The following is a 72089-nucleotide window of genomic DNA, read 5'->3' as shown; positions in this document are numbered from 1 at the left end:
CTTTTGAATACCTGGAAAGCCTTCTCAAGAAGGACAGGTACAAAAAAGTCCAGGCTGAGAATACTACAGTAAATACCCAACTTTTCAATGCCCAGATACAAATGAACATCTGCAAGTATCAAGACCATGCAGGAAAACGACCTCCCCAGATGAAGTAAAATAAGACACGAGGGGCAAGTCCTGGAGAAATATAGATATATGATCTTTCAGGCAGAGAATTCAAAATAGCTGTTTTGAGGAAACTCACAGAAATTCAGATAATATAGAGAAGCAATTCAGAATTCAATCATACAAACTAAACAGAGAGATTGAAATTACCAAAAAGAATCAAGCAGAAATTCTGAAGCTGAAAAGTATAACTGCCATACTGAAGAATGCATCAGAGCCTTTAAATTGCAGAATTAATCAAGCAGAAGAAACAATTAGTGAGTTTGAAGATAGGCAATTTGAAAATTCAGTCAGAGGAGACAAAAGAAAAAAGAAGAAAGAATAAAAAAAAAAAGCATGCCTACAAGATCTAGAAAATAGCCTCAAAGAGGCAAATCTAAGGGTTGTTCATTTTAAAGAGGAGGTAGAGAAAGAGATGGGGTAGAAAGTTCATTAAAGGGATAATAACAAAGAGCTCCCCAAACCTAGAGGAAGATATCAATATTGAAGTACCAAAAGGTTATAGAACACCAAGCAAATTTAACCCAAGGAAGACTACCTTAAAGCATTGAATAATCAAACTCCCAAAGGTGAAAGGTAAAGAAAGGCTCTTAAGAGTAGCAAGAGTAAAGAAATAAATAACATACAATGGAGCTCCAATATGTCTGGCAGAAGATTTTCAGTTGAAACATTATGGGCCAGGTGGGAGTGACATGACTTTAAATATGCCATACTTTAAATATATACTATTCTAGTGTATAAAAAGTTATCCTAAAATAGTATATCTGGTGAAACTATCCTTTAAGCATGAAGGAGAAATAAAGACTTTCCCAGAATACAGAGGACAAGATGACTGACTAGACCCAGACTAGTGGAACAGCTTCCATGGAGGGGCTGAGACAACTGGCCTGCTTTTAACAGATCTTCAGAGGGAAGGCACTGAGGGTGGATGGAGGAAAGACAGAGAAGCTGGGTGAAGGGAGAGAAAGCTGGGAACCCACACACTGGGACTCATTTCTGAACCACAGTAGCTCTGGGGGAATCGGTGAGATGAACTGGCAAGGAGCAACCTGCTCTTGCCACATGCCTATGGGATCCTGGCAGGAGGGGACCCCTTCTGCCACCATGGACAGAGACAGCTGCTTAGAGAAGTGGTTGGAGCAGCAAGTCAGCTGATGTGGAACCCAGAGAGTTTGGTATGGGAGTATCTGTAGTGGAGCATGGCCAGGAACGGCCATCCTCTTAGGTTTGATTTGTTTCCACAAGAGACTTTAGCCTTAGGTGAACTGTCAGACCTAATCTCTGCATGGTGGTCTTGCACATCAGATGGGGCTTGCCCAACCTGAGCACTCAGTGGTCTGCTGGATTCTCCTGGGTCCCCAGCCTGGCCATACCTGCTTACAGGACAGTTGTGGGTCCCTGGGGGCCCACACCATAGCTTCTGCACCAGAGGACCATGCCTGCCCGGTGCAGAGGTCCAGCTAGGCAGCTACTACAGCCTTGCAACAGCCCACATGCTCCCCCCTCATACTGCAGCTTCCTTTAGACTCACAGCAACTCCCCACATCACTTTTCTGGTGCATGTCTGTACAGGTGGGTTTTGCTTTACTTGCCCTGCCAGCATATGGGAATTCAGTCTGCCTCCCTCTCCCTGCCAACGACCACTGCAGATGGACCCTTGCAGGCACAGGGTCAGCAAGCCCCACTACCACCAGCACCCTGCCTTTGCACTAACACAACACAAAGAACAATGAATCTTCCCACACCCTAAGTGATCATTCCTGCTTGCAGGGCACAGAGAAGACACCCAGACCTGTGCTGGCAAGCCCCTGACCCCCAAACCAACACTACCTCCAGTACAACTGTGCACACTGTCTCCAGCAGGACCCCCCACCAGCTGCATTGCCTCTACCACTGTGGTGAATGCCCATAGTGAAGAAGGAACCCCTGCATCCACTAGCACTCTGCTGAAGCTGCCACACCTTGGCTTTCCCAGCACAGAGGACTCCAAACCTCGAGGAGCCAGAGTACAAAGTCAAGGCCTAATACAAGTCCCCCAGAGTTAGAACATGCAGTCTTAGAGTTGGAAACTGAGTGCTGACACCCTAAAATCTTCCAGAAATGAAACCAGTCTGCTGAATCCACTTTATATCACAAACATTCAAGGTCATCAAAGAGAAAAAAATAAAAAAAGACATCCAAAGGTCAGCAACCTCAAAGATTGAAGGTAGAGAAGCCCACAGGATGAGAAAGAATCAGCACAAGAATACTGAAAACTCAAAAAGCCACAGTGCCTTCTTTTCTCCAAATGACAATATTATCTCTTCAGCAAGAGTTTGGAACTAGGCTGAGATGGCCAACATGACAGCAATGGAATGCAGAATATGGATGGGAATGAATATCATTGAGCTACAGGAGTACATTGAAACCCAGTACAAGGAAGTGAACAATTAGGATAAAATAATGCAGGAGCTGACAGATAAAATAGCCAGTATAGAAAATAACTGACCTGGTAGACCTAAAAAAACACACTACAAGAATTTTGTAATGCAAGCACAAGTATTAATAACAGAATAGACCAAGTGGGGGAAAGAATATCAGAGCTTAAAGACTATCTTCCTGAGATAAGACAAGCAGGCAAAAATAGAGAGAAAAGAAAGAAAAAGAATGAACAAACCTCTAAGAAGTATGGGATTATATATAGAGACCAAATCTACAACTGATTGATTTCCCTGAAAGAGATGGGAAGAATAGAACCAAGTGGAAAACATATTTCAGGATATCATCCAGGAGAACTTCCCCAGCCTAGCTAGAAAGGCCAACATTCAAATTCAGGAAATGTAGAGAACCCCAGTGAGATACTTCACAAGAAGATCATCCCCAAGACACATAATCTTCAGACTCTCCAAGGTCAAAATGAAAAGAAAACTCTTAAAGGCAGCTCTAGAGAGAAAGGTCAGATCACCTACAAAGAGAATCTTATTAGACTAACAATGGAATTCTCAGCTGAAGCCCTTTAAGCCAGAAGAGATTGGGAGCCAGTATTCAAAATTCTTTTTAAAGAAAGAAATTCCAAACCAAAAATTTATATACAGCCAAACTAAGATTCATAAGTGAAGGAAAAAGAAGATCCTTTCCATACAAGCAAATGCTGAGGGAATTTGTTAGTATCAGACGTGCCTTATAAGAGCTCCTGAAGGAAGCACTAAATATGGAAAGACCATTACCAGCCACTACAAAAACACTAAAGTACACAGACCAGTGACATTATAAAGCAACCACATAAACAAGCCTTCAAAATAACCAGCTAACATCATAATGACGGGATCAAATCTGCACATATCAGTATTAACCTTAAATGTAAATGGGTTAAATGCCCCAATTAAAAGACAGAGTGGCCAATTGGATAAAGAACCAAGACCCATTAGTATGCTGTCTTCAAGAGACCCATCTCACATGCAATGACACGTAGGCTCAAAATAAAGGGATGAAGAAAAATTTACCAAGCAAATGGAAAATGGAAGAGCAAGGGTTGCAGTCCTAGTTCTTGACAAAACAGACTTTAAACCAACAATGATCAAAAAAGACAAAGAAAGATAGTACATAATGGTAAAGCATTCAATTCAAAAAGAAAATTGAACTAGCCTAAATGTATATCCACCCCAACACAGGAGCACCCAAATTCATAAAGCAAGTTCTTAGAGACCTTGAAAGAGACTTAGACTTCCACACAATAATAGTGGGAGATTTTAACCCCCCACTAACACTATTAGACAGATCATCGAGACAGAAAATTAACAAAGATATTCAGGACCTGAACACAGAACTGGATCAAAGGGACCTGATAGGTATCTACAGAACTCTCTACCCCAAAACAACCGAATATACATTCTTCTCATCATCAAATGGCACATAGTCTAAAATAAATCACATAATCAGTGGTAGAACATGCTGAGCAAATGAAAAGGATCTGAATCATAAAAAGCTCTCAGACCACAGCACAATCAAATTAGAACTCATTATTAAGAAATTCACTCAAAATCACACAACTACATGGAAATTGAAAAACCCGCTCCTGAATGACTTTTGGGTAAATAACGATATTAAGGCAGAAATCGAGTAGTTCTTTGAAACTAATGTGAACAAGATACAACATACCAAAATCTCTGGAACACAGCTAAGACAGTGTTAAGAGGGAAACTTATAGCACTAAATGTCCACATCAAAAAGTTAGAAATACGTCATATTAACCTAACATTACAACTAAAAGAGCTAGAGAACCAAGAGGAAAAAAAAAAAAAAAAAAAAAACCCACAGCAGAAGACAAGAAATGACCAAAATCAGAGCTGCATGAAAGAAGAAGACACACAAAAAATCAAAAGATCAGTGAATCCAGAGGCTGGTTTTTTTAAAAAAAAAAATTAATAAAATAGATCACTAGCTAGACTAATAAAGAAGAAAAGAGAAAATTCAAATAAACACAATCAGAAACAGTAGGGGGATATGACCACTGACCCCACAGAAATACAAACAACAATCAGAGAATATTATGAATATCTCTATGCACATAAACTAGAAAATCTAGACAAAATGGATACATTCCTGGACACATACACTTCTCAAGACTAAACCAGGAAGAAATTAAATCCCTGAACAGATCAATAACAAGCTCTGAAATTGAGGCAGTAATGAAAGAGCCTACAAACCAAAACAAAACCCAGGACCAGATGAATTTACAACTGAATTCTAACAGGTGTACAGAGGCAATCTGGTATCATTCTTATTGGAACTAGTCTAAAAAATTAAGAAGGAGGGACTCCTCTCTAAGTTATTGTACGAGACCAGCATTATCCTGATACCAAAACCTGGCAGAGATACAACAAAAAAAGAAAACTTCAGGGCAATATCATTGATGAACATTCTTGCAAAAAAAAAAAAAAAAAAAAAAAACAACAACAACAAAAACAAACAAACAAACAAAAAAACCTCAACAAAATACTGGCAAACCAAATGTAGCAGCACATCAAAAAGCTTATCTACCTCAATCAAGCAGGCTTTATCCCTGGGATGCAGGGTTGTTTCAACATACACAAATCAATAAAAGTAATTCAACATATAAACAGAACTAAAGACAAAAAAACACATGATTATCTCAATAGATGCAGAAAAAGCTTTTGATAAAATTCAACATTGTTCATGTTAAAAACTCTCAATAAACTGCATATTGAAGGCACATACCTCATATTAGTAAGAGCCATATATGACCAATTCACAGCCAACATCATTGTGAATGGGCAACAGCTGGCAAAAGTTTTCAAGCATTCCCTTTGAAAACTGGCATAAGACAAGGATGCTCTCTCTCACCACCCCTATTCAACATAGAATTGGAACCCCGGCCAGGGAAATGAGGCACAATAAAGAAATAAAGGACATCAAAATAGGAAGAAAGTAAAAGTTACCGTGTTTGCAGATGACATGATTCTATATCTAGAAACCCCCCTAATCTTAGCCCAAAAGCTTATTAAGCTACTAAACTACTTCAGCAAAGTCTCAGGATACAAAATCAGTGTGCAAAACTCACTAGCATTCCTATAAACCAACAACAGTCAAGCTGAGATCCAAATCAGGAACATAATCCCATTCACAATGACCACCAAAAGAATAAAATACTTACAAATACAGCTAAGTAGGGAGGTGAAAGATCTCTACAAGGAGAACTACAAAACACTGCTCAAATAAATTAGAGATGACACAAACAATTGGAAAAGCATTACATGCTCATGGTTAGGGAGAAGCAATATCACTGAAATGGTCATACTGCCCAGAGTAATTTACAAATTCAATGCTATTCCTATTAAACTACCACTAAGATTCTTCACAGAACTAGAAAAAAAACTATTTTAAAATTCGTATAGAACCATAAAATAACCCAAATATCCAAAAGCCCTAATAAAAAAAAATAATAAATAAAAAATAAAAAATAAAAAGCTGGAGGCGTCATGCTACACAACTTCAAACTATACTACAGGGCTACAATAACCAAAACAGCATGGTACTGGTACAAAAACAGACACATAGACCAATAGAACAGAATAGAGAACCCAGAAATAAGGCCATACACCTACAACTATCTGATCTTTGAAGCAGCTGACAAAAACAAGCAATGGAGAGGGGATTCCTTATTCAATAAATGGTGCTGGGATAACTGGCTAGCCATATGTAGAAGACTGAAACTGTACCTCTTCCTTACACCATATACAAAAATTAAGTCAAGATAATTAGAGACTTAAATGTAAAACCCAAGCCTATAAAAAGCCTGAAAGACAACCTAGACAATACCATTCAGGACATAGACATGGGCAAACATTTCTTGATGAAGCAATTGCAACAAAAGCAAAAATTGACAAATGGGATATAATTAAAGAGTTTCTGCACAGCAAAAGAAACTAGCAACAAAGCAAACAGAAAAACCTACAGAATGGAAGAAAATTTTTGAGGACTATGCATCTGACAAAGGTTTAATATCCAGCATCTACAAGGAACTTAAATTTACAAGAAAAAAAGAAACAACCCCATTAAAAAGTGGGCAAAGGACATGAAGAAGAACTTTTCAAAAGAAGCATACTTGCAGCCAACAAACATATTTTTAAAAGCTCAGCATCACTGATCACTAGAGAAATGCACATCAAAACCACAATGACATACCACCTCACACCAGTCAGAATGGCTATTATTAAAAAATATATATATATGCTTACAAGGTTGTGGAGAAAAGGGAATGGTAATACACTGTTGGTGGGAGTGTAAGTTATGACAAGTCTGTAAAGATGTAAAGACAGAAATATCACTCAACCCAACAATCCCATTACTGAGAGTATACCAAAAGAAATTTAAATTATTCTATTATAAAGGCACATGCATGTGTATGTTGATCACAGTGCTATTCACAATAGCAAAGACAAGGAATTAACCTAAATGCACATCAATGATAGAATGATAGACTGGATAAAGAAAATGTGGAACATATACACGATGGAATACTATGCAGTCATAAAAAAGAATGAGAGCATGTTCCTCACAATGATATGGATGGAGCTAGCGGTCATTATCTTTAGCAAACTAACACAGAAACAGAAAATCAAATACTGCATATTCTCACTTATAAGTGGGAGCTAAATGATGAGAACATGTGGACACCTAGAGGGAAACAACACACGTTGGGATCTCTCCGAAGGTAAAGGCTGGGAGAAGGGACATAATCGGGAAAAATAACTAATGGATACTAGGCTTAATACCTGAGTGATGAAATAATCGGTACAACAAACCCCCATGTAATAAGTTTACCCATGTAACAAACATGCACATGTATCCCTGAACTTAAAGGCCTGCCAGGTGAGGAGGGGGAGAGTATCAGGGAAAAGAGCTGATGCATGCTAAGCTTAATACCTAGATGATGGGTCGATAGGTACAGCAAACCACCATGACACACGTTTTCCTATGTAACAAACCTGCACATCCTGCACATGTACCCCAGAACTTAATAATAATAAAAAGACCTTTTGAAGAAAAAGAAAAAGTCGAGGGATTTTATCAACACCAGACCTGTCCTTCAAGAAATGTTAAAAGGAGTATTTCAACCAGAAAGAAGAAATTAATAACCATAAATAATCACCTGAAAGTACAAAATCTATTGGTACTAGCAAGTACACAGGAAATCATGGAGTATTATAGCATTGTAACTATGATATGTAAAGTACTCTTATCCTAAGTAGAAAGACTAAACAATGAACCAATCAAAAATAAAAACTACAACAACTTTTCAAGATATAGTCAGTACAATAAGATATAAATAGAAAAAAAAGATGTTTAAAAGCAAGGGGACAAAGTTACGGTGTAGATTTTTTACTAGTTTTCTTTTTGCTTGTTTGTTTATACAAATAGTGTTAAATTGTTATCAGGTTAAGAGAATGAGTTATAAGATAGAATTTGCAAGCCTCGTTGTAACCTCAAACCAAAAAACATACCACAGGTACACAAAAAATAAAAAGCAAGAAACTAAATCATATCACCAGAGAAAATCACCTACACTAAAAGCAAGACAGAAAGGAAAAAAAGAAGGGAGAGAAGACCACAAAACAGCCAGAAAACAAATAACAAAATCGCAGGAGTAAGTTCTTTCTTACCAATAATAACATTGAATGTAAATGGACTAAACTCTCCAATCAAAAGATTTAGAGTGGCAGAATGAATAAAAAACAAGACCCATTGATCTTTTGCCTACACAAAAAGACATTTCACCTATAAGGAAACATATAGGCTGAAAACAAAGAGATGGAAAAAGATATTTCATGCTAATGGTTTTGAGCAGGAATAGCTATACTTATAACAGATAAAATACATTTCAAGACAAACTATAAGAAGAGACAAAGGAAGTCACTATATAATGAAAAGGGGGTCAATACAACAAGAGGATATAATGATAGTAAACATTTATGGACAAAACACTGGAGCACCCAGATATATAAAGCAAATATTATTAGAGCTAAACAGAGAAAGAGACCCCCAATACAATAATAGCTAGAGATTTCAACACTTAAATTTCAGCATTGGACAGATCTTCCAGATGGAAAAGTTAACAAAGCAACACTGGACTTAATCTGCACTGTAGAAAAAATGGACCAAATAGAGATTTACAGAACATTTCATTCAAAGGCTGAAGAATACATACTATTTTCCTCAGCACATTGATCATTCTCAAGGATAGACCATGTGTTAGGTCACAAAACAAGACTGAATACATTTTTTCAAAATTGAAGTACTGTCAAGGATCTTCTCTGAACACAATGGAATAAAGCAAGACACTAATAACAAGTGGAATTTTTAAAACTACAAATACATGAAAATTAAACAATATGTGTCTGAATGAGCAGTAGGTCAATGAACAAATTAAGAGAAAAATTGAATATTTTTGTAAACAAATGATAATGGAAACAAAACATACCAAAACCTATGGGATACAGCAAAACAGTACTAAGTGGGATACAAGTGCCTACATTAATAAATAAGAAAAACTTCAAATGAACAACCTAAAGATGCATCTTAAAGAATCTGAAAAACAAGAGGGAACCAAACCCAAAATTAACAGAAGAAATAATAAAAGTTGAGCAGAAATAAGTAAAATGAAGAAAATAAAAAAGATCAATGAAACAAAAAGTTGATTTTTGAAAAGTTAGACGAAATTAATAAATTTTTAGCCAGACTAAAAAAAAGAAAGAAGATTCAAATAAACAAAATCAGAGGTGAAAAGGACTAAAACTGATACCACAGAAATTCAAAGGATCACTGATGGGTACATGAGCAACCATATGCCAATAAGTTGGAAAATGTAGAAGAAATAGAAGAATTCCTAGACATATACAACCTACCAACATTGAACCAGGAAGAAATCCAAAATCTGAACAGACCAATTACAAGTAAAAAGATTGAAGCTGTAAAAAAAAAATCTCCCAGTGAAAAAAAGCTCAGGACCCAATGGCTTCACTGCCAAATTCTATGAAACATTCGAAGAATTAATACCAATCCTCTTGAAATTACTCTAACAAATAGAGGAGGAGGAAATACCTCCAAACATTGTATGAGTGAGGCCAGTATCACCATGATACCAAAACCAAACAAAACATAGCAAAAAAAAAAAAAAAAAAAAAGAAGAAGAAGAAATAAAATTATAGGCCAATATATCTGATGAATATTGATAAAAAACAAATCCTCAACAAAATACCAGCAAACTAGATTCAACAATATGTGAAAAAAAAAATCATTCATCACGACCAAGTGCAATTTATCTTTAGAATGTGTATTAGTCTGTTTTCATGCTGCTGATAAAGACACACCCGAGACTGGGCAATTTACAAAAGAAAAAGTTTTATTGGACTTACAGTGCTACATGGATGGGGAGGCCTCACAATCCTGGCAAAAGGCAAGGAGGAGCAAGTCACATCTTACATGGATGGCAGCAAGCAAAAAGAGAGCTTGTGCAGGGAAACTCCCATTTTTAAAACCATCAGATCTTGTGAGACCCATTCACTATCATGAGAACAGCATGGGAAAGACCCACCCCTGTGATTCAATCATTTTCCACCAGGACCCTCCCATAAAACATGGGAACTATGGGAGCTACAAGATGAGATTTGGGTGGTGACACTGAGCCAAACCATATAATGCCACCCTTGACCCGTCTCAAATTTCATATCTTCACATTTCAAAACAAGTTATGCCTTCCCAACAGTCTCCCAGAGTCTCACCTCATTTCAGCATTAACTCAAAATTCCACAGTCCAAAGTCTCATCCAAGACAAGGCAAGTCCCTTCTGCCTATGAACCTGTAAATTCAAAAGCAAGTTAGTTACTTCTTAGATACAATGGGGGCACAGACATTGGGTAAATATAGCTGTTCCAAATGGGAGAAACTGGCTAAAACAAAAGGACTACAGACCCCATGCAAGTCTGAAATCCAGCAGGGCAGTCAAATCTTAAAGCTCCAAAATGATCCCCTTTGACTCCATGTCTCATATCCAGGTCACACTGATGCAAGAGGTGGGTTCCCATGGTTTTGGGCTGCTCCATCCCTGTGGCTTTGCAGGGTATAGCTCCCCTCTTGGCTGCTTTCATGGGCTGGCATTGAGTGTCTGCAGCTTTTCCAGGCACACGGTGCAAACTGTAGGTGGATCTACCATTCTGGGGTCTGAAGGACGGTGGCCCTCTTCTCACAGCTCTACTAGGTGGTACCCCAGTAGGGACTCTGTGTGGGGGCTCTGACTCCACATTTCCCTTCCATGCTGCGCTAGTAGAGGTTCACCATGAGGGCCCCACCCCTGCAGCAAACTTCTGCCCGGGCATCCAGGTGTTTCCATACATCTGAAATCTAGGCAGAAGTTCCCAAACTTCAATTATTGACTTCTGTGCACCTGTAGCCACACCACCACATGGAAGCTGCCAAGGCTTGGGGCTTCCACCCTCTGAAGCAACAGCTCAAGCTGTATCTTGGTCCCTTTTAGTCATGGCTGGAACAGCTAGGACAGAGGGCACCAAGTCCCTAGACTGCACACAGCAGAGGGACCTTAGGCCTGACCCAAAAAAGCATTATTTTTCCTAGTTGTCTGGGTTTGTGGTGGGAGGGACTGACGCAAATGTCTCTGACATGCCCTGGAGACATTTTCCCCATTGTCCTGGTGATTGACATTTGTCTTCTCATTACTTAGGCAAATTTCTGCAGCCAGTTTGAATTTCTCCTCAGAAAATGGGATTTTCTTTTCTATCGCATTGTCAGGCTGCAAATTCTCTAAACTTTTATGCTCTGCTTCCCTTATAAAACTAAATGCCTTTAACAGCAGTCAACTGACCTCTTGAATGCTTTGCTGCTTAGAAATTTCTTCCACCAGATACCCTAAATCATCTCTCTCAAGTTCGAAGTTCCACAAATCTCTAGGACAGGCGCAAAATGCTATCAGTCTCTTTGCTAAAACATAACAAGAGTCACCTTTGCTCCAGTTCCCAATAAGTTCCTCATCTCCATCTGAGACCACCTCAGCCTGGAGCTTATTGTTTGTATCACTATCAGCATTTTAGGTAAAGCCATTCAACAAGTCTATAGGAAGTTTCAAACTTTCCCACATTTTCCTATCTTCTTCTGAGCCCTCCAAACTGTTTCAACCTCTGCCTGTTACCCAGTTCCAAAGTCTCTTTCACATTTTTGGGTATCTCTTCAGCATTGCCCCACTCTACTGGTACTGATTTACTGTATTAGACCATTTTCACACTGCTGATAAAGACATACCTGAGACTGGGCAATTTATAAAAGAAAGAGGTTTATTGGACTCACCGACTTACAGTTCTACATGGCTGGGGAGGCCTCACAATCATGCCAGAAGGCTGGAAGAAGCAAGTCACATCTTACGTGGATGGCAGCAAGCAAAGAGAGAGCTTGTGCAGGGAAACTCTCCTTTTTAAAACCATCAGATCTCATGAGACCCATTCACTATTATGTGAACAGCATGAGAAAGACCCACCGCCATGATTCAATCATTTTCCACCAGGTCCCTCCCACAACACATGGGAATTATGGGAGCTACAAGATGAGATTTGGGTGGGGACACAGAGCCAAACCATATTGGGATGCAAGGATGGTTCAACATTCACAAATAAATCAATATGATAAAACAGAATGAAGACAAAAAACATTATCACTTCAACAGATGCTGAAAAAGCATTTGTTAAAATTCAACATCTCTTCATGATAAAAACCATCAAAAACTGGGTATAGAAGGAACATACCTCAACATAATAAGAGCCATAAATGACAGATCTACAGCTAGTATCATGCTGAATGGGGAAAAACTGAAAGACTTTCCTATAAGATCTGAAACATGACAAGAATGCCCACTTTCACCACTGTTATTCAATATAGTACTGGAAGGCCTAACGAGAACAATCAGACAAGAGAAAGATATAAAGGGTATCCAAATTGGAGGAAGAAGTCAAATTATCCTTGTTTGCAGATGATATGATTTTCTTTTTGTAAAAACCTGAATAATCCACCAAAAAGCTATTAGAACTGATAAACTAATTCAGTAAAGTTGCAGGATGCAAAATCAACACAGAAAAATAAGTAGCATTTCTATACGCCAACAGTGAACAATCTGAAAAAGAAATTTAAAAAGTAATCCCATTTACAATAGCCAGAAATTAAAATTGAGTACCTAGGAATTAACCAAAGCAGTGAAAGGTCTCTATAATGAAAACTATAAAACACTGATGCAAGAAACTGAAGAAGACACACAAAAAATAAAAATATATCCCATGTTCATGGATTGGAAGAATCAATATTTTTAAAATGTCCATATTACACAGAGCAATCCATAGATTCAATGTAATCTCTATCAAAATACCAATGACATTCTTCACAGAAATAGAGAAAAAAAAACCCTAACAATGATATAGAACTACAAAAGTTCCAGAATAACAAAAGCTATCCTAAGCAAAAAGAACAAAACTGGAGGAATCACTTTACCTGACTTCAAATTATATTACAGAGCTGTAGTAAGCAAATCAGCATAGTACTGGCATAGAAACAGACACACAGACATATGGAACAGAATAAAAAACCCAGAAACAAATTCACATACCTACAATGAACTCATTTTCAACAAAGGTGTCAAGAACATACACTGGGGAAAAGATAGTCTCTTCAATAAATGGTGCCGGGAAAACTGAATATCCACATGCAGAAGAATGAAACTAAACCCCTATCTCATGCTATATACAAAAATCAAATCAAAATGGATTAACGACTTAAATCTAAGACTTCAAACTATGAAAGTACCACAAGGAAACTTTGGTGAAAGTCTTCAGGACATTGAGATGGACAAAAATTTCTTAATACCCTGCAAGCATGGGCAACCGAAGCAAAAATAAACAAATGGGATCACATCAAGTTAAAAACTTCTGCATAGCAAAGGAAGCAATCAAAAAAGTGAATAGATAACTCACAGAATGGAAGAAAATATTTGCAAACTACCCACCTGACGGGGGATTAAAAAACAGAATATATAAGGAGTTCAAACAACTCTATAGGAAAAGAAATCTAATCACAAGATCAAAAAATAGGCAAAAGATCTGAACAAAGATTTCTCAAAAGAAGTCATACAAGTGGCAAACAGGCATATGAAAAGGTGTTTAACATCATGATCATCAGAGAAGTGCAAACCAAAACCACAATGAGATATCATCTCACCCCAGTTAAAAAGGTTTATATCCAAAAGACAGGCAATAACAAATGCTGGCAAGGAGTGGAGAAAAGGGAACCCTTGTACACCGTTGGTGAGAATGTAAATTAGTACAACTACTATGGAGAGAAGTTTGGCAATTCCTCAAAAAACTAAACATAGAGCTACCATATAATACAGCAATCCCACTGCTGGGTATACACCCAAAAAGAAAGAAAATTAGTATATCAAAGAGATATCTGCACTGCCATGTTTGTTGCTGCAATGTTCACAATTACCAAAATTTGGAAGCAACCTAAGTGTCCATCAACATATGAATGGATACAAAAATGTGTTACCTATACATAATGTAGTATTAATACTATCCAGCCATAAAAAAAAATGAGATCCTGTCATTTGCAACAACATAGATGGAACTGGAAGTCATGCTAAGTGAAATTAGCCATGCACGGAAAGACAAACATCATATGTTCTCATGTATTTGTGAGATCTAAAAATCAAAACAATTGAACTCATGGATATAAAGAATAGAAACATGGTTACCAGAGGCTGGGAAGGGTAGTGGGGGTCGTGAGTAGAGGTCGGGATGGTTAATGGGTACAAAAATAGTTAGAAAGAATGACTAAGACCTGGCATTTGATAACACAACAGGGTGACTATAGTCAATAATAATTTAATTGTACATTTAAAAATAACTAAAGGAGCATAATGGGATTGTTTTTAACACAAAGGATAAATGCTTGAGGGCACAGATACCCCATTCTCCATGGTGTGCTTATTATGCCTTGCACACCTGTTTCAGAACATCTCATGTCTCCCATAAATATATTCACCTGAGTACCCACAAAAATTAAAATGAAAAATTTAAAAGATGAAATACCTGTTTGTCAACCACCCAAAAAAGAACATTACTTAAACATATTCAACTTAAACTAACAATAAATCCTTATGCTTGTAACACGCAAGTACTAAAATTTCCAATTAAAAACAAACCAAATTTTAAAATGAACAAAATTCAAATGAACATGAATTAAAGCTGAATTATGATGTGTTTTGCTGAAAATAGATTACTTCTTCACAATATGACATGATTCTGATATAAATGACACTATATATTCCCTTGTCTGACACCTATAGCCCACAATAAGCTCACGGCTAGTGGGCTACTGTCTAGAACATTCACATATGTCTGCCTCTATAAATTGAATTGTATGCCTGCCAAGAGTTTGTTGTCTTCCTCTATTTCCACCCCAGACATGTTATGCCAGTTGTACTTGTTAATTTAAATATGAAATTTAATTAAATATTTCCCAAACTGATAAATAATTATGAGAAGAAAGAGAAGGGTTGCTTCCATTTTAAAAATCTGTTGGATGCATTGGAAAAAAACTGAATGGTTAAATTGTTATATTATGTATAGATGAGACAAATATAAAATATTGACCCCCCAAAATTCAAAAATCTGAGATGTAATAATTGTTTCACAATGGATTTAAGTTCTCTCTCCATTTGAAAAAAGCAGTAGTATTATGAGTATGAATTATTTAAAAAATAGATTATGGAATCTAGATACTGGGTTCACATAAAAGACCTTGACCCTGTATCAAAATGCAGGTAAATAAAGGAACATTTAAATGCCCTACATTTAAATGCTTTAGATGCTACTTTGTCAATGTTTTTTATTAACACAACCAAACTTTCATTTGTTCAGTGCCATTTGCAAGAATGCAACTCTACATATGGAATCTACCTCCATCATGTTTTCTTATTATTCCATGACAATATAGATAATACCTTTCTTTGTTGTATATGTGCTATGGTTTGAATATGTATGTCTCCTCCAAAATTCATGTGAGAGCTTAATCTCCTAAATTCAGGTGTTGCCTATGTGATGGCATTAGGATGTGGGGCCTTTAAGAGATAATTCGGTCATGAAGGCTCATTCCTCATTAATGGGATTAAGACCCTCATAAAAGAGGCTTCACATGTCATTTAGCTTGCTTGCCCTCCTGCCTTTTGCTATGACAGGATGCAGCAAGAGGGTCCTCACAAGACCAAATGCCTATGCCTTGATTTTGCACTTCCCAGCCACCAAAACAGAAATAACTTTCTCCTCTTTTTAAATTACGCAGTGTGTGGTATTCTGTTACAGCAGTAAAAAACGACTAAGACATTATAGAATCCTAAGCACAAAAAATGTGGGATTTGCAAGTGATTGGCAGTTATTTCTTGTTTATAAGATGGTCTTCCCTAACATATTTGGTATTACTTTTCATTATTATTATAAAAATAGAATTTAAAATTTCTTGTAGAAAGCATATACACCCCAATGAATGTGTCTGTATGAGAAAGTATATTAGGATATATACTGGATATATCTCCAGGAAACAAATGAAAGGGCTATTCCACCATGTTTAAGTAACTTTCACAAAGTTTTAGAGTCAGTTAGGGACAGATAAAGTGATAGGGTAGAGATGGAAGATTTCTATCTTTAAAGAAAAGGATTAAATTATTCCTAGACTCTTCCATTTTATAATTAAAAAGTGATGTTTTTAATACCTCCTATAATGTAAAATGTTAAAAGCACTACATTTTTTTGTAAATGTATTGTAGGGGAAGAACAATTTTTCTTCGACCTCCATAGGTTCTTAGTTGGAAAAGACCCCTGTACCAAAAGAAAGATTAACAAGAGAAAAACATAGTTTGTTAACATACATATTTCACATAGACGTGGGAGACACCCAGAAAATGAGTAGTTTTCAAAGAGGTGACTGTGAATTCCAACTTACATAGCATCTTCAACAAAGACCCATACATTTTTAGCGAAGTAACAGGTCAAAAGGAAAGAACTTTGCGTCTTTAGAGGTAGCAGTGTGGGGGAAGGCAAATAACTGGCAGATAAAGTCTAGTTAGTAAAGCTTGTTAATGTAGATTCCTCTGGTGCCATCACCAGGCTAAGAGGCCAAAGTTGTCAGTAGTTAACTTTGCTCTCCCTGGCAGAACAGCAGGAAAGGGCAGCAGGATACCTTTTGTCTTTGTAAATCTATGCTGTGCTTTTAAACAAATAGAGGGAGGGCAGGGAGCTTTCCTTATCTGCCTCTTCTTGATTTCTGCTCAACAAACTTCTGTATGTTAACAAGGCATATTCTGGTCTCCCATAGTATTCACAGATGTTAGTATGAATACACATTAATGTAAATGTTTAAAAAAAGTATGACACAGCTGAAAGAAGTACAAATAATATTACCTTTTAAAGGCAACTTGGCTGTGGATAACAAAGCCTTATAATTTTTAATCTATATTGACCTACTAAGTCTACTTCTTAAGATCTATCTCGAGGATATATACTGTTCACAGAGATATGCAGAAAGAGTTAGTAATAGTAGTATGCTTTATATACACAAAGCATTAAGCATATAAAAACAGTTAAAACAAAGGCTTAAATAAATTATGGCAAGTTCCAAACAATGGTATATTATGCAGAAATAAAAATCATACTATGCAAGGATATTGTTATTGAAAGGTGCTTTGTTTTATGCCATTTAATGAAAGAAGCATGATAAAAATAAATATATATATACATAGAAATCTGGAGAGCACACACAAAAATGTTAAGACAAATTAAGAGAAAGGCACATTGCATCTGTGGTCTTCTTGCCAAAAAACGCATAATTTCAATGTAATATGAGAAAGTATCAGACAAACTAAATTGAGACAGTCTAAAATGTAACTTACCAGTACTGTCCAAAAAGTATCCAGACCATGAAAGACACGGGGAGAATAAGGAACTTTCAGATTGGAGAAAATTAAGGAAACGTAAGAAATAATTGCAATGTGAAATTATGGACTGGATCTAATAACAGACAAAGGATATTAGTGAAAAAAAGGGTGAAATCCAAAATTAAGACTGTAGTTTAATTAACAGAATTGCATCAATTTTATTTCATGGTTTTCATCTTTGTACTATAGTTATCTAAGATGCTAACACTGGAAGAAGTTCACTGGGAAATTCTCTACTGATTTTCTGATCAATATTTCTTAAATCTAAAATTATTTCAAAATAATTGTTTAAAAAATATAAATGTTAGAAACATAAAGTTAAGAAAATTTCTCAAAAATTAGATCGAGGACAAAGAGCTGAAAAATAAACCATAAGAAGAAATTTAGAGGGCTCGTCTAGGAAAAGTGAAGAAAAAGGAAAAAAAAAAAGAGGAAATCACAAATAATTCAAGAAAACGTTCCAGAATAACTGAAGGACATATTTTCCAGATTGAAAGGATCTACCAGTTTCCAGTACATCCACACTAGGAAACGTCACCATATTTTAGAATATAGGGGGTGACAGGAAGATTCTTCAAGCTTTAAAGAGAGAAAAATACACAGGTTGCACATAAAGGATCAAAACTGAGAATGGCATCAGACTTTTCAAGATATCTTCAAAATTTTAAAAGTTTATTATAAGGTTTTAATATCTGTACTCAAATTTCTATCCTGAAAGTAAATGTGAGATTTTGGGAGCAGAAATCAAAGTTGCTATTATAGCAATCACTGCAAGAGTTCCCCATGCCCAATAGCTACACAAAACATGATGAAAGGCACGTCACCCTGCACATATGAGAATCTGTCTGAAATTATCTGGGGGGCTTATACAGGCCACCAGCTTCCCTATCATCATTTGAGAGGAGCAGAGAAACCTTTGCTCCCTAGTCATTACCCATCCTTTGGAATATGAATAACTGGCTCTTGGGGTCATCCCCCTTTGAAATTTAAACGCATTTGGAGGTAAGTCTCTAAATCTTTCTGCAGGTCTCTGGCTACTCAATTTTACCCTTCCCAGGCTAGTTTTTCAACCTAGGTGTTATTAAAAGTGCTCAGAAAGCCCTAACTATGCAGAAACATGAAATTATTCACTTCCCTACAAATTATTGTCTACCCCCAGGCAAACCATCAATAAAGCATGAAGGTAAAATGGACCTTAAAATGTTCACCTCTCATTCACTCTTTCAATTGAGGATGTATTTGAATTATTGCATTCTCACACTGCTCTAAAGACATCCCTGAGACTGGGTAACTTTTAAAGAGGTTTAATCGGCTCACAATTCTGCAGACTGTACAGGCTTCTCCTTCTCTGGAGGCCTGAGGAAACTTACAATCATGGCAGAAGGCAAAGCGGGAGCAAGCACATCTTCACATGGCCAGTAGGAGGGAGGTGGTGCTACAAACTTTTAAACAAGTAGATCTCAGGAGAATGCTGTCACAAGACAGCACTATGGGCATGGTGCTAAACAATCATGGGGGCTAAACTGCCCCCATGATCTAATCACCTTCTACCAGGCCCCACATCCAATACTAGGGATCACAATTCAACATGAGATTTGGGTGGGGACACAGAGCCAAACCATACCATTGTTCTTTCACCAAAACGAGAATAAATCAGGAAAAGACAAAGTGAGCTCTAGAATCAGTAATCCAATTCAAGAATGGAGTTCTAGGATAATGGTGAAGGGAGACCCAGAGCATCAGGGCCCACCACTCTCTGAGATGAAGTTCTTCAAACAGATGCAAATGATAGTATACCTCACAACTGACATAAGGACAGGAGACTTAGACAACTAGCACAGAGTTTAGGGTGGAATTACTGGTATACACATAAAAACCTAAGGAAACAAAAGTTCTTAACTGCAGGGAAACAACTTGCAAGCAAGGAAAATATATCATAGTATACTAGGTGGCTCAGTTGCAACAGCACTTACATAATCGCAATCCTGTAAACAACTTACATAATTGCAAATCTGTAAACAATGAATTTTGATTTAACAAAATGATGATGAAACTATATTAGCAGTACAGGAGGAACACAAATGTGTATATGTACAAGATGTAAGGAAGGAAAAGATCTTCACAGGAAGTCAACAGATTTAAGTCTAAATTTGAGAAATAAAAAAGCAACATAAGAAATAGAGAAAAATACCAAATTTAGCAGCTAAAAATAGTTGAAATTGAACAAGCATCAATCTCTCCCACTTAAGGAGGTAGTTTCTAATTCCTAGGAACTATAATTATTTTCTTCCAGGTAAATATTATAAATCTATTACATTTAGTTCTTTTAACAAAGGGGTTTTCTACATTTCTGCAATATAGGAGGGCAGATTATCCTATTTAAAAGCCAAAATAAAGCTGAACTTTAGAGGTGACCTATTTTGACATAATGGGATTTGACCTGTGATAATAATGTAAAACATAATGCAATAACTTTTCTTTTCTTTTTTTGGGGAGAGTAGGGGGAGAGTGGTGCATAGTAAGATCAGAACACTAATAATGTGACAGCTATGAAAATAAATCTGTGTAACTGTAATACCGCCTCCCTCCTACTTGCTCTGCAAGCAGTCAGGCCTTAATTAATTCCAAGAAGGGATAGAGAGCAAATGTCAGATTCCGACAACAGATACAACTGCTTTATGTGCAAAAGGATGGTAGAGGAAAAGGTTGAAGGAATAGTGGAAATACTTGGGAAAATATTTGTGTAGGTGTGGTGTTATAGAGAGATATAGATACAGGTTTTTGTCCACAGTTCTTGGCTCACAACTCCCATAGGCCTTGTTATAGTCTTCTGTTATAATGTTGGGTGTGTCGGGCTTCAGGAAATAATAGAATCTCTCTGACTTTCTGTCCTTCTTTCCCTTGTCCCAAGGCAGGACTCTAATCTTCCCCCACCTTTCTAATTGCAGGTCATGAGGTCATAGTTCCAGAGAGGGTCTTACCCCATACCCTGGAGGCCAATCACATTTCCACATGATAGTCCATAAAAACCCAAGACTGGGTTAGGGAGCCTCTGGAGAGCTAAAAGGGGGTTCCTGGAGGATGGCACCCAGGGAGTGCATGGAAGCTGCATGCTCCTTTCCCCATACCTCACCCTACACATCTCTTCATCTGTATCTTTGGAAATATCCTTTATAATAAACCAATAAACATGTTTCCCTGAGTTCTGTGAGCTGCTCCAGCAAATTAATCTTACCTCCAAATCTGAAGTGGGGTTCATGGAAAGCCCAACTTGAAGTTGCTTGGTCAGAAGTTCCAGAGGCCTGGACTTGCAACTGGCATCTGGTGGAGGGCAGTCTTGGGGACTGAACCCTCATACTGTGGAATCTGATGCTATCCCCAGGTAGTGTCAGAATTAAATTGGAGGACACTGAGCTGCAGAAGTGATTACTCACTTAGTGGGGGGGGGGGGGGTTTCTGCTCCCTCCCACCCCACTATTGGTTATGAGAGTCTTTCGTGTTTATGATTGATGTGGTGTGAGAGGAGAGGAAATATGGTTAGTGTTTCTCCCAAACCATGAGAGAGTGAGATGATTTTTTAGATTCGGCTGAGATAGAAAGGAAGAGATGAGAAGAAGTTGCTAAAAGACATGGGAGAAATAGAAAAAGAAATGTAAGAAGGGCTGCTGTGTGATCTACTTGTTGACACTAATTCAGAAAAACTTCAGTAAATAACTACATTATTTTTCAATATTATTGAGAGTAAGATTTCTACTTCTTTTGGATGTATCTCCAAAAGTTGAGAAGGCCCTTAAAATAGGAGCAGGAAATCCCAGTTTTCTGTGGATTACAACAAATGTGATTTGAATTATTTTGCTAGGAGTTGTGACAATTTGCATGGAATCATCCACATTCCTTTCACTTTAAACTCTGGCAAAGCTTGAGAGATGATGACCAGTCTCTGAACATCCCTCTCCTGTGACCTCTCAAGGTACTGAGGAACCTACATCTTGTGATCACCTTTAGTGCTCATTTGGAGTTGGATGGTAGAAAAACTTCAAGTAATTACATTAAAAGCGCTTTTGGTGTGTTACTCCAACTAATTAATTACAGAATAATAGACTTGAATCCTGAAATTACCTTAAAGACCAACACATGCAATCCCCTCCTTTAAAACAAGAAAATGATTCATGAAGGTGAAATTAGTTACTCAAAGTTCTTATAAGCAAGTTAAAGGGTGAGTAGTGACTGAAATCAGTGTATTACCTTTGACTTGATTGGTAGAAAATAACGCAATTATCTGTCATATATAAGAACTTTCTACAGCTTGTCTCATGTAATTCTTGCAACATTATTATCACATTTTACAGATGAGAAAATGAAACTCAGAAAGTCTCAATAACTTGCCCAAGGCCAGCCAGGTAGTGGTAGAACTAGAACTCACACCCTCGCAGTCTGAATCCAGAGCTCATACTCTAAATCACTAGGCTGGCTTTTTTACCAATACAAGTATTTTCAAAGTTTTGCAGTAGGAAAAAAAAAAAAAAACTAATCTGAGATTTTAGAGTCAGAAGTACAATGCTGAGTTAAAAATGCAGCTGCTCTACAACAAGGGTACAATGGATACTGAGCGCCAACTAATAATAGTAATACAGAGTAAAAAACAAACAAATTTAGGAACTCAGGAGTTTTAAATGCAATCTTTCAAATCTTAATTTTTATATTATAATTTTAGAAAGAGCCGAAAGCTTTATATAAATGAAATAAATAGATTCTCTATGTACTTTAGGATTCTATTTCACGCTGCTTGTAATTCAGTCACCAGAATTACAGAACCTAGGTTTGAGCTCTTGTTTTTTTTAAGTCTTCAAAATGAGAATAGTAATACCTATTCATAATATTGTAAGCTACCTTAATGTATACTGTAAAGCACTCTGCAGATGTCAGAGATTAATTAGTATACAGTTCAAGTCTACTGTATCACCAAAGTTAAAATTGTTTTCTGTATATAATGTATTTTTTTAAAGTCCTATGACTTTGTAACTCCTAGAAGTTTGCGAAAATAATGATTATACACCATCTAAAATTAATTTACCCCTACTATTTTTCATTTCTCTTTTCTCAACCCCACATTTTATTACAGGGTATCAAGACTATTAAATGTAACCTCGTTTACACTAATGCCAATTGATCCAGTAGCCTTCCAATCTGGTTAATATTTCCTGTTTGGTATTGGCTGGAAGATTATAGAAACAGAATAGCCAAAACATTACACATACTTTAAATTAAATTAAATGTAAACAGCCTAAGAATGAAACGTAATACAGTTTCCCAAATGTCAAACTTCTAGACATCTCTGTCATCCTATTTGAAGTCAGTAATATTTTAAATCAATTATATCTGATTTTAAGGCTGAATTTCTTATCTATCCCTGAAAGTGAATTTGTCTTCTGGAATAACAAACAAGAACGGTGTACACGGGGCAGTGAATCATTTGCATTTTGGCAGAAATTATGAACGATTATGCAACCCGCCTAAGGTGGTGACACGGCCTGAAAACAATGGAGGCAGAATCTGAATCCAAGTTTTCTAACACCTTTCAGAGACAGAAAGGGGGTGAGGAGAGTATAGGTAGAGAGATCTCCTAACACAGAAGACCACTTCTAAGTAGGCCTTTCCATAAGACCATTCTTACCTTGGCCCCTGACTAGATGGCCTTTGGTCTTGTGGGCTTTGCTTGGCTCACCGCATAACGGAACATGTGAAGAAGGCTAACTGGTAGCTTTGTATTATATTGCAATTATCCATGACATTCTACCAGCAGTTTTTCATATTATGTGGGGGCAGCCTATACACCTGAAGCAAGGTAAAACAATATTGGTTTAGTATTAGTGCCCTGCATGGGAGACATCTCAGAGAAATAAAAATGTCAGGACCAATTTAGCACAGAGACATAGACAGCTGTCTGCATAAATGCCTCTCTTCCCCAGTGCCATCTGCTAAACAGCAGTCTGAACTCAGTAAGGACGTGTGCGGGGCCAGAGCTGCACATTTTGTGGCTTGAGGCCAACAACATGGTCACTAAGGGCACAGGCTCTGGAGGCAGATGGACCTGCTTTCCTGTCCCAGCTCTGATGAGAACGATATTGGGCAGGATTTTTAACTTCTTTGAATCTTGGTGTCTTCACCAGCGGTAATGAGTACCTACCTCAGACTTGTCACAAAACATAGTGATTGTGTATATAGTGCCAAACCTCGCAAATATTCAACGTATACTAGGTTTTATTATTAAAATCCTAACCCCTCGACTATCTCTCCTGTGACTGAAGTTCAAATCAGTAGGAAAAAAAAAAAAAAGTAATGACCATAGAAAGCTCCTGCCTTCCAGCTGAACACAGAAAATGAGTCCATTCCAAGTGAGTTTAATAGCATAGAATGCTTTCTCAAAACTCCCATCAACATGACAAGCAGGAGCTGATCTAAAACTATCAGAAGACATATTTTGTCTTTTCAGATTTCCATTAGCTTGCTTGTTATCCTATCAAGACTGTCAACTTTAACTGGTCAGTGGGCACTAAGGGAACATTTGCAGACTCAGCCACTACTGGGCATACTCTATTTGCTCATGGTGCTTCCTCCCTTAAAACCATATTAACATCCTTGCCCAAAGTCACTGGGAGCCCAGGTTATCATTCTTTACTCCTCTCATTTTATTTGCATCAGTATTCTTCTTGAGGAAAGCATCTATTATTTTAAAGAAATCTATCTTAGCCTCATATTACCATTCCTCTTGTTGAAATCCAGTATCACAGTTAGGGAAAAGGAGAATCATTCTACGGAAATGGCAATAATTAATAGATATTTTCTCAGTATACATTCCCAAAAGTCATTTAAGAATGTTTATATTGGCACTACTAACCCATGACAATTTATTAAAAATTCTTACTTTTCTAAAGTATGTTCCATGAACTGGATGAAAATACATAACATGGTGGATTTTTTTTTTTTAAATAGTAGTTTGTCTATTTGTGATCATTACGTTATTTGTAAATCCTTGTAAAACATTGTAAATCTTGAAAAGATAAGCATCCCACACTGGATAACTCCAGGAGGGCAGGAATGGTGCTGGTGTTGCTCACTGTTGCATTCCCAGCACATAGTCCAATGCCAGACACATACAAGGCATTCAATGATTTGTTGATGGATATACTTTAATCTTAGGCTATAAAAAGTACTTCTGTGTAAGTTTAGTAGAAATATCCCCCAAAGAAGAGCAGAGTGACTCAGCAAACTGTTATTCCAGAACTAAAAGGAAAAAAAGATGGAAGTAATGGATGTAGTCTAGGCCCCTTTGGGAAGAAAGCAACAGATCATCTTGGAATTAACTAGAAAGGGAACAGTTGGGTGCAGCCTGAAATGCACCCCATTTTAGAAAAGCATCCTATAAAAATATATTAATGTATGATTTCACGTATGAGATTCAAAAGCCAGCTCTCAAAATTGCCATTCTGGTTCTGCCATTCTGGTTCTGCCATCACAGATGTTCCCAAAGAAGAGCAGGGAGCCATCCAAAGAGGCCAGTGTTTACACCAACTACATTCCAATGATTTACTTTAAAATGTACAAATTATGGGAAATTACAAAACCAAAGACAACATTTAGACAAATACACAAGTTTGTAAGACCAGAGCCACAAACGGATCGAAGCTTACAGAAATACTAAGATAAACATAGTGTCTGTAGACATTTTCAGTTAATAACACTTAATAAGGTCTAGGTCTACAGCTCAGGGCCAATGATGGTAGGACTAAGAGATGCCAAGGGTAAGAGAGAACTTCAATTTTCCTTCTGTCTGCTCCATTGGGAATGCTCTTTAGGAAACAGGGAACGTTTACAGTGAACCTAAAAAGTGTGGATGCTGGGGTTAATGTTTTTTCCTGGCCACCACATTAATCCTCAGTGGGCTGTGAGACAGAAATACTTACTATTATTTTAGAGATGGTGAAACTGAGGCTGAAGGCAGTTAAGAACTTGTCTGAATTTACAGTTACTGAGAGGCAGAACCAGGATCCAAATCTAAGTTTGTCTTGTAAAGTCTTTCCACTAAACCTCACCTCCTCATTATACTGAAAAGATTTAAATGAATATTGGTGAATGGGAACATCTTTTGAAGAGATCATGAAAACACCCAACTGCTAAAATCTGTCACAATCCAGATAAATTATACCCAGGGCCCCCGAGATGAGATCAGTGTGGCGACCTTTAAGGAATCATGGATAACAGGTGATGGAAAAACATTTTCAAAAAGAACATTTAAGACCAGACTGGGAAGGGGCACACTCACTCTGATAGTCGGGGACCAAACTGCTTCTGCCTTTGCATATCTCCAGAATCCAGCCCAGTGCCTCGCATATGATGCTCAACACAAGTTAAGTAGGCAACATGCTATCTTTACATACCTGAAGGAGATGCAGGATTAACCCTATTATAAATAGTTACCAGGGGGAGAGAGCTCCAGTTACAAGAGGGTACGCAAAAACAGGCAGACTTCAAAGGAAAGTGAGAGCTTTCCGTTCTCTTTCCTGGAACAGCTTTCTTGCCTCCGCCTAGGACTCAATCCTACACCACAATCTTTACTATGTGCCAGCTCTACTACAACTGCACCGTAAGGCTTGCTACTCTTGAGAACAATAGCATTAATAACACTAATAGCATTAATACGTGACAACGAATCCCACCTTCCAAATGACTTGCAGATAACTACACAAAATAACCCTTTAAGCTGGAAACTACATAAATTTGCATCATTTTCCCTCATCTCAATCTTTTTTCCCTAATAAAATAGGGTGAATTTGCTAGTATCAACCTCACTTGATGGCGACCTCTGCACTTTCTAACAATTCTAAATTAGTGATCAAGTTAATGGCCAGCAAATTACTTTACATTTAAACTTCCTAAATTTCTCTTCCTCAATCAGTGCCAATACAATGCAAATTAAGCACAAAAGCTAACATCAAGTTTGCGGCATTCTCTGTAAAAACAGAAAAAAGTCAATAATTTCTAAGTAATGTAAAGGTAGTAATGTTGACATTTAGACTTGACCTTCCTCGTACACTACAGATTCAGAATAATCACATTTCAGAATTAACTCCCTACGGTGTTGGAGGTAACCTTGAAGACTCTTAACACGATGGCTTCACTATGCAGGGGACTACCAAATTGAGCCAGGCATAGAGAGGCAGTTACTGACCAGGACCCAGCAGACAGGAGAGCTGCCGTGTTAGGATTCTGCTGCCACCAAAAATATACAAAGGAAACAGGTACCCTAACATACATACAAACCCAGTACCAGTGGTAGAAATAACACAAATACATTTCTCATGCAAAATAGGCTAAATAATAAATATTTGCATCATACGGACTGCTGAAAACTAACCTTTCTTTTTGGGGGTTACCACCATGACTATGTGGTTTCAATGGAGGTTAATATCACATGTTTAACTTCAACTCTGTAAAGCCAGGATGAAACTAGCACAGAAAATACATTTTGGTAGAAATCTGGGTATGTGGAAGGTTGCTAGGAAAAAATGAAAAGAGGAATGATAGTATATTTTCTTTTATATACAAAAAATGAAGACCCAAAATATGGTTTGTTGAAGTAGCTATCAACAAGATGTTAAAATTATTTTTCCTTTGCTTTGGTTAAAACAGCCTAGGAACGGCAATCAGTTCCCCTTCTATAAATAGCATAAAAACACAGTGACAGGACTACCTTTAGAACAGAATAAACAACTTTCAAGAAAAGAAACTAATTTTAAGTAAAATTAAACATTGTACCAATAACTAAAAATTTTAAAAAGGTAGCATCTTCATCCTAACATCTTGGGCATAACATACACACCCATTAAAAAAATAAAATTTCTTTCACGATAGAATTACAGGTGTTAATGCAACAAGCTATGAAGTGAAATTACTTTAATATCTTTTAAAAAAAATCCTAGCAATGAAAAATGAATTGAAAAATTGACATTTTCTACAATTCTACATATTGTAAAATAATTGACTAATACTTTTTTACAGAACACAATTCAAACTATTGTTAGCATTTCAGTATACTCCTAAAGATGGTTAAAAGAACATTTAGTACACCAAAACTGGAACAGAGTTTCTAATTCTCATTTATGGTTATGAAAAGGCAATCAACTTCTATTTAAAACTGTAACCAGCGATGAAATATACTTCGAAAACATAAACATTTGGTCTGACAATCTTTAATATTTGTTAAAAACAGTCTGATGTTTGCTGATGGAAGTTATTTTAATCCAATGTGCAAAAAAAGTGCAGCTGTCTACTTTTTACTTGAAATACATAAGACCAACACTACTATTTACACACTTAAAAGATTTTAAATTTATTAATTTAAGTAAGCATACTGCATCTCCTTTACGGATAAATCATGTGCCCCAGAGAGCCCCAAAGCTTGATGACATTCTGTAAAGTTACACGAATGTATCTGAAGAAGTTATCTGTTCTTGTCCTCATTTTGATTCTAAATAAAAATCCAATTTCAAAATCAATTAAGATTTTAATCTAGGAAATCTTGGGATTGTTACACATGTAAAAAACCTTATCTCTGAGAGCCTTTTCTATTCTTCTTACCACGGGTCCACTCACAAATCCCAGCTGGTGTGGAGTGGCACTGCCCCAAATAAGAGAAACCTAACAGCTTGGCCCCAAGACCCCCCACCATCCCGGTGGGTTTGCTTGGCCTGTAGGACATGTGACTATAGCTTCTGGGGTAGGTACAGGGCAATCAAGATTGAGGAAGAAACACTTCAGCAAAGCAACCATTATTTGTCCACAAAAACAGTGAAAAACAGTGATATAAAATTAACAAACCAAATATAAATCTAACGCCATTCTGCATTTCCAGAACTTTTTTTTATATTTGCGCAGTGTTCATGGTCAACTACTCACCAATTTTCTGCATCTATCTGAAGTACTTTTATTAAGTTATTAAAACTGCTCATTTGACCCTAAGTCACATAGAATTGTGATGATTAGGAAATCAATTTACTTATTACTCTGTGCAGGGAACCTGCCAGGGTGGTGAGTGTAAAGGAATTAAAAATGGAAGTCTCTCACTTCTAAACTGGACACAGGAGTTCTCAAATTAAAATTAAAAAAAAAAAAAGGGAGAGGGGTGCTTACTGGCAACATTAATACTAGACACCAGACAAGACAGTGAAACAGTTTGGTCAGAACTGAGGAACATCATTTCCTTGAAAGTCTTAAAAATACCTAACCAATCACTGCCTGAAGTCCAGTGAGTACAATGTTCCATACATTTCCACAAAAATATAGTAACTGGCATTCACTCATCATGATCCACGTCATCTCAGTCTCCACTTCCCAAAGTGTCCCTGTCCCACTGCTTCTAGCTACAGGCTATCGTTTCCAGCTGCTGCTCTGCTTCTGCAGCCATTGCTGCCGCCTGCAACTGTTCTGTCTCGCTCTGGATGGCACTGGGGGTAACCTGCTTCCTTTCACTGTGCATATTGTTCTCATGCCTTTTCAGATCAGACGCCTTGGCAAATGCCTTGGTGCAGGAGCCACACACAAAAGGCTTTTCCCCTCTGTGTCTTCGTTCGTGATCCTTGAGGTGAGACTTGTGTTTGAAGGCTTTGTCACACATGTGGCACGCAAACGGTCTTTCATTACTGTGAACTCTCTCATGCTTCTTTAAATCTGGGGCACGGATAAATGATTTTCCACACACCTCACAGCTATAGGGCTTATATCCCGTGTGGATTTTTAGGTGTTCTTTCAGGTGGGCCTGTGTGGTGAAACCTTTTGTGCACATTTCACAAACAAATGGCCTGTCCGCTGTGTGGAGTTTCTCATGCTTCCTCAATCGGCCTTCATCAGAAAACGTCTTCCCACACGCCTGGCAGGCAATCTGCTCCCGATGGTGACCATAAAGCAAATACTCAAACTTCATGTCACTGGCGGCTGTTGTCCAGCCTGGAGTCTGTTCATCTTTCACTTCACTCATCCCATCATTAAATGTTAAGGCTTGAGGGGTCTGGGACCCCAAGTCTTTTGATTCTGGGGTCTCCATGGATTCTACTTCCTGGCCGTAGCAATTGACCTTGCGAACTTCCTCACTCCCCAGCTCTTTCAGGATCGCTTCCTGAACCCTGAGCGTTGTGGTGGGTGACTTGCCGTCCTCCTGACTCGGGGGAGTGCCTTCTACCGTGTCATCAGAAGGACTGTCATCCTGATCCCCGATTTCCTCTACATCATCATCCTGGGTGTCAGCAGCATCTCCAATGGGGCGATTTATTTTGAGGCAATACTTACTTTTGGACTGACCATTGTTTTCATCGGGACTGGACACATCACGCTTCTGAGAACACAGTTTATCCAAAAATCGGATACCAAGAATCTGACCCGATGACATCATTAAGTTAACATCTTCTTTTTTCACGGAAATCTTCGCTGTGTACATGTAGTTCAGGACCTCTTCAAATATATCAGAACGAAGAAAATCTATTTCTATGACTGAAGAACTATCAACCTCAAGCTTCTTGAAAAGCTTTTTAAAGTAGGTGCTGCAGGCAGCAAGAACACATCTGTGTGCTCTGAATTTCACATCCTCAACCACAATAGCAATATCACAAAATTCTCCTTCCAGGCGTTGCTCATTTAGTGTTTTCAGAAACAGAGTTTTATGATCATCGTCATTATATTTAATGGTTTCAGACATACTGATGAAAAACTCCTACCAAAAAAAAAGAGAGTTTCATAATTACAAATAGTACTTGTCCATACAGAGAACACGGTCACATTTTCATTTCCTGGTCAATCTATGGAACCTAACAATTTCAGAAAGTCAATGTTAACAGTAGTCTTTGAATACGGGTAGAAAAGACTGATCCCAACTCAAGGATCTCCATATTGTTACTCCTATTCATCTTCAATTCACTATTTGCCTAGTTATATCCCAGGCATTGTTCTATGTGCTTTCCATGTTTTAATTAATTTAATATTCAGGTAACCTCATGAGGCACATATCACTATCTTCATTTTATAAGCAAAATTAGAAATCTGCCCAATATTCTATAGCTATTTAGTAAAGAGCTGGGCCTTAAATACAGACAATCTGGCTACAAAACCAGTGCTTCCTGACAACTAGAGGTAATCAAATAACCCAAACTCAAGGTTTAAGAAACAGGTTCAGGCTGGGTGCAGTGGCTTAAGTCTGTAATCCCAGCACCTTGGGAGGCCGAGGTGGGCGGATCACAAAGTCAGAAGTTCAAGACCAGCCTGGCCAACACAGTGAAACCCCATCTCTACTAAAAATACAAAAAACTAGCCAGGTGTGGTGGTGTGTGCCTGTAATCCCAGGTACTCAGGAGGCTGAGGCAGAAGAATCATGTGGACCCAGGAGGCGGAGCTTGCAGTGAGCTGAGATGGTGCCACTGCACTCCAGCCTAGGCGACAGTGTGAGACACCGTCTTAAAAAAAAAAGAAACAGGTTCAAGGGAATGATCCTCTAGTCCTGTATGGCACACCTACTCTTATTCCATCTACTCTATGGAGGATTCAGCAAAATAATGAATTGTGTTATACCTCCTTGACAGAAGGAAAAAATCACTATTGCAGAACTAGAGAGGAACATTACTGCCAAGATATCCCATTGAGTGTTGTGTTCTAGTTTTTCCACAGCACTTTTGGGCCACTTCTAAATGAAGGTCAAAGTTTAATCTGACCTTAAGAGAATGAGATGACATTTGGGAAGTGGCTTTGTTGTCTCCAGATGCCAATCTACCGGCATCCAGATAAAAGTGCCATCAAACACCAGATGTACATACTTGATAAGTGCTGAGAGTATTTTATAAGCAAAAATTTGGAATTGGCATGAAGGATCTCTGTCATCATGTTAAAAAACTGATCATCTTAAAGCATTCTCTATGTTTCCTTTTTAAAAACATTGTTTCACTTTTATTCTGCAAAGTATTTTCCCCCAAAAAGAAGTGTTCGTGCACAATCAGAATTGGTAGATATATTTTAAAGCAAATGCCAAGTCATTTTCATCAAGATTTAATATCCAAAGTTATAGTTACCATGAACAACTCAGGCTAGTATCTTAATGCCTTAAACGCCAAAATCTTCAGATCAGAGTAACTCTGATCAGGAGCACGCCAGACCTACAGAGGAAAGGACAAACAAGAATGAGGTAGGATCTTCCGGTATCCCAAATCCTAAACCAAGAATTGATTTTTTTAAAATAAACTTTCTTGTTCCCTCTCTTGTGCATTTTCAGGTTGGGCAGGTAGGTGGCTGGCACATCAAGTGCAGTTCTGAACAGATATGGACTAGAACAGGTAAGGGCTGTAGCACTCGGGCATAAAGGGGCTGCGCCCTAGGTACTGGAAGGAGGGGTTGGAGAACCATTAAGAGATTTCTCCTCACACACTAAGCCCATGTCCACATTTGTACAGTTGTTGATGGCTACACAGATACAGAAAAAAACAAGTGCACCGTGCCCCCTACACTCATCCCATTTCCCGCTGGGTATGTTAGCCCTCTACATTTTTCTCTAGACTCATATAAACCTGTAGAAGTATATACCTTTATAAATAAAGCTACAGAAGTACATAAACCCAACAGGTAACATGGGAGGAGAGGGAACAATGATTGCTTTTTCTTTCTGCACCTGTGTGATGTATTAACAGTACACACATTTGTCTTTAAGACTGTATTTGAGAAATCCAGGTGTTTTTACCTCTATCCCTACAAGAAGGGTGAAAGAATTTTAGCTTTTTTGTGAGTTTTAACTCTTACCGGAAGAACTCCATCCTGCAGACCCATATCCTGAAAAACAAAAAGTTTCCTCTACTGAACAGTGACCACACAGGTAAGTTGTTTGGTGTGGTAGGAGCAAAGGACAGGGCTGTAATAGTCTTAACACAAAAACCGTGGAACAAGACTCCAACTTGGAGACCAACACCTTGAAACCCATAAGCTCCTTCTAAAGAAAAGTGAACGCACCGAGCTGCCCAGCGTAGAAGCGGGATGTCTCATCTGAAGTTTGAGGTTAGGCAACATTTCCAAAAGATGATTTTGAGTTATCATTCTACGTGCTTCTGCCTCCGTATTCCCTAGAAGCCCCCAGGCCTGTAGTCATCCAGAGACTAGGCACCCCATGCAAAAACCTTACTACTGTGACACTTACTACTGTAGTCACTAACTCGTCCTAGGGCTTGTGGGATACAAGTGCATGGGACCAGGGAGAGGAGTGGCCTTAGAATAGCTATGACAACGTATCAATGTGTTGTTACTGTTTTTTTTTTTTTTTTGGCTAGTGTGTACTTGGCCACCCACCCCTCTCCCCGCTCTCTCTCAAGATGTATGAGACCTGGAAAGGAGACCATGTGTGTCCATGACGGCCTCCTCCCCGCCCCGCCTCCCTTGCCATTGAGAGATTCCAATCGCTAAGTTCAGGTGAGTCAAAACTGGAAGACAGCTGTTGCTAGCATCTGTGTAGGCACATGTAGGAAAAGACGTAGCCCCAACACCACCTTCACAATAAGGCTGCCCCTTCCTAATTGCTCTCCAAACTGCGGGCGCGCTGAGCCGCGCTACAGTGCAGGGAGCCGGCTGCCCGCAAAGCCAAAAACTTACATAAGCAGCTGCAGCTGCCTCCCCTGCCCCGGACAGCCCGACAATGGCGGCTGCACGACTTCCTTGTTGCAAGCTTGCAACTTCGGAGTGGGGAGGAAGCAGGGAGCTAAGAGCAGACCCAGGGAGCCCTCAAGGCGTACTGAGTCCTCACTCTCAATTTCTTCGGGGCTGGGAGGTGGGGAGTGGATGAGGCCGTGTGCACTCCTTCCCAGACAAAAGCTCCCAGCCTGGGAGCCAGGTGGTGAAAGGGCCACTTTCCCTTTCATAATCAGACGTCGAGCGCAGACTGGGGACCGCGGCTCGGAGCGCGCAACGAGGGACTGCGGCCCGCGGCTGCCCCGGCGGCGCGACGAGCGGGAGCGGGCGTGCGGCCGGCTCCGCAGCTCCGCGCCGCGCCCCGCTCCGCCCGCGAGCCCGGAGCTCGCGCCCCGCGCACTCCCCGGCCAGCTCGCGCCGGGCCCTCCCCCGCCCTCCCGCGGCCGGGGGCGGGGGCGGCGCGCGGCCGGCTAACCCAAGCTCCGCGGGCGCACCCAGGGGAGTGCGTGCGCTGGGGTCCCGGCCCCCTCCTCCGCCGGCGGCTGGGGGCGGCGCGGCGGGGCCCGCGGCTCCGAGGGGCGGCGCCCGGCGGGCCGCGCTCCGCGCCGGGTTCGGGCCGTCCCCACCCCCACCGCGGTGCACTGCGGCGGTGCGAGCGGGGGCGGCCATGAACTCGGCCGCCGAGGCTCTGCGAGCGCGCGCGCGGGGCCGCCACCGCCTGGCCGCTCCCCGAGCCCGCTCGCCGGCCCGCGCGGCCCCCAGGGCGCCCCGGCCCCACGCCCAGCCCCGGCCCACGCCCGTCCCCGCTCGCACCGCGCCGCGCCGCTGGCGGCCGCCGCACATCCTGGAGCTGGCTGGTGCCCCAGAGCTCGGCGAGAACGCGCGTCTTCCGGGCCGCCCCGCCAGCGCCGGCCGCCCCCGCGCCCGCCTCACGGACGGCCCCAGCCCCTTCCGCACCCTGGCCCGCGCTTACCTGCAGCCTGGCAGAGCCACAGACACTCCCGTGGGTTCCCCGCGCTCGCTAGCAAACGCAGGCCGGGACGGGATGGGCTCGGGGCGCGGGGGCACGGTGGGTGGCAGTGTGTTTTGGATTTTTTTTGGAGTTTGGGGAGGGGGCGGGGTGGGGGAAATCGTGCACGTCCCTGATGGTAGCAGCCCTCCTCCTGCACGAGCACAGAATGTCTAGCCGGCCGTGAACACCCCCACCGCCCCCCCCTTCCCGTGCATGCGCGGTGCGGGCTGGGGGGAAGGCGCGCCGCCGGCTTGCGCAGGCACGGAACCCGACCGGGTCTCTGAGTGGGCGAGCAGAGAAAGGGTTAATCCGGGCCCTTGCCGACGCTTTCGTTGTAGACTACGGGGCCGCCCCCGGAGGGCCCTGGCCTGCGCACGCGCGCGCACGCGCGCGGTTTAGGGCGCGCGGAGCCCGCGCGCGGGAGAAGGAATGGGCGGGGCAAGGGCGGGGCTTAAGGAGCCCGGGAACTTAAGCACGAGCGCCGCTCGCGGGCACCCGCCCCTCTTCGAGCTCCCTCCAGCTGACTCCTGGGCTCCCGCCCGCGCCCGGCGCCGGGGACGCGGGAGCCAGCGCTCCCGTGCGTGTGCATGTGCGTGGGCCAGAGCTGCCCCCGGGCGCGCGCAGGCCGGGCCCTGAGGCTGTGGGTCTCTGCCGCGGCTCGGAGCGGGTGCCCAGGCCACCTTCGCCCACCGCTCACACCGGCCGACACTGGGAGAAGCGCCCGCAGGTCTGCGGTCTTGCCTCTTGCCGCCGGCACATTGAGTTTGTAAGGGAGTGGACGGTGCACGATGAACATTTGCAGAACAAATGGAAAAAGTGACGTCTTCAATTTGTAGTGTAAAGCGCAACCCCAGTTGCCCAGCAGAAAGGGATCACCCATAGGGCTCTGGAGCTAGTAGGTCCGCGCCCGGACATTCCCAAGGAAAAGTCCCGGGGGCTGGAGGAGGCGACCCGTCTGTGGCAGTCGAGACCCTGGACTCGATTCGGAGAGCTCTGGTAACTCGGCTCTGCCCTTACATCCCTGCTCAGCGCTAGTAATGGCTCTGTTGCTGTTGAACCACGTCGCCTTCCCTCTGACGCGGCGCCTGTGCCTGTGCCTGGCGTCGGGAGCTGGGAAGTCCCTCCCGCTCCCGCGTTTTCTACTCACCGAGATACAGGATGCCGGACAGCAATGCCGCGCCGCCTTAGAGTGGCTCCTGTTGCTTTACCTCACACGCGAACAGCGTTTCCCTGAAACGCGAAAGTTAATATCTAAAAATTAGAGCAGAAGCTTCCTCCTGGGCTTATGTAAAGATGACATAAGATAATGCTTACAACAGGCACCTTAGTAAACATTTGGGAAATAATATGATGATTGGCTGTATTAATTTTCTAAAGGAAGTTCTACATGGCCTCAGTTGATTTTGTAATATTAATCGACTTAGGTTTAACGTTCCCCAAGGTGACTTTATACACATCTTTTTTGATGTTCACAAAGGCACCCAAGTTATGGCTTATATGGACGAAATAGGATGGAAGAGACCGGTTGTAGAGTCAGACATATCCAGTTCAAATATTGGGTAAATGGTTTAACTTCTCTAAACCTCAGCTGAAGCAGAGCTATGGAAAGCACCTACTAAGGCAGTTGTAAGGATTAAGTGAAATAATGCCCAGCTAAGTGCTTAGCTCAGGTATTAGCTCCATGATGGAAAATGACCTGCACCCACAGATAGTGGGTTCCAGTGGCCTGGACAGGACGAGAACCAAGTCTTCTGCCGCCAAAGTTAACACTCATAAGACATGATACTGTGTACTCGCTTGCTTTATTCTTGTTTGCATAGCTCTTGAAGTTGCATTTCAATCCTGTGTATGTTGTGTGTTTATGGGGGATAATAACAGTACTCTGTCATAGGGTTGCGTCACCACGCGGTAAAGCAGCCACTGCAGTTAGCACAGTGTGTGGACATGGCCAGTACTCAGTCATGGCGCATCTGTTGCTGGCACTCCCCCTTCTCCCTTACCACATATGGGGTTTCCCACTCATTCTGCGTGTATTTCTGGTCTGCCTACTGTGTAAAGACAATCTTTTTGCATATGGCTAGGAAAAGACTTCCCACGTTTCAACTAACCCGATAACATAATTCACAAGAGTTCTAAAGCACTAGAATGTATTTCTCAAGTGACGGTTCCTGACATCCTGGTTTTGTATCAATGAATCCTCTTCTCTCATTTGTTTTATGTTCATGTCACCTGGGCTCTGCCTGGCTGTCCCTTGCTGGTTCACAGGGGTTATGGGGATGAGTCTAAATTAAAGGGACAACTCTGTAGGAAGGAGGAGGGATGGAAAACCACAAAGGAACGGTCTGACTCAGGCCTGGTTTCTTGCCTGTGTTGCCACCCAAAAGTGCACCTCCCAGCACCCAAGAGGTTTTCAATAAACATCAGCTGACAGTAAGTGACAGCCTTGAATTTGATACTAAGGGGCTTTGTGAAAGTACACTGTGGAGTCAACGTGGGGGCAGGGCTTTCCTGAAATGCACTGACCCAAGGTCCTTGACAAAGTTTTCCTCCTTTTCCGACACCTGTGCTGGGTGACATTTGGAGCATGTCGTTCCTCACCTGGGACACCGATGGCCTTCTGAGTGGAACCTGTTTCTAAGAATTGTGAGGCCCAGACCATGGTGCCTGCAGTGTGCAGTCCCGGGTGCCAGGGTCTGATGTGGTTACAGAGCAGCCTGGTAAGGGACCATTTGGAAACATTATGTCTTACAGGCAGGGGAGGTTGATTTCTCCCTTATGTTGACCTTGGGCCCTCTGGCTGGTTTTGGAACAGCGGGATACCAGCAGATGAGAGTGGTCCGGGTCTGAGTAGAGGCTTTGAGAGCAGCCTTTGTTCTACACCTCCTCCTCTGCTGTGACGCCCAGCATAACATGAACATGCTTAGGCCACAACCTCCTCTTCACCTTTTGAATGACAAACAGACCTGAGAATGAAACCACCCCAAAACCTGAGCCTAGCCAAGCCTAGGCAGAAGACAGCTCACCCACAGACCCATGAGTGAGAAGTCAATGTTTGTTTTAGAAGCCACTGGAAGGCTGGGTTTTATGCTTTGTTACTGAGCAAAATCTAATACATCTGTGCAAGAAAGTGTCCCACCCAATGCCATAACCACCCTCCCCTGGTGACTCTGAGAACACTGGATACAGTAAATGAACAAAAACCAGATCCAATCCCTGTCATCATGGAGATACTGAAATGCACATTCAACACATAATCACATCGTTATACAATTGCATATTGCAATAAGTGCTTTTAAAGAAAGTTTAAAAGCACAGATGAAAAAGAGGAACAGGAGGAATTAATTTTACCTAGGAAATCAGTGAAAGCTTCTCCAAAGGCATACATTTAAGACCTGAAAGATGAGGGAGAGATACGCAAAGAGGGGGAAGAAATAGCATTTCAAGACAGAGACAGGAGCAGAGTGAATGAAAGAGTCGAACGAGATTGGAGTACCTCAGGCTCTGCAAAAGTGGACGTGAGATGTGTTTGTGAGAACAACAGTGTCCAGCACCTGTAGGGCCTTGTGGTTTACAGGAAGGGGTCTGCACAATGAGAGCCTGGAAAGCTTGGGCCATTTAGGTGGAGGGGTTGAATCAAAGGAAGTTCCTGAACATCTGTCAGGGCAGGGAGCATCAGGACAAACTTGTCTTGTGCTTGTAGAGCATTGCTGCATGAGGATGGAGTTGGCCATGTGGAGGATCATTCTCCTATGGATCTGAACTGGTGGGGCATCTGGTCGATTCTGGGCACCAGACACTGCTGTATCTTCTCCCTCTGGAACCTGGTCATTTAGATTTCCTCATGGCCTTTTGGGTTAACATCAGAGGAAACTGGGTGAAGAGTTTCTGGAAACACTCTGTGTTATCTTGACAACTCTTCTGCAAATCCAATATTATTTTAAAACAAAAATTATTCTTGTTCATGTAATTATTTTTTCCTAGATACTTTCAAGATTTTTTCTTTGTCTTTAGTTTTCAGCATTTTTGATTATGGTGTTTTCTGAGTAGGGATTTCATTGCTTATACTGTTTGGGGATTGCTGAGATTCTTAAATACATAGGTTTATTTATATCTTTCTCTAAATTTGGGAAGCTTTCAGCTATTATTTTTTCACATTTTTTTCAGCAGCATATTATTTCTCCTTTTTTGAGACTCCAATGACAGGAACGTTGAGTTTTTAAAAATTATGTCGTAGGACCATAAGTCTTTTCATTGTTAAAAATACTTTCTCTGTGTTGTTCAGATGAAATAGTCTTTATTGATTCTCTACAATTCACTGACTTGTTCTGTTGCCGTCTCCATTCTGCCATTTAGCCTGTCCGGTCAGTTTTTTTGTTTCACTTGTATTTTTCAGTTTAAACATTTTTCATTTCTTTATATCTTCTATTTCTTTGCTAAGACTTCCTATTTTTCGATTTAAGAGTATTATAATTGCTTGTTGGAGAATTTATAATAGTTGCTTCCAAGTCTTTTTTACTTAATTCCAACATCACTGTCATCTCAATGTTGCCGTTTGTCGATTGTTTTTTGCCACGTGAGTTGAGATTTCCTGGGTCTTTGAATGCTGAATTATTTTGGATTGCATCTTGAACATTTTAAATATTATGTTATAATACCCTGGGTCTTGTTTAAATCCTATGGAAAATGTTGATATTTTAATTTTAATAGACAATTGGGTTATGTTCTGGTGACCAGTTTTTACACACTTTCTGTGTGCTGTGGTTTGGTGGTTTTGGATTGCTACTTGGATCTGTTTTATGTGGTCCAGGCATTGGCCAGTCTAGGACCTGATGATCTGTTAGTTCAATTCTCAAAGTCTTTTCTTTTCTTTCTTTCTTTTTTTTTTTTTGAGATGGAGTCTCGCTTGCTCTGTCGCCCAGGCTGGAGTGCAGTGGCAAGATCTCTGCTCACTGGAAGCTCCGCCTCCCGGGCTCCCGGGTTCACACCATTCTCCTGCCTCAGCCTCCCGAGTAGCTGGGACTACAGGCGTCCGCCACCACGTCTGGCTAATTTTTTTGTATTTTTAGTAGAGACAGGGTTTCACAGTTTTCACCAGAATGGTCTCAGATCTCCTGACCTTATGATCCACCCACCTCGGTCTCCCAAAGTGCTGGGATTACAGGCGTGAGCCACCATGCCCAGCCTCCCAAAGTCTTTTATATGCTGACTAGGCTCAGACCCAGCATGTGCAGCTCAAGGGGGAGCTTAGAGGTTCATAAACAATGTTGGGGCTCACTTTCCTAGGCTCATTCCTCTTCTGATTTCCCTGGTACTTTCTACCTCCCTGGAACTCCCTTTTCTGCTCCTACATCCAGAAAGTTGGGGCACTTCCATGGCTACACTCTCATCTACAGCCAAGTGGCAGAAGAACGAAAAGGAAAACAATGGTAAATTCCCTGCCGGCTTGGTGATAAGCTTTCTTGTTTTCTGACATGTTGATTTTAAAGAGCTATACATTTCCTCCTAAGGACTACTTTCTCCTTTCCAACGTATTTTTTTCATGTTATTTTATTTATATTCAGTTCTATGTATTTCTTTGGTTTCTTCATTACTTTTTAAATTCATGTTATTTAATAATGCTACTAACCCAAAATATTCCCATGTAATGTATGATTTTATAATATTGCTTCCAATTACATGGGAATATTTTTGAGTTATCTTTTTTTGGTAATTTCTTATTTTGGTATAATGCTAACACAGAAAATTTGCATGAATATAGTAAAAAAGAAGTCCTGTGTGCATTTTATTTTTATCCAGATTTACCAATTGTTAACATTTTGCCTTCATTTGCTTAATCATTTGTGCTCACATGTGCACACTGTCTCCAGACACACACACACACAGACACACACACACACACACTGAACCATCGTTTAAGAGTAAGGTACAAATATGCTCTTTCCCCTAAATACCTCAGTGTGTATTTCCTAAAAAAGGACACTCTTTCGTGACTATAATACAATAGTCAAAATTAAGTATTTAACATTGATTGATACAATACTATTATCTAATGTGTTTATATTTACATTTCACCAATTGTTTCAATAATGTGTATTGTAATGTATATCAATTGTTTCCTGCTCCAAAATTACTCATTGCATTTAGCTAGCATGGATCTACCCTTTGTTATTTATTTCTAACCCTGTTTCATATTCTTCAAAACCAACGCTACTCTTTTTTCACATTCTGTGATTTGTCTTCTGGTAAAACACCTGTATCAGAGTGTTTGCATCATTTTAAGTTTAGTACATCAAGGGGAAGACTCCCTTTCTTCCTTGCTGTAACTTTCCCCATTACCAAGAAATACCATTATATTGTTATAGTCCTAGTTCCTAAAAACTCAGGATAACTTTGATTACCTTTCTTCTCTCAGTTGCAAAGCTCAGCTACTTTATTTACAGCAGAGTAGAGCACTCAGCTACACTTGAGAGTTTTCTGGAGGACCAATGTTAAGGTTTGACTTTTGTCCTTGAGCAAAGAATATTTCATCTGCTAGAGTGAAACATGTAGTCTTATATTAATATTCAAAATATTGTATTCTCTTTGAACCAGCATGTTATTGAAGCTTAAATTAGTTTCCTCTGGGCATTTAAAAAAAAATGTGAACATTTTCAAAGTATGGAACATCTCTTCATCCATCATATGGGCTGATGCCTGTCAATTACTCTTCTGCTCTGAGAGGGTATCCAGACCTATGACACTCCCAGATGTCTGAACCATTGCATTCTATAGGAGTGACACTTTTCTAACTTGCAGCTGGCATTCATATTAAATCTGTTCTTAATGCTTGATAGAAATATCTACCAAATTCTACTTAAATCAAATTCTTTTCTCTGTGACCCAAACTGTTTATAATAGTTTTTTTTTTTTTTTTTTTGCTACTTTTTCAAAACTGGTGTTCTATCATAGTAACATTTTCGGCCTATAATAGGCAAACTGTGTCATATTACTTCTGATGTTTAGTAAACTGTTTACTATAGTGCACCTATCACATATAGAATCAACTCATCAGTGTGGTTTAGAATGTAACATTTTATTTCATCAAAATTCTCATCACACTGCCAAAAATTATTAAAACTCAAATAAAACCTGCAATGCATTTAGCCATAGTTATGGCGAGCTAAAATTACAGTTTCCCATCTTGGACAATCGAAAAGCTATATTGTTTCCTCAACCGTAAAGACTTCATTCTCAGCATAAGTCAGTGAAAAACCAAAATGAAGATTCTCCAGTTGGTATCTGTTCTGATAGGTTTGTGCAAAGGGCATGCTACTTCTCTGTACCACTGCTGCCACCCCTGCCACCCCTGCCACCCCTGCCACTCCCACACCCATACTTAGTCTTTGCTATTCCGTGAGCGGAGTGGGCATGTTTCCCCCTCAGGACTTTGTGTACCTCTGCGATATTCAGGTTACATTGTTAAAATATATTTCAGATTCTCATTGTCTAAATAAAAATCACAGTAGCTGGACAAATAGCCATTGAAACAGCTCAAGCCCATAATGTCATATTCTTTAGCTTCTTATCCACTACCTCAAATTTCAGCCTGCCTTTACAAAGTTAGGAGACAAGTCCTCCACTTAATGCACAGAGGAAAAGCAAAGCAGTGGAGAGCCCTGAGTACAAATTGCCCAATGTCTGGGTACTGATTTGGGTCCAACCATTACCACTTACATGCCAATGTTTGTGGGAGAGGTTACTTCATGGTTCAAAATTTAGTCTCCTTACCTGTACAATCAGAATAAAGATAGTACCTACTTCATGAGGTTAATTGATTAATTGAATCCATAGTTATGAATACAATAAATCCTCACTTAAGATTGTGAAGATTCTTGGAAACTGCGACTTTAAACGAAATGACCCGTAGAGAAGGGGCGGAGCAAGATGGCCGAATAGGAACAACTCCAGTCTCCAACTCCCAGCGCGAGCGACACAGAAGACCGTGATTCTGCATTTTCAACTGAGGTAACTGGGTTCATCTTCACTAGGGAGTGCGACAACCGTGCTGGTCACTGCTGCAGCCGACAGCGCGAGCTAAACAGGTGGCTCGCCTCACCGAAGCGCATAGGGGAAATCCTTTTCCTACCAGGGGAATGAGAAAACTACACCTGGAAAATCGGTAACTCACCCCAACGCGCTGTAAGCTCGGCATTCCAGGAGAATATATCCCACACCTGGCCGGGAGGGTCCCACGCCCACGAAGCCTCCCTCACTGCTAACACAGCAGTCTGCCGCGATCTATCCGCAAGGCAGCAGCGAGGCTGGGGGAGGGGCGCCCGCCATTGCTGAGGCTTAAGTAGGTAAACAAAGCCGCTGGGAAGCTCGAACTGGGTGGAGCTCACAGCAGCTCAAGGAAGCCTGCCTGTCTCTGTAGTCTCCACCTCTGGGGACAGCGCACAGCTGAAGACCAACAGGGGAAGTAGCGGGAGCCGGTGCAGACGCGAACGACTCTGTCTGACAGCTTTGGGGAGAGCCGCGGATCTCCCAACGCGGAGGTTGAGATCTGAGAACGGACAGACTGCCTGCTCAGGTGTGTCCCTGACCCCTGAGTAGCCTAGCTGGGAGAAATCCCCCACTAGGGGCAGTCTGACACCCCACACCTCACAGGGTGGAGTACACCCCTGAGAGGACACTTCCAAAGGAAGAATCAGACAGGTACACTCGCTGTTCAGCAATATTCTATCTTCGGCAACCTCTGCTGCTGATACCCAGGCAAACAGGGTCTGGAGTGGACCTCAAGCAATCTCCAACAGACCAACAGAGAGTCCTTCTGACTGTCAGAAGGAAAACTATCAAACAGGAAGGACACCTATACCAAAACCCCATCAGTTCGTCACCACCATCAAAGACCAGAGACAGATAAAACCACAAAGATGGGGAAGAAGCAGGGCAGAAAAGCTGGAAATTCAAAAAATAAGAGCGCATCTCCCCCTGCAAAGGAGCGCAGCCCATCACCAGCAACGGATCAAAGCTGGTCAGAGAATGACTTGGACGAGAGGAGAGAAGAAGGCTTCAGTCCATCAAACTTATCAGAGCTAAAGGAGGAATTACGTACCCAGCGCAAAGAAACTAAAAATCTTGAAAAAAGAGTGGAAGAATTGACAGCTAGACTCATTAATGCAGAGAAGATCATAAACGAAATGACAGAGATGAAAACCATGACACGAGAAATACGTGACAAATGCACAAGCTTCAGTAACCGACTCGATCAACTGGAAGAAAGAGTATCAGCGATTGAAGATCAAATGAATGAAATGAAGCGAGAAGAGAAACCAAAAGAAAAAAGAAGAAAAAGAAATGAGCAAAGCCTGCAAGAAGTATGGGATTACGTAAAAAGACCAAATCTACGTCTGATTGGGGTGCCTGAAAGTGAGGGGGAAAATGGAACCAAGTTGGAAAACACTCTTCAGGATATCATCCAGGAGAACTTCCCCAACCTAGTAGGGCAGGCCAACATTCAAATTCAGGAAATACAGAGAACGCCACAAAGATACTCCTCCAGAAGAGCAACTCCAAGACACATAATTGCCAGATTCACCAAAGTTGAAATGAAGGAAAAAATCTTAAGGGCAGCCAGAGAGAAAGGTCGGGTCACCCACAAAGGGAAGCCCATCAGACTAACAGCAGATCTCTCGGCAGAAACTCTACAAGCCAGAAGAGAGTGGGGGCCAATATTCAACGTTCTTAAAGAAAAGAATTTTAAACCCAGAATTTCATATCCAGCCAAACTAAGTTTCATAAGTGAAGGAGAAATAAAATCCTTTACAGATAAGCAAATGCTTAGAGATTTTGTCACCACCAGGCCTGCCTTACAAGAGACCCTGAAGGAAGCCCTAAACATGGAAAGGAACAACCGGTACCAGCCATCGCAAAAACTTGGCAAAATGTAAAGACCATCGAGGCTAGGAAGAAACTGCATCGACTAACGAGCAAAATAACCAGTTAATATCATAATGGCAGGATCAAGTTCACACATAACAATATTAACCTTAAATGTTAATGGACTAAATGCTCCAATTAAAAGACACAGACTGGCAAACTGGATAAAGAGTCAAGACCCATCAGTCTGCTGTATTCAGGAGACCCATCTCACATGCAGAGACATACATAGGCTCAAAATAAAGGGATGGAGGAAGATCTACCAAGCAAATGGAGAACAAAAAAAAGCAGGGGTTGCAATCCTAGTCTCTGATAAAACAGACTTTAAACCATCAAAGATCAAAAGAGACAAAGAAGGCCATTACATAATGGTAAAGGGATCAATTCAACAGGAAGAGCTAACTCTCCTAAATATATATGCACCCAATACAGGAGCACCCAGATTCATAAAGCAAGTCCTTAGAGACTTACAAAGAGACTTAGACTCCCATACAATAATAATGGGAGACTTCAACACTCCGCTGTCAACATTAGACAGATCAACGAGACAGAAAGTTAACAAGGATATCCAGGAATTGAACTCATCTCTGCACCAAGCGGACCTAATAGACATCTATAGAACTCTCCACCCCAAATCAACAGAATATACATTCTTCTCAGCACCACATCGCACTTATTCCAAAATTGACCACATAATTGGAAGTAAAGTACTCCTCAGCAAATGTAAAAGAACAGAAATTATAACAAACTGTCTCTCAGACCACAGTGCAATCAAACTAGAACTCAGGACTAAGAAACTCAATCAAAACCGCTCAACTACATGGAAACTGAACAACCTGCTCCTGAATGACTACTGGGTACATAACGAAATGAAAGCGGAAATAAAGATGTTCTTTGAAACCAATGAGAACAAAGATACAACATACCAGAATCTCTGGGACACATTTAAAGCAGTGTGTAGAGGGAAATTTATAGCACTAAATGCCCACAAGAGAAAGCAGGAAAGATCTAAAATTGACACTCTAACATCACAATTAAAAGAACTAGAGAGGCAAGAGCAATCACATTCAAAAGCTAGCAGAAGGCAAGAAATAACTAAGATCAGAGCAGAACTGAAGGAGATAGAGACACAAAAAACCCTCCAAAAAATCAATGAATCCAGGAGTTGGTTTTTTGAAAAGATCAACAAAATTGACAGACCGCTAGCAAGGCTAATAAAGAAAAAAAGAGAGAGGAATCAAATAGATGCAATAAAAAATGATAAAGGGGATATCACCACTGACCCCACAGAAATACAAACTACCATCAGAGAATACTATAAACGCCTCTACGCAAATCAACTAGAAAATCTAGAAGAAATGGATAATTTCCTGGACACTTACACTCTCCCAAGGCTAAACCAGGAAGAAGTTGAATCCCTGAATAGACCAATAGTAGGCTCTGAAATTGAGGCAACAATTAATAGCCTACCCACCAAAAAAAGTCCAGGACCAGATGGATTCACAGCTGAATTCTACCAGAGGTACAAGGAGGAGCTGGTACCATTCCTTCTGAAACTATTCCAATCAATAGAAAAAGAGGGAATCCTCCCTAACTCATTTTATGAGGCCAACATCATCCTGATACCAAAGCCTGGCAGAGACACAACAAAAAAAGAGAATTTTAGACCAATATCCCTGATGAACATTGATGCAAAAATCCTCAATAAAATACTGGCAAACCGGATTCAGCAGCACATCCAAAAGCTTATCCACCATGATCAAGTGGGCTTCATCCCTGGGATGCAAGGCTGGTTCAACATTCGCAAATCAATAAACGTAATCCAGCATATAAACAGAACCAAAGACAAGAACCACATGATTGTCTCAATAGATGCAGAAAAGGCTTTTGACAAAATTCAACAGCCCTTCATGCTAAAAACGCTCAATAAATTCGGTATTGATGGAACGTACCTCAAAATAATAAGAGCTATTTATGACAAACCCACAGCTAATATCATACTGAATGGGCAAAAACTGGAAAAATTCCCTTTGAAAACTGGCACAAGACAGGGATGCCCTCTCTCACCACTCCTATTCAACATAGTGTTGGAAGTTCTGGCTAGGGCAATCAGGCAAGAGAAAGAAATCAAGGGTATCCAGTTAGGAAAAGAAGAAGTCAAATTGTCCCTGTTTGCAGATGACATGATTGTATATTTAGAAAACCCCATTGTCTCAGCCCAAAATCTCCTTAAGCTGATAAGCAACTTCAGCAAAGTCTCAGGATACAAAATTAATGTGCAAAAATCACAAGCATTCTTATACACCAGCAACAGACAAGCAGAGAGCCAAATCAGGAATGAACTTCCATTCACAATTGCTTCAAAGAGAATAAAATACCTAGGAATCCAGCTTACAAGGGATGTAAAGGACCTCTTCAAGGAGAACTACAAACCACTGCTCAGTGAAATCAAAGAGGACACAAACAAATGGAAGAACATACCATGCTCATGGATAGGAAGAATCAATATTGTGAAAATGGCCATACTCCCCAAGGTTATTTATAGATTCAATGCCATCCCCATCAAGCTACCAATGAGTTTCTTCACAGAATTGGAAAAAACTGCTTTAAAGTTCATATGGAACCAAAAAAGAGCCCGCATTGCCAAGACAATCCTAAGTCAAAAGGACAAAGCTGGAGGCGTCACGCTACCTGACTTCAAACTATACTACAAGGCTACAGTAACCAAAACAGCATGGTACTGGTACCAAAACAGAGATATAGACCAATGGAACAGAACAGAGTCCTCAGAAATAATACCGCACATCTACAGCCATCTGATCTTTGACAAACCTGAGAGAAACAAGAAATGGGGAAAGGATTCCCTATTTAATAAATGGTGCTGGGAAAATTGGCTAGCCATAAGTAGAAAGCTGAAACTGGATCCTTTCCTTACCCCTTATACGAAGATTAATTCAAGATGGATTAGAGACTTAAATGTTAGACCTAATACCATAAAAACCCTAGAAGAAAATCTAGGTAGTACCATTCAGGACATAGGCATGGGCAAGGACTTCATGTCTAAAACACCAAAAGCAACGGCAGCAAAAGCCAAAATTGACAAATGGGATCTCATTAAACTAAAGAGCTTTTGCACAGCAAAAGAAACTACCATCAGAGTGAACAGGCAACCTACAGAATGGGAGAAAATTTTTGCAACCTACTCATCTGACAAAGGGCTAATATCCAGAATCTACAAAGAACTCAAACAAATATACGAGAAAAAAACAAACAACCCCATCAAAAAGTGGGGAAAGGATATGAACAGACATTTCTCAAAAGAAGATATTCATACAGCCAACAGACACATGAAAAAATGCTCATCATCACTGGCCATCAGAGAAATGCAAATCAAAACCACAATGAGATACCATCTCACACCAGTTAGAATGGCAATCATTAAGAAGTCAGGAAACAACAGGTGTTGGAGAGGATGTGGAGAAATAGGAACACTTTTACACTGTTGGTGGGATTGTAAACTAGTTCAACCATTATGGAAAACAGTATGGCAATTCCTCAAGGATCTAGAACTAGATGTACCATATGACCCAGCCATCCCACTACTGGGTATATACCCAAAGGATTATAAATTAGTCTACTACAAAGACACATGTACACGTATGTTTATTGCGGCACTATTCACAATAGCAAAGACTTGGAATCAACCCAAATGTCCATCTGTGACAGACTGGATTAAGAAAATGTGGCACATATACACCATGGAATACTATGCAGCCATAAAAAAGGATGAGTTTGCGTCCTTTGTAGGGACATGGATGCAGCTGGAAACCATCATTCTTAGCAAACTATCACAAGAAGAGAAAACCAAACACCGCATGTTCTCACTCATAGGTGGGAACTGAACAATGAGATCACTTGGACTCGGGAAGGGGAACATCACACACTGGGGTCTATCATGGGGAGGGGGGAGGGGGGAGGAGGGAGGGATTGCATTGGGGAGTTATACATGATATAAATGATGAATTGATGGGTGCTGACGAGTTGATGGGTGCAGCACACCAACATGGCATAAGTTTACATATGTAACAAACCTGCACGTTATGCACATGTACCCTAGAACTTAAAGTATAATAATAAAAAAAAAAATAATAAAAAAAAAAAAAAAAAAAAAAAAAAAAAAAAAAAAAAAAAAAAAGAAATGACCCGTAGAGAAACCAATTCTTTTTTTTCCCGTGAATGCTATAATGAAACAGCATTGAACTGAATGATGTTATTGGAGAATGTGCTGTATATCACTTCCTATCTGTTTTGCGCCACCCATTCTAGGCACTGTGGATATAGCAGTGAACAAAATACACAAATGTGTCTGCCTCAGAGGCAGACTACAAACAAGTACATAGTTGAAATATATATTACATTACCTGGTGATAAATGCTATAGAAAACTAATGTGGTGGAGGGAAATAGGAAAACTGGAAATGCAGGGGAGCAATTTTAAATAAAACTGTTTGGAAAACCTCACGGAGAAGGAAATATTTAAGCAAAAACCTGAAAGAGATGAAGGACGTCAGTCAGGTGCAAATAATGATGAAGAGCTTTCCAGGGAGACAGAAACAGCAAGTGTAAAGGTCCTGAGGTGAAAGCATGCCTTTTGTCTTGAACAAACAGCAAAAGAAGAGATAGAAAAGAAGAGTGCCATGGAAACATGTGCCCACCCTTACTCTGCACCCATCTATGAAGGACAGGTGACAGTGTGAGAGTTCTTGTTTCTGTTTTCTACTGAGATGTTACATTTATGTTTATTGAACAGAAAAAAACACATCCTGATATAACAATAATTTTGCATATTTCTTGGCAAATTCTAGCATGGTTTAAGAGAGAGAGGTCAAGGAGCTAAAATCTTCAAAGAATGAGGTAGAGTGACAGTGGCAGGGAAGGGGTACTTAATTGTGTAGTCTGATAATCTGAGAGTCATAGCTAGGAATTTTGAGAGAGAAGGGAGGGGGAAAGGTTTGGAAAGAAAGGAGTGTGTCCTGCTCTACTCCAAAGAGGAGCACCAGTAGGGTTCCAGGGAGAACAATTCAGACTCAAATTATTAAATTCTGGAACACTTAAGAAAATGTTACTTGGTTCTGCAGGATGGACTGATGTGAAAGGGATAAGAACATCTCCACCAAATTATTTATTCCATTCAAGATATCTTTATGCAAACCTCCATCTTTCCATGGTCAGCCCAATGTCCTGTCTAGAGATTAGCTGCCATTCTTTACCTTCCCTGTTTTGCAAATATGACTGGAGATGAGGTCAAATGGGATAAGTAGAAGGTTCTTTTTCTTCTCATAATTTGCTTGGGAATCAATCAAATTTATCTGCATGACGAACCTTCACATTGAGTCTGAATTCCAGTTTTTCTTTGTAATGAATAGCCAAGCATGAATTTAAGCAAGTTAATTTATTAGCTGCTACCATATTCAAACTGCAGCATAATAAAAGTAACGGATGACCCTAAATATTACATGACTGTCTTTACGCTTGGGGAACAAGCTAATATATTTTCCCATACATCTTTTATCTGATATTAATAAAAGTTATGGCCTTAATCTCCACAGTTAAAAAAAGAAACAATTCAATAAGAGTCCTAAGAAATTTATAAAGACATATAGATCTTTTCAGAGCTAATATTTAAACCACTTAAATAAATGGTAAAGGAAATGATCAGACAAAATATGTCATTGGCTTCGTATTCTTTTCCTTCAGTTTCAAAATGAAACAGCTTATCTTTCTAAACTGATGTTTTTGGAAAAGCCTATGCTGTATTTAATATGAAAAAGTTATTTGCAAAATTTCATTCTACTGTTTGCAAAATTGTATTTAGAATAATTAAAATGAATACTCATGGGGAAAGATGCAAGTAAACAATTTTTTTTTTTTTTGACAGAGTCTTGCTCTGTCGTCCAGGCTGGAGTGCAGTGGCACGATCTCAGCTCACTGTAACCTCCACATCCTGGGTTTTAAGCTGAGTAGCTGGAATTACAGGTGCCCACCACCACACCTGGATAATTTTTGTATTTTTAGTAGAGATGGAGTTTCACCATGTTGGCCAGGCTGGTCTTGAACTCCTGACCTCAGGTGATCCACCCACCTCGGTCGCCCAAAGTGCCAGGATTACAGGCATGAGCCATTGCTCCGGGCCTACAAATTCTTAATAACAGTCGAACATTTAAGTATGCTCATGTTAAATTTCCCATCCAAGGGAGTTATATATTTACTAATATATTTGACCTCTGAAACAGTTCATATACTCTAGGCCACCATTAGAGCAATGTTTCACTTTATTATTAGGAAAAGAGTAATTATTTTCATTAGAAATAAAAATAATGAAATAAAAATTAGAAATAATAATAATAAATAATAAAAAATGGAAATTTTTATTTTTACAAATAAAAATTAGAAATTAAAAGAGTAATGAAAAGAGTAATTATTTTCATTAAAAGTGTCTATTTTTTTTTTTGAGACAGGGTCTTGCTGTGTTGCCCAGGCTGTTCTTGAGCTCCTGGGCTCAAGTGATCCTCCTGCCTTTGCCTCCCAAAAGAAGTGTCTAGCTATTTTTAAATAAACTTTTTACTTTGAACCAATTTTAGATTTATAGGAAAGTTACATAGAGAGTACAGAGTGCTCCCATATGCCCCTCTCGCTCATTCTTCCCATTGTTAACACCTTACAAGACAGCGGTATGCTTGTCCACATTTAAAACGCTGAATTGGTGCATTACTATTAACTAAACTTAAGACATGTTTAGATTTCATCAGTTTTTCCACTAATGTTCTCTTTCTGCTCCAGGACACAACCCAAAGTCCCACACTGCATTTATTTGTCATGTCTCCCCAGTCCCATCTGTTCTGCAACAGTTCTTCAGTCTTTCCTTGTTTTTCATGACCTTGGCAGTCTTGAGAAGTACCAGCTGGACATCCTGTAGTATATTCCCCCAATCTAGGTTCATCTGATATTCCTCTCATGATTAGGCTGGGGTTATGAGATTTTAGAAAGAATAGCACAAAGTGAAGTATCCTTCTTGTCACATTATTGAACAAGTTTTAAATCACCATATTTTAGGTAAGCTTTAAGATCCTTTCCAGTTCTAAAATGTTATGATCAAATATTGTATACAGCCCATGATATATATATAGACAGAGTCTTGCTCTGTCACCAGGCTGGAGTGCAGTGGCACAATCTCAGCTCACTGCAACCTCCGCCTCCCAAGATCAAGAGATTCTCCTGCCTCAGCCTCCTGAGTAGCTAGGACTACATGTGCCCGCCACCACGCCCAGCTAATTTTTTTGTATTTTTAGTAGAGATGGGGTTTCACCATGTCGGCCAGTGTGGTCTCGATCTCCTGACCTCATGATCTGCCTGCCTCGGCCTCCCAAAGTGTTGGGATAACAGGTGTGAGCCACCGCGCCCAGCCCCATTACATTTTTATATAGCATATATATATATAGAGAGAGAGAGAGATAATGAGAGAGTCCAGTTTTATAAATTTTTGCCTGTCTGTAGCCCAGGGTCCCCAGGCTTTTGGGTACACATTGTGAAAAAGTACTCACTTACAACTGATGCACCTTGAGTTCTCATTGTTTCAAAAAGTTCCAGGGAGAAGCTCAACTCAGGAAAAACAGAAACTGGTTGGATCCAGAGGTGCCTGAGTTGGAGATGAACTTTGGCGAACTCCACTCATTACTGTACTAAATCCCTGCTCAGGGAGGAGCTTACTAGCCATGTTCTATACTATACATACTATACATGTGACGTATGTAGAAGCATGATCAGGTCTACGCTTGCTCTACCTTTACTCTGTCTCTACATGCAATGACTCAGCTAACCAGCCCAATACAAGCTCTGTTCTCACCATTTTTCTGGGAGGCACTGCTTTGAGAACTATCCCTGGTGCCCTTCTTACTTGTTGCAAATAATAAAATCCCCTTGTTAAATTCTCCTCGGTTGCAGTCATTAGAGTGTGAGCCATCAGGTGATCAAGCCCACCTGTTGTGTGTGTAACATCTAGTTACACTCAAGTGATCAGCGGGTAAAGGAAGCCCACATAATCATCATTTCATCAACTATTGTGTATTCACTTTATCCTTTTCCCAAAAATCATGTGCTCTCTATGAATCTCCAGCATTTACAGATTTATGAAAGATTTTCCCAGTCTACTAAATATTCCCACCCTCGGGCTAAACTTACCCAATTGAGGCAAATATATTAGTAGGCTATGCATATTTCTAGAACAAAAGGAAACAAATGAAGAATCCGATTTTTAAAAGGATACAAGTGTATTAAATTACAGAGACACCAAGAATGAGAGAGATGTCTCTCACTCCAGAAATTCATGAGAAAGCATACTCATTGGCTTCCTCTTCTTTCAGAACGAGGAGCCAATCCTATCAGAACGATTTTGTAGTTGCTTTATTTTCTTTTATGACCACTTAATTTTATACTTGCAGTGCAATTGGGACTTAGTAGATTTGGAAATTAATATTGAAATGCTTTTGTAGTGAATATAGCACCAAATATACCCTATATTGACACTAAAAATGGACACTATACTTGCTTTGCATTTGTATGGTACATACACATTCATTGCAGCAACCTTGTACAATTCCATTTTAGAAGGGAAGAAATGAAGGGCCAGATAAAGCATTATAGGACTTAAAATCCAGAAGCCCTTGCATGTAGCCTACACCCTTATTTCACAGATGCAAAGACAGAAACCTAGAGATGTCAAACTAGCCCTCACAGCTAGTCAGTGGCAGAACATGGACTTAATCTCTGGTCCTCTAGTCCTTCAGGCCTGCTAGCTGGCCTCTTTAGAGTAATAAAGCCAGCAGTGAATGCCTACACAGTACTTGTCATGAGTCAAGATCAGTATTGTTTCAAGCACTTCACTCATTATCCCCACAACAGCCTGTGAGGTGGGTCTTCCCATTTACAGGTGATGAAATGGGAGCACTTAGAAATTAAACAATGTGCCCAGTATCATACACCTGGCAAATGGCAGGCTTAGGATGTGAACCCAGATTGCATCACCCCAGTGCCTCTTAACCACTATGGCAAACACCTTAACTCAGATGCTGATTTTCTCGTTTCTTAGTTTCATTTTCTCACTCATGAGTAGAAAACATTACATAGTTGTCACTGTCTTAAGCATGCATAGGAGTTTCAGATGCAATGAACCTGGAGATTTTCCCAAGGTGAGCTGAAATAATATTATCTCTTGTGGCACTTAGTACTGTTGCTGAACTTCTCCTTACACTGTTCCTTTTCATAGGGCTCCCGCTTCAATCCAGCCATTTATTCCACGAAGGAATATTGAACACATATTATGCAGAAGGGATTGGGGATATAGCTGTGAACAAGACAGATATAATCTCTGCTTTCAAGGAGACTGTAACTTAGTCATGGTGTGAAGTGAGGAATTTGGGATGGTAGAGTTAAAATTTCTTTACAATACAAGAGCAAAAGGATCAGTTGTATTTAAAAAACGATATAGCAAATCATAGCTGTAGTCTCCAATAGTACACAATTAAATATCAGATAGAGTCATAATAATATTTTAGAAGAGAGACAGTGATCATGACTTTGAAAGTAATAAATACAGTAATAATGGCTAAAGTAAGACACAATGGTTTGTAACATTTACTTCATTTATCTTCAACAGAAGGACAATTTTTAACATTTTTTAAAAAAATGTGTGCCAAAGTTTGTTTCATACTTTTCAAAGAGAAAGGACTTGATCATATCTGTGTTTGAGGAAAAGCAAACTGCACAATGTTTGAAATTAATGATTAGATACATTTTCTTCTGCCCCCAAACAAGCCTCTATTTCCCCAAAACAAAACTTTTCTAAAGTATCTTGGAATGTCCTGGTAATCTCCGGAAGTTGAAAGTATTTTAGTACCGGAGATTTAAACCAGAAATAATTTTATTTTTATCTGCTGGCAAGAGGGAAGGTATAATATTTTCTTTAATAGTATAAAGTCTACAAAAGGGGATCTAATAATAGATCCTACAAAAATCTTTATTGTGGAATGCTGATTGTACTTTAAACTTCAAGTCCAGGTAATATGCATGCATTTGTACCGTTCAGATATTATTATTTACACCTCTGACATAAGTTAAAGAGTGAGCAGCTAGAGAGTAAATAGAAACAATTATTTATTACCTAGCCAGCATTTTTATTCATTTTTGCTGACTCGTAAATTCCCTGATCTGCTCACATTAAGCCAATGCGTCTTTATTTGCATGCAGTCAGAAGGAGGAATTATGACTCTAAAATCAGGAGATCTCTCCCTTAGCTGCAGTGACTCTATGGGGCACACATTGATGGCTAAATTGTCATTTGTTCATTTTTGCCTTCGCTATTTTCTCCCCACACAGATTGCTTGCCAAATGTTTCTGGAAACAGCATGGTCGTTTCCACTTGGAACAACTCACTGTTGGATGCTTATATTTCTTCTGCTGTCAACTTCAGTAATTTGGTCAGAATGACTCCAGCTCTAGTCACAAGTAAATCATTGCTTCATATGAAATTCCTCATTTTTATTGTAGAGGGTGTTAAATGCAATCTTGACTCATAAAGTGATTTATTTCCTCGCTGAGTAAAAAGGACATTAATCCAGTATCTCCAAAATCATTATAGTCACCAGAGAGGCCAGATTGAACTCTATATCCAAATTATCTCTAGTATCCTTTATGTAACCTGAATCCTTTCTCTCTATACTTCCAACGTTCGAAGAACAAATATTACTCTCAGGAGCTTTAAGTTGAAATAGTTATCATGATATTTTTGTACAGTACTGTGTAATTAACATGCACATATGTATTTCACTCAGGTTTTCTACATTTTATGTACATGTACAAAACATTAACAGATTGGAAGAGTGGGTATTTTCAAAGTGGAAAAGCTAAGACTCAGGAGCTAGAAGGCTTGTCCAGGGTGACACAGGCAGCAAGTGACCTTCTGCAAGTGTTAGAATCTCCTGACTTCCTGACCACTGCCCCCTTTCCTACCATGGTCCCCCAACAAGCCAAAGACAGCCAAGGTTAAAAATACAGGTAATGTGTTGGACAATTCACAAAAAGATCATATTGCTGGGATGGATAAACATATTTGACCATTAATCTGGTACCTTTCCTTAAAAAAAAAAACAAACAAACCATAATTGGCTGGGCGCAGTGGCCTGTAATCCCAGCACTTTGGAAAGCCAAGGCAGGAAGGAGTACTGCTTGAGCTCAGGAGTTTGAGACCAGCCTGGGAAACATGGTGAAACCTTGTCTTTACAAAAAATACAGAAAATTAACTGGGCATGGTGGCACGTGCTTGTAGTCCCAGCTACTTGGGAGGCTGAGGTGGGAGGGTCATCTGAGCCCAGGAAGGTTGAGGCTGCAGTAAGCCCGGATGGCACCACTGCACTCCAGCCTGAGCGACAGAGTGAGACCTTGTCTCAAAAAAAAAAAAAAAAAAAAAAGAAAGAAAGAAAGAAACGAACAAACAAATAAACAAACAAACAAAAACCAAAACCACATGATCTTGGGTAAAGAACTGAGCCAGGCGAGGTAGCTCACTCTTCAAGCACTGGCAGGCTGCAACTCAGTTACTGGATTCCTCTTATTCCTTTCTCCCCGCTTTGACTTCAGCTACATTTCCTTTTTACAATTTTTATTTATTTGTTTATTTATTTTGAGATGGAGTCTCTCTGTGTCATCCAGGCTAGAGTGTAGTGGCCTGCGATCTCGGCTCACTGCAATCTCTGCCTCCCAGGTTCAAGCAATTCTCCTGCCTCAGCCTCCTGAGTGGCTGCGATTACAGGCGTGCACCACCAGGCCTGGCTAATTTTTGTATTTTTAGTAGAGACAGGATTTTGCCACGTTGGCCGGGCTGGTCTTGAACTCCTGACCTCAGGTGATCCACCTGCTTCGGCTTCCCAAAGTGCTGGGATTACAGATGTGAACCACTGTGCCTGGCCCTACATTTCCTTTCACATGTGCCCTATTTGTCTTCTGCATTTCCCCTATTTTAGATCTCTTTTATTCGATGCCTTTAGTCCCTTAGGTTTCTTCCACTCCTTTAACCAATTCCGTTTGATAAAGATGCCCTTTTGTCTGATGTTGCTTTTTCTCTCAGACAGTTAAAATTGTGTGAGCTTTCAAACTTTATCAGCCTAGGATGGAACCTCAATTCAGTTGCCTGCTATGTGACTTCAGGAAGGTACAATACTTCCCCCATGCAGAAAATCAGATAAATTAGAACTCACTTCATCCAGTTGCCATGAGCTTTTTAATGATAATTAAATTGTTATATGCATACTGCTTGGTGCACAGGGAAGGTAATCCAAAAGGTAAATACCATTCCCTTGATATGATCATATTCTATCCTCTGTGTGCATTTAGGTTACTTATTTCATATTTCCAGTGCACTGCAATGATGGCCAAGAGGATAATCATGAAAAAACAAGGCTAAGATGAATTCAATACACATCCTCTAAATATAATAGCTATCTGGTCCAACATCTGTATTATCACGATTAATTTAGACAGAAGCATATACAATCACCTACTGGAGTGAAAATCTCTTACTAATTTGTACATGCAAATAGCTTAAGCCTTCCATTTAGAAAATTGTGAAAAATATATTCTTTTCACAATCCAGTGCCACAAGGCTTATTCCCAAAAGATGCATGAACCTGGCCGGGTGGTGGTGGCTCACACCTGTAATCCCAGCACTTTGGAAGGCCAAGGCAGGTGGATCACGAGGTCAGGAGTTTGAGACCAGCCTGACCAACATGGTGAAACCCCGTCTGTACTAAACATACAAAAATTAGCTGGGTGTGGTGATGTGCACCTGTAATCCCAGCTACTCAGGAGGCTGAGGCAGGAGAATTGCTTGAACCTGGGAGGCGGAGGTTGCAGTGGGCCAAGGTCATGCTACTGCACTCCAGCCTGGGCAACAGAGTAAGACTCCATCTCAAAAAAAAAAAAAAAAAAAAAAAAAAAAAAAAAAGCATGAACCTAAGTATACCTAGGTAGTCTATCATCCATTTGTTATTAAATAAACATTTGCTGAATTCCTGTTTTATATCTGACTTTCTGGAGCTGAGGTTAGTTTCCACAGAGAAAAGCACCCAAAGTTACAATGGGCATTCTTGATTGAATTCTTAAGCATTCCCAGTTGATGTGGAGCAACCAAAGATAGGCTTCAGTGAAATTTGGAATCCACATGATTTCAAAATAGACTGGAAACGAAGGAATCCTTGCCACTGTAGAGCTATTTCATGATGGCAGGTATTAGGTTTGGAAGGTGGAAATGGCTCCATTGGCTCAGTGTCCCCAGCGCTATTTCTACCAGACTTCATGGTTTTACATATCCATTCCATACCTCTGGGCCCAGATTCCTGGACATCGTTTGGAAAATGACAAAAGAATGTTTCTCTTAATTTGGTCTCTAATTTTAATCATGAATGTCAAGGTAAAAAATACCTTAGATCATCTCGTCGAAGCCTCTATTTTACAGGTAAGGCAACTGAGACCTAGAGCAGCAGAGAGACTTATCTAAATCATACATCTGGTCAGAAGCAGAGTGGGACTGGGTTGACTATGGGGCAGAGACATCAGACAGAGAGTGCTGCCTTTTGAGCAGAGAGTGTCATGATAAAATCAGTGCTTGGCTCCTTAAACTAGGCTTTAAGCCTTCAGAAGTGTACATGGTGAATTAACCATGCCAATGACGGGAGAGTGGTCGAGATGCTTGCATGAGAATGCTGCTTTTTGTGCAATATTTTGAGAGTATGAGCTGTAAAACCTAAGAAAAAAAAGCATATTATGAAGTTTACATGCATTTTTTCCCTCCAAAAATGATAAATTCTTTATTGGTGAGAATTTTAGGCTACAAGTTTGAAGTCAAAGGCCATCACTGCTAAGGGAAGTTCTCTTTCAGAAAGATGTTTAGGGAGAGTTGTAGAGACTGATAAATTCCCGTATCATGCTTCTAAATATCTTGCATATAAGAGACTGATGTCTCTGCCCCATAGTCAACCCAGTCCCACTCTGCTTCTGACCAGATGTATGATTTAGATAAGTCTCTCTGCTGCTCTAGGTCTCAGTTGCCTTACCTGTAAAACAGAGGCTTCGACGAGATGATCTAAGGTATTTATAAGAAAGAAAAGGCCTGATAATGGGAAATGATCATGATTCAACATTAAGTGAGATAGTGTGATTTCAAATATTTAAAACATTTACACATGGAAAAACCGAAAAACAGTATTCCAAAATATTAGTAGCAGTAATCTCTGAACTGTGGGTGATTTGTTTCCTTTTTAATATTTTTTGGCACTTGCTCATTTTCTGAGACCAACCTGACCAACATGGTGAAACCCCATCTCTGCTAAAAATACAAAAATTAGCTGGGCGTGGTGGTGTGTGCCTATAATCCCAGCTACTCAGGAGGCTGAGTAATAAATATACATCACATTTATTCTTTAAAAGATTGGGCCAGGCACAGTGGTTCACTCCTGTAGTCCCAGCTATTCAGGAGGCTGAGGCGGGAAGATCACTTGAACCCAGGAATGTAAGGCTGCAGTGAGCTATGATTGTTCCACTACACTGCAGCCTGGAACCTCTTTCCAAATATATATATAATACGTACGTGTGTGTGTGTGTGTGTGTGTGTGTGGGAATATGGCTACACACTCACACTTATCTGCATATTTTAAAAGAGCCGTTATCTGACTTACTGTCAGTTATCATAACCATATCATACCCAGAGTATAGTTACCAAAGGAGTCGAAGATGGATGAAAAAGTGGGAAGTTCATAAAGTTATTTCCCTAGACATATAGGCTCTGCAATTCTACGTAGACTGCATCACCACCAGGGGCAGACAGGCTGTGAATAATCAAATGACCCTGGGGTATTCTTTAAGATGGGGTAGGGAGTACAGCTGGACCCTAGGCAGATAGCACCACCCACTCCCCCCTCCTTTTCCTCACCTGACTACCCACAGACTTTCAAGTTGGAGGAAAACCCCCACCTTCTTCTACCCGGTTACTAGATAACTTTCTTTCCAATACTGACCAACCCTTACCCCTCACCATTTATGAGTTGGGGGTTAGGGGAGAAGAAAAATCTTCACAGTTTAAGTTGCTGGCTTAGACTCCGGGAATGTAAAATAAACATCTGGTGGGGGCGGGAGAGGGCTGGGAAACTTTAATTAATACAAGTGCATTAATATTAGTCACAGCTGTAATCCCAGAGCTTTGGGAGGCCAAGGTGGGAAGATTGCTTGAGCCCAGGAGTTTAAGATCAACCTGGGCAACAGAGCAAGACCCCATATCTAAAAAAAGGAAAAAAGTCAGAAACAAGTTGAACCCTGTTTGCTGACTTGAAAAAAGAGAGTTCCGGTAGAGGAGTATTAAAAGGATATGCTTTGATGAAATCATCACAATCCAAGGTTTTATAGAAGGACAAGCCAGCAATTGGAGGGTTCTGGGTCTTTTTCCTTCAGAATTGTCTCAGTCTCCTGCTCTCCTGCTTCCCAGCCACCCTCCACATGTCCTTATTCTGTGGAAACGGCTGAACTCTTCATCCAATTTCCAGCCTAGGTAGCATACAACAGCCCAAAGATAATTTCATATGAACCCAAGGACATGGAGACGGGGAGGGGAGGCTCCTGAGAAGCAAACACACAGGACCACACCTGGTGACAGAGGTAGTGTTTCTGCCATGCTAAAGTTAAGTGAACCCTAAGTAGGTTGCCACATAAAACCCAGGACATTCCCGTACAATTTGAATTTCAGATAAACAATGAATACATTTGTATGCAAGTATGCATACTTACACTAAAAATTATTGGTTGTTTATCTGCTATACAAATTTAGCTAAGCATCCTGTATTTTTACTTGCTAAATTTGTTAATCCTAGTCCTGAGTAAAGTGATAAGATCCAACAAAATAAAATGGTCACCCAATTTAAACATTTAAATAAATACTACTGACAGTCCAGTTCTAATGATAATGTTTTTAAAGGTCTGTATTTCACAGCATTCTCGACTTATATTATTTTGGGATCTTTTACTTGTTAGAATGTAAATAATTTTAATAATTGTGATTATTTACATAATTTATATCACTATGATTAAGCTTTAAGTACTTACAATATGTATCTTCCCTATTTAAGAATAATTCCAATTGATAGCAAGTTATTTTCTTTTTCAGAATGAGCCTTTCAACCATAGAGACTGAAAGACTGAGACTGCATTTGTTTCAGAAAGTGATTGATGCAGAGGTGTGATGATATATTTTCAGTGTGTCTGTCAAGAAGGTGGTGTTGAAATATCTGTGACAATATTGGTGAGGAGTCAGTCTCTTGCTATTTCACAATGGCCTTAATTCTAGTGATGGCAATTTCTTCTTGCAACAAAGAAAGACAGTGACACCAAAGGAGAAATAATCAAAGTGGGATGAAAGGGATTGACATTCGAAAAGACTTCATGGTGATTGGGATAAAATGGAAAAAGATTTTGAAAGCGCTCAATCACAGGGCACTCTACAATCACGAGCTTCATACCTTACACAGTTTCCTTTCCTGTCATACTGACTGTGCTTCTTCAACGTCTGCTGCGAACCAGAAGAAAGAGCAAGGTTTCCAAACACCAACAGGTGAATTCAAGCAACCCACATCTAGATGGAGCACCACTCAATACTACTCAAAAGCCAGGTGAGAGACAACGTGAAATGGCCTTATCCCAAATGGTTAACAGCTGTGTTCAAACACTCCACCAAGAGTTTGGCCAACCACGCAGCAAGAAACAGATGGAATAGAGTGCCTCACTCAGTAGAAAAGCCATAGGATTAAAAGGTCAGAATTTTGGACACAACTCTGCCAGCAACTAGCTTTGGCCTGGGCAGATTTCTCAGGTTCTCCCTCCGTAAAATGAAGACATTGAATAAGACTAAACAGGTACATTCTCAGTCAGGCTAAACGCAAAAAAAACTTAATTCAATTATTTTTTTCCCCAAAACCTCAATTCCTTTGCCTCCCTTTTCCCCCACATGCCTACATGGCAAAGGCCCAACTCTCAATCATGCCAACTATTTCTAATCTCTGAACTACCAGCTCCTGGACAACTGAGAATCACAGGAGAAAGTGGCACCACTGAAGTCAGTACTTCGCCAGATCCCTAGCCAACAGCCCACCCTCACTCAGCAAAGGCCCTGTCCTCAGTTTAGAGAAGTCAGGGAACTCCCTCAAGTCCCTCCTGTTTGTTCTGCTGGTTCACTCCCAATGCACTAATTGTTTTCCTCATCCCATCTCAGCAGAACAGGATCTTGCCCTAGATGATGCTTCATTTTCATTGCTTTATGAGATAACTTTCTTCTCTTCTATTTCATTGGAGGATTCCCTCAGCATGAGATATTTATATCATCTATTTTTTAAGAAAAATACGAAACCAACCCTCTCTTATCTGCCCTTTCCTGCTGTTTCCTTTCTTAAGACTTAACCTCTCTGAAAGAGTAGTCTGTATTTATCATTTCCACTTTCTTACTTTAATACTCTCTTCCACTTACTTCTCTCTATTTTCTGCTACCAACACCCCAGTGAGCACCTCCTAAGGTCATCACCTGTCTTATTGTTAAATCTAGTCAGCACTTTCTAGCCCGCAGGCCTAATCGCACTTTGCACTAAAATGTGTGCTCTGAAATGTCCTTTCTCTTGGCCTTTATGATTTCTGTCTCCCCTTCTGCTCTCTCCCCTCCATCCCAGCACCCAGTCTATCCCTTACATGTTGCTATCCCCAAAGGTAGTGTTCCAGGCTCTTATTTCCTGGCTGGATTTACATACCAGGTTTCCAATATGCTTAACTTTTCCAAAACTGAACTTGTCATTATGCTGTTTAAACCCTCTGTTTTCTTCTCAACTGGGGGATCAGCAGACACCGAATCATTCATAACAGAAATCTTAGCACCACCCTTAAAATCACCATTCCTCGCACCTCAATTATAATTGGTCACTGAATTATATCAATTCTATCTCTTTAGTGTCATATTCATTATCAGGCAGATCTGATATGGTCAGCAACCGACCCGGGACATCCAACTGAAAATCTGTACAGGGTCTAGAGCACCTGTAAGATAAAGCTTACCTCTTTGTGATGGACCTCAAGGCCTTTTTAAAGCCATTCCTTCCATAACTCATTGATCTCATCTCCAGCCTCTCTCCTCTCTTGCACCCTAGAGTTTTGCTAAAACAAATGCCTGAGGTCTCAAAACGGTGCCATGCTCTCATGCTGCCAGGCACCTTGCACCTGCTTATCCTTTCTGCTGGAATTCTCTCACAAATCCTCGGTTTCCCATTTCAGCTGCCCTGCTTGTACTCATGTCTCAAGACTCAGTTTGGGTGTCCTCTCCACCTACAAGTCTTTCTCGGTGCCCAGTCTAGGTTGGTGCTCCTTCTATGTGCTCCCCAAGGTCACCGCTTCAGTTTACCTTGCATCAGTTTTTCAGAATGTCCACAACAAACTACTACAAGTCTGCGTGGTTAAAACAGAAGAAATTGGCCGGGTGCCGTGGTTCACGCCTGTAATTCCAGCACTTTGGGATGCCAAGGCGGGCACACCGCTTGAAGCCAGGCATTCGAGACCAGCCTGGCCAACATGGTGAAACCTCATCTCTACTAAAACTACAAAAATTAGCCAGGCATGGTGGCACGTGCCTGTAATCGAAGCTCCTCAGAAGCCTGAGGCAGGAGAATCGCTTGAACGAGGTTGCAGTGAGCTGAGATCGTGCCACTGCTCTCCAGCCTGGGTGACAGAGTGAGACTCTGTCTCAAAAAACAGAAGAAATTTATTCTCTCACAGTTCTAGATGCTCGAAGTCCAAAATCACAGTGTCTCTCTGAAGGCTCTAGTCCAAAATCACAGTGGCTCTCCTTGCCTCTTCTAGCTCCTAGTGTCCCAGACAACCCTCGATGGTCTTTGGCTTGCAAATGCATCACTCTAATCTCTGCCTCTGTCTTCACCTGATCCTCTCTGTGTGTCTCTGTGTCATTTCCTTTCCTTCTAAGGACAACAGTCATTAGATTTAGTACCTATCAAGTGTGACCTGATCTTAAGTAATTACATTTACAAAGACCCATTACCAAGTATGATCATTTTTTATTTTTATTTTTATTTGAGACCGGGTGTTGCTCTGTTGTCCAGGCGAGAGTGCAGTGGTATGATCCTAGCTCACTGCAGCCTTGAACTCTTGGGCTCATGTGATCCCCCCCAGTCAGCCTCCCAAGCAGCCAGGACTACAGATGTGTGCCACCACGCCCAGACAATTTTTGGGAGACATGAGGTTTCACTGTGTTGCCCAGGCTGCTCTCAAACTCTTGGCCTCAAGTGATTCTGCCACCTTGGCCTCCCTCAGCCCTGGGATTATAGGCATGAGCTACTGTGCCCAGACAGGATTACATTCTGAGGTCCCATTTGGGCATACATGTTGGGGCAGCACGCTACTCAACCCACTACATGTCATGACATTTGTAATACTGTAAGGAAGGAGTTGACTTTTCCATTTCCCCCATCGGACAGTGAGGTCTTTGAGGATGGATCCATGTAATACTCACCTTTCAATTTTTGCTGTCTAGTGCAACGTCTAGCATATAGTAGAAATTTTAAATGTTCTTGGAAATGCAATTATGTGCTTGTATGATTTTCTCGTTTAACAATTAAATTTTCCCTAATTTGATACAACTAACTTCTTTCTAGTTCAACTTTATTTGTACTTCGCTTTCTGTCCTTTGAGTTTTTATTGCATCTACAATATATCCTGTACATAACATCTTTTAATTCAGTCATAAACAGTTCCTATAAAACACAAGGGTTCCAAAGAAAAATATGAGAGAGAAGCAATGGACGCATGAAGTCAACAGACAGCTAAAAAGTAAAAAATAGATGGAAGTGAGACATAGTTTATTATGAAATATCTGGCCCTCCAGATACTTCTTCAAGCATTATATTACCAGAGCTTTTTCAGTTATAATTCTTTGCATTTTAAATATTATACAAACCTTCTAGTTGCCTTGAACAAAGGCATTTTCAATGAGGTACTATATTGGTGTTGCTACGAGTGTGAGATTAAGTGTAAGTAAGTGTGAGATATCGGTTAGCTTCTGTAATAAAGAAACTAAAAAAACCCACTGACCCCAACAAGGAAAAGTTTGTTTTTTATATAGTAACCATAGTTAAATAGTTCAGGGGAGCTTGAATGGGGGAGGGGTCTGCACCATGGACTCAACTTCCTCCTACCATGATGCTCTGCCATGCTCTAGAGCTGCTCCATCCGATTTGGCAGCCAATGCCCACGTGTGGCTATTCAGCTCTTGAAATGTAACTAGTCCAAACTAGGATATGCTGTAAGTATAAATGTCGTATTTCAAAGATTGGTGGGAATAAAAAAAGCATAATAAATCTCATTAATAATTTTCTATTGATCGCAGTTTGAAATAATATTTTGAATGTACTGAGTTAAAAATAAGTTACTAAATTTAATTTCATCCATTTCTTTGTATTTTTTTAAAGCTTACAAATTTTTACATTACATGTGTGGCTCATGCTGTATTTCTATGAAACAATGCTGTTCTAGAATATATTGTATCATCCTCCTCTGTATGGTAAAAGCTGATTTACAGTACTACATACCTGGTCAGCTAGCAGGAAAAAGGAAAGAAAGAAAAGTAGAGAGTTAAGCATTTCCTTTTAAGGAAATGATATATTATTTGCACATGTCAGTTCACTCACATTTCACTGGTGAGACCTTGGTCCCATGGCCCTATCAAGCAGCACAGAATGCAAGGAAATGCCGTGCATGGATGGGCAGCCATGTGCCATACTGGAAAGAAATGTAGGGGAGAAAAGGGGAAGAATGGATTCTGGGGTGGCAAATACAAACTAGTGTTTGTTAGTATCAAGTGTGAACTGATCTTATGTAATTACGTTTACAAAGACCCATTTCCAAATAAGATCGGTTTTTTGATTTTTATTTTTAGAGGAAAGGTCTTGCTCTGTTGCCCAGGAAAGAGTCCAGTGTTGTGATCCTAGCTCACTGCAACCTTGAACTCTTGGGCTCATGTGATCCTCCCTGATCAGCCTCCCAAGCAGCTAGGACTACAGGCTTGTGCCACCACGCCCAGATAATTTTTTTTTTTTTTTTTTTGACAGAGTCTCGCTCTGTCGCCAGGCTGGAGTGCCATGGCGCGATCTTGGCTCACTGCAACGTCTGTCTCCCAGGTTCAAGCAATTCTCCTGCCTCAGCCTCCCAAGTAGCTGGGATTACAGGTGTCCACCACCACACCTGGCTATTTTTTTAATTTTTAGTAGAGATGGGGTTTCACCACATTGGCCAGGATGGTCTCAATCTCCTGACTGCATGATCTGCCTGCCTTGGCCCTGCAAAGTGTTGGGATTACAGGTGTGAGGCACTGTGCCTGGCCCCAGATAGTTTTTTTTGGTAGAGATGAGGTCTCACTGTGTTGCCCAAGTTGTTGTCAAACTCCTGGCCTCAAGTGATTCTGCCACCTTGGCCTCCATCAGCACTGGGATTATAGGCATGAGCTACTATTCCCAGAGAAGATCACATTCTGAGGTTCTAGTTGGACATGAATTTTGTCAGGGGGGCACTATTCAACCCACCACATGTCATAACATCTGTAATACTGTAATGAAGTAGTCTGTTTTCCCACTTCCCCCATTGGACAGTGAGGTCTTTGAAGATGGAACCTCATGTAATCCTCTGTCACAGATATATTTCTTTAAAAAGGTATTGAGTTGACTTTAAGTAGAAGAGAGTTTAAAGGGCTTCCCTGAGAGTGAGGATCAGGAAAAATGAAGTAAGAGGATATCAAGAAACCTGATGAAAAATAACCAAACTAAGATATTTCAGCATCTAGATTGAGAAAGTAAAACAAGGAAAAAGGGATAAACAGTGACTCGGGACAAAAAGGGGCCAGCAACAGAAAAGATGCCCTTGCACTCTAGACAGTGTGGAACAGGGAGGGAGGAAGGATATCTGCATAGTCACCTTCCTGATTCTGTAACGGGTCCAGAATTTTGGTTATGGCTTTGATCCCAAATGCTGGAGAAGTGATATGGGAAATCAATAGAAAACTAAGATCTAAAGAGCTTGGAATTGCTCAGATTGACAGGAAGACAAAGTAGATAATTATGGCAGGAAGGAAGTTTCAGTGATGGAGTCCTGTGAAGATGGTAACTTAAACATATACCTTTGACTTCAACTGCCTCTTAACTCCTTTTCTGTAGGGATGCTGCAGCAAAGGACGAAAGCTAGCAGAGCACCTAGGACACATATGAAGCTGTAGAGTCTAACAGGATCTCAGGAAGAAGGTAAATTAGCTTCAGAGTAGAGTGCTTGATTGTCAATGAAGTCAGAGACTAAAAGCCAGATTGTGTGATTTCAGAGGGTCCAGATGTCTCTAACACTATTTGTATTCCTGTCACCCTAGGAGGGTCCTTCAGCCTTTACTCACTCAAGTCCATTGAAGGAAAGTCTACTGAGTGACTGAGTTATTTAATGTCCATTGTTGAGGAAAAGCTACATCTTATCCTTAGGAAGGCCTGACAGCAAAGAGACTTATTCCTTCTGTCTTAAGTGGGTGGTTGGATTTCGACAAGGTTTATTTTAACCACTTATTCATGATAATAGAATTTTCTTTATCTTCCACTACTGTTTGGCACTGCTCCAGAGACTCTCAGGGCTTGAGTGAGGCAATCCCAAACCATAACCAGCTTCAAAAAACAAATCACATAAGAAACCTTAGAAACCAGAGGGATATCAGATTGACTCTCAGTACAGTTAGCTAATAGAAAAGCAGGAAAAAATACTTTAAAATTACTTTCATGGTAAAACAACCAGAACATCTAAGAAAACCAGCTAAAATAAAAATTTGTATTTGACCTGAAAAAACAGTAGTGGTCTGAAGATCAATTGAAAGAAACACTAGTAGATAAGGTAGAAATATAAAGAGATGAAAACTGTAGGAGGAAAGATAGGAGGTATGAAAAGATGAAGCCTGGAAAACTATATCTTCAAGGAATAGGATGTTCAAAGATGAAAAAGTAATACACAGAGAAGAATAATTACCAGGAAGAATTTTTTTTTCTAATTTGAAGGGAAAAAATTGAGAATATAATGAAAGAACAGAATGAATCCCATCAGGATTAATAGTCATACACACACACACACACACACACACACACACACAGCCCAGTAAAACTTCTGAACTCCAAGTTAAAGAAAACACATTGGATACTACACAGAAGGGGAAAAAACAGACAAATGTCAGACTTCTCATTGGTAACACTAGTTGAAAAGAGAACAGATCTAAAAAAGCCATTACACATCAGAGCTATATTTCATCTCTTCCAGAATAAAAGGCATTTTCAGATAAGCCAATATACATATTTTATGCTTCCCAAATACTGTATCCAAGGAACTTACTGAAGCATGCAATTAAATCAAGAGAAATTAAAATTGACTGAGTGCAATTAAATCAGAACATAGATCTCAAGACAGGGAATGATGAAGACAGAACATAAAGGTGCACAATAAATATATATACACATAGATATGTTCGTAATGAAAATATTGAAAGAAAAAGAGCATACTGTGTGAGGGGCCAAGATGGCAGATTAGAAGCAGCTGCAGTCCGTGGCTCTCATGGAGAGGAATGAAAATGGCCAGTGAATTCAGCACCTTCAACTGAAAACCCAGTTCCTGCACTGGGACTTTCTAGGTGGAAAACTTGACCCACAGAGAATGAAGAAAGGCAGGCTGGGGCAACGAGCCACCTGGGAGCAGCACAAAGCCAAAGAAACTTCTGCTCTCAACCAAGGGGACTGGTGAGTGATTGTGCAACCCTGCCCAGGAAACCACACTTCTCCTATGGATCTTTGCAAACCATGGATCAGGAGAGCCCATACTACCAGGGCCTTGGCTCTGATAGACAGCATTGTGCAAAGTCTTGGCAGAGCAGCCACTCAGACACACACAGAGACCCAGGAGTTTTATGAACTTCAGCCCCGGGAATCCCAGCAAGGTGGGAGATTCGTCCTTACATTCCCCTAGGAAGGAGGTGGAATCCAGAAAGGCAAGCAGCATCGTTCTGCAGGCCCAACTTCCACAGCACCTCACAGATTAGCTCTACTGGCTTGGAATTCCAGCCAGCCAGCTACACCAGGCTGGAGACACTGCCTGAGATGGACCAAGTTCTAGTTGGGAAGGGCAACCACTGTCACTATGGTTCAGTCAACTCAGCCATTCTAGCCTGCTGGCTCCAGGGAGTCCAGGCGGTCCAGAGGAGTCCCCCACAATGCAGCATAGCTGCTGTGCCAGATCATGGCCAGACTGCTTCTTTAAGTGGAACCCCAATCCATCCTTCCTCATTAAACAGAGCCTTCCTGCAGGAATTTCAGCAACTCCAGCCAGGGTTATCCAGATAGAACTCTGATCTTTCCCTGGGACAGAGCCCTGTGGTGGGAGGAATGGCTGCTGTCTCTGCCTCTGTGGTTTAGCTGACTTAGTCTTTCCTGCCTGCTGGCTCTGGAGAGTCCAGGCAGTCTGGACAAGGAAGGGTTCCCTCCAACGCAGCACACCTACTCTATCAAAAAACAGTCAGACTGCTTCTTTAAGTGGGTCCCTGATCCCATTCCTCCTGACTGGGTGAGACCTCCCAGCAGGGGTCTCCAGATACCTCCCACAGGACAGTTCATGTTGGCAACTGGTCAGCATCCCCCTGGGATGAAGCTTCCAGAGAAAGGAAAAGGCTGTCATCTTTGCTGTTTTGCAGCCTTCATTGATGATACCTCCAGGTATGGGAAAAACCAAGGCAGCTAAGGTCTGGAGTGGGGCCCTAGCAAACCGCAACAGCCCTACAAAAGAGTGGCCTGCATGTTAACAGAAAAACAAACAGAAAGCAACAGCGTCAGCAAAAAAGACCCCATAAAAATCCTATTCAAAGGTCAGCAACTTCAAAGATCAATGGTAAATAGGCCCATAAAGATGAGAATGAATCAACACAAAAATGCTGAAAACTCAAAAAGCCAGAGTGCCTTTTCTCCTCCAAATGACCAAACACCTCTTTAGCAAGGGCACAGAACTGAGCTGAGACTGAGATGGCTGAATTGACAGAAAAAGACTTCAGAAGGTGGTTAATAATGAACTTCACTGAGCAAAAGAAGCATGTTGTAACCCAATACAAAGAAGCTAAGAATTGTGATAAAACAATACAGGAGCTGATGACCAGGATAACCAGTTTAGAGAGGAATATAATTGACCGGATGGAGCTGAAAAACACAAGAACTTCTCAATGCAATCACAAGTATCAACAGCAGAATAGACCAAGCAGAGGAAAGAATCTCAGAGCTTGAAGACTATCTTTCTGAAATCAGACAGGCAGACAAGAATAGAGAAAAATGAACGAAAAGGAATGAACAAAACCTATGAGAAATATGGGATTATTTAAAAAGACCAAACCTACAACTGATTGGGGTACCTGAAAGAGACAGTGAGAATGGAATCAAGTTGGAAAACATACTTCAGGATAACATCCAGGAGAACTTCCCCAACCTGGCAAGACAGGCTAATAGTCAAATTCAGAAAATCCAGAGAACCCTAGTAAGATAGTCTATGAGACGAACAGCCCCAAGACACACAATCATCAGATTCTCCAAGGTCAAAATGAGAGATAGCACCACTGAACTCCAACCTGAGCAACAGAGTGAGACTCCGTCTCAAAAAAAAAAAAAAAAAAAAAAGATATGAAAGGTTATATATTGTATGATTCAATTTATCTCATGTCAAAAGTGGCAAGTTTGATCTATAGACATCAAATACTGATTACTTTGGAGGGCAGTGATCCCTGAGGTAGGCTTCAGAGATGCAGGTAATGTTTCATATCTTGATCTGGGTAACGTTTATATGGGATTGATGCTTGGTAAAAAGTAATTGATGTTTATGTACTTTTCTGTATTAATATTATACTTCATAAAATTTATATGAAAAGAAACAAAGGAATGGAGTTACCATGATTGGAGTTACTATGGTGATGACTGGTCCATCATCTAGTCTTTGGGACTAAGGAGAGGCTGACCTCACCTGAGCACATTGATTGTCAGTTAATACCTAGATAAAATCAGGTCATTTTCACAGAGAAGCAGGGGAGAATGGCTGTTAAATAGTGACTGATACATGCAGTTATTTTAAAAATGAGTTAGCTCCATGTCCATACATTTGCCTGGATATCCACCATGAATTTTGAAATAAGAAAAGATGCTAAGTAATAGTCTCGTTTAAGTAAAAACCCCTCTTATATATGGAGAATGGGGTGGAAAAAGACACACACCAAGCTAGTAATACTGTGTCCCCAAGGGCGGGTAGATGGGAGGAGATGGGGACAGAACTTACCAGGGTTTTCTCGTTTTTGTGTTGTTTCACTGACTGTAGAAAGTACATGCACTTTTGTATCTTTTGAAGCACAATTTACTAATAGATTTAAAATCAAAAAGGATAATAATTTAGTGAATTAGAAACTAAGGCATGAGGAATGGGTGAATGAAACACTGATTATGAGAGAGGGCATGGTTGTAGTACAGGACTGTGTTATAAAGCGGAGTGAAGATGAGGAGGCAGGCGAAGGGAGGGCCAGGTGTAACTTTTTCTCCTATGCTCGTGGTATCTCAATTAAGTGAAGCATTGCTTTGCCAGATTATCCCTTTAATAACCCACAGAAACCTATGCCATGACTGCTTCTAGGTGCTTTTGTTCCTCGGCACCACTTCTCAAGTAAAGTTTGAAAACTGTTAGCATAGAGCCTCATGGGAAAGCAGAATTCATGCTTCTGATCGAATTTCTTTCTGTGTCTCAAGGAGAGAAGAGCAAAGCAAGAAAAGTCCGTTTTGTTTGGAAACACCCACCTTCCGGAGCCATTTGTTTCCTGGGAGGAGAAAAGACACCACCATTCTGAATAAAACCAGCTTTTTTCTTGGTCATCCGGTTCACAGATCTGAGGAGCAGGGGCGTGCACACAACGTTTTTCATTAGCTATTTGGATGTCGTTACCACATCTTATCAATGCGAATTAATACTGGCACCACAGTGTCACATCGACCTTCAAGACTTTTCCTCATTTATTCTGGTTGCCTTAACTTTTTCTCAGGTATGAAATAAATAGCTGTAAAAATATGTAAAATTGTTTTATCATTCATTTAATATCAAAATTACTGAATTTTACATTCCTTCTTGGCTATGAATTTTATATTAAGCAATGCATAAAACAGCTATGCAAATGCAATTGAGACTTCATTGTCAAGCTGCTATGCATCTCATAAGACTTTTTAAAAAATAAATGCTTCTGCCAATATTGGCTTTGGATTCCTTGATTTTAAGTTGTCTATTTTTCAGGTGGGTAGATAATAATGATACTAAACCAATTAAAAGTTTCTGTTTAAATCAGTGGATCACAAATATATTTGATGTTTATTATTCATTGTTATAAAGAAAAACACAAGCAGAAATACAACAACCAAAAGAACAGCACAAATAAAATTTGGAAGAGAGAGGAAAGTTAGAAGCCAGTGAAAATTGAACTATTCCTTCAACTTTCAACATGGGAACTCAATAGACCCTGTTTATAAAAATTGATACA

The 72089-nt window shown here is 40.4% G+C and overlaps 1 protein-coding gene and 1 long non-coding RNA gene across 11 annotated transcripts; one reads left to right on the top strand and one right to left on the bottom strand.

Annotated features, from left to right (window-relative positions):
• Positions 1 to 27941: 27941 nt before the first annotated feature.
• ZBTB14 (zinc finger and BTB domain containing 14) lies at positions 27942 to 34767 on the bottom strand. Of its 10 annotated transcripts, none has more exons than XM_030926122.1 (4): positions 34386 to 34715; positions 32537 to 32566; positions 31816 to 31899; positions 27942 to 30470 (listed from the first exon to the last, which is right to left on the bottom strand). In XM_030926122.1, exons 3-4 carry the CDS (start codon positions 31816 to 31818, stop codon positions 29124 to 29126), a joined length of 1350 nt encoding a protein of 449 aa, XP_030781982.1. In that variant the 5' UTR covers positions 31819 to 31899; positions 32537 to 32566; positions 34386 to 34715; the 3' UTR covers positions 27942 to 29123. The 10 variants fall into 10 exon arrangements, with proteins under 10 accessions (XP_030781982.1, XP_030781980.1, XP_030781976.1 ...); XM_030926120.1 differs by lacking the exon at positions 34386 to 34715 and adding an exon at positions 34226 to 34315; XM_030926116.1 differs by lacking the exon at positions 34386 to 34715 and adding an exon at positions 32744 to 33771.
• On the top strand, positions 33104 to 71555 carry LOC115895514. Its single transcript, XR_004055713.1, has 3 exons — positions 33104 to 33196; positions 60603 to 61104; positions 71311 to 71555. It is a non-coding gene; the product is annotated as an uncharacterized LOC115895514 (long non-coding RNA).
• The last annotated feature ends 534 nt before the right edge of the window (positions 71556 to 72089 follow it).

The sequence above is a fragment of the Rhinopithecus roxellana genome, chromosome 21, assembly GCF_007565055.1.
Source record: "Rhinopithecus roxellana isolate Shanxi Qingling chromosome 21, ASM756505v1, whole genome shotgun sequence".
In the NCBI taxonomy this organism is placed as follows: Eukaryota; Metazoa; Chordata; class Mammalia; order Primates; family Cercopithecidae; genus Rhinopithecus; species Rhinopithecus roxellana.
This window is presented reverse-complemented; position numbering and strand designations above follow the sequence as displayed.